The sequence below is a fragment of the Protomyctophum parallelum genome (assembly GCF_964188405.1).
Source record: "Protomyctophum parallelum genome assembly, chromosome: 2".
NCBI classification, from domain to species: Eukaryota; Metazoa; Chordata; class Actinopteri; order Myctophiformes; family Myctophidae; genus Protomyctophum; species Protomyctophum parallelum.
In genome coordinates this window covers 49,375,404-49,447,492 of record NC_139699.1, presented here as the reverse complement: position 1 = coordinate 49,447,492, position 72,089 = coordinate 49,375,404, and the positions used below count along the sequence as shown (strand labels likewise).

The following is a 72,089-nucleotide window of genomic DNA, read 5'->3' as shown; positions in this document are numbered from 1 at the left end:
CCTCCCGCAACCCGACTACGGATAAGTAGTTGAAGATGGATGGATGGATGACATTTAATGCGAGACTACCTCCGAGGTCGTTAATTCCTTCGGTCCTGTTATGGCGGAGGGTATTCCAACAGCTAGTGAGAGAGACTCATTTCAAGACTATAGACCTCATGTAAGGGTTTGTTTGGTTACAAGAAGATAAGACATTATATAATGCATCTTTCTGCGTTCATAATTGTTATATTGGGTGATGAGGCTACAATAACCACTTGAATCATTCTTAACCACAGCATCACTATAATATGGGAGTGAACATTTGGTGAAAATAGCTTAACGATATGTGTCATAACGTGTTGGGAGCTTATTGATCAGCTATTTTTGCCCAAAGATATTTGGTGTTGAGGGGGGAAAGGAGCTCTGCGGGACACTGGTCAACTAGGGTTTAATTGGTTAATATACATGTTTTCTTATGGACATTGTTTTTCATTCATATTAGGAAGGACGCAACATTATCTAGAGCAGTGTTTCCCAACCTGTGTGCCGCGGCACTTTAGTGTGCCGTGTGAAAAGCCCAAGTGTGCTGTCAAATAAATGGAATGTAATGTAACCCCTCCCCGACAACAATACCTGGGCTGCCGTCCATTGACACATCGTCCATCACGGACACACAGATAGTCTAGACTCTAGAGTTAGAGTGGACAGGTGGCGTTTCTTAGGTGTGCGAAAAAATTAAAGCATGATGAAATTTGGAAGATGTTGCCTTATATTGGTTATATATGGTGTGGTATACAAGAATTACCATAACCTTTTTTCGCGACGTTTCTGGCAGAGCAGGCCTCTCATTATGTGGACCTTAATGACCAAATAAAACACAAATAAAAAGTATGGCATGATCATCACAGGTTAAACCCTATTCCTTGAGCTTTTGGGCCTGTGGCCCCCCCCCCGGCTATATGTGGACACATCTCAGGAAATGTGAAAGCAGTCAAGATAATGTGAAACGTATTGTATCCTTATGCAAATAGTTACAGTACACCATCATTGTTATTGTGAATAACTATTTACCAAGAGTACGGTTTCAGGTATAGGGTAACGATATCGACAGCAGAAAATGTTAGAATTGTACTTTTCTGCAAATAACGAGATGGCTGCGCAAATGTCTCAGTTGCATACACCGCATGGCACGAATCATTGGAATTCCAGATATATAAATCTAGGACAGTATTTGCTCCATCCGCTGCTATGTTATCAACCTATCACCAGTACAGTATGTTATTCTTATCAAGACCATTCAATAAAGCAAGTATTGAGATTTCCACATACTGTCTGTCTACCACGAGTAGGCGACTAGGAAATGCGGAAGTGAAATGAAGGCCTATATGAATGCGAATACATCTTGACTTACATGGCCGGTTAAGACTGATATGAGGTCAAGGGAATTGCGCGGCCGGTTACGACTGAGGTTAGGGTTACAGTTAGGGTTAGATTTAGCCATTACTGTTAGTAATAGTCGGACAACGTGACCAATGCCACGTCGGACAATGGCTGGCAACAATGTCAGTATGTGGAAATGTCCATAGTGGCTGCATTTAATGGTGTTAACGGCTGATGACGGACATTAAATACGGGGTTAACATCCGAAACCGCTCGTATTTTGCACTGTAGCTACTGTTTCTCTACTGTTTTAACCCATTTTGACCTGACGCAAAAAATAAATTAAAAAAAAGTCTTCTGAAAGAATATATATTCAAAGATTTGTGCCACATTTTTACGCTATGAGCTTGTAGATATGCTATTTTTCAATAGCTAAATTATAACATAACACCAAAATGGGTTCCCACCCAAAATGGGTGACTCGTGGTCAGATTGCTATAGATTCCTGTCTCTCTTCTGTCCTCACAGGGTGGGCCATAATGAGGTTATCGGTGTGTGTCGGGTGGGCAACGATGCAGAGAGCCTTGGCCGAGAACACTGGAACGAAATGCTCGCATATCCTCGAAAACCTGTCGCCCACTGGCATCCTCTCGTTGAGGTTAAAGAGTGGAATTTATATTGTGATGTGTGCGTTTCTGTGGCATGCATGCAATATTGTGTATTTGCATGACTGTGCATGTGAACTGCAAATAATTTGCAACATTCAGTTTGTTTAAAATCAATGTATGCCGGTATTCCACTCACACTGTCGAAACTGCAGATGCCTGAGTTTGAAAGTTCGCAGTCGTACAGAAACAGCCCGTTACCACAGATTGTATGTGTTAACGCGCATGTTTTTACATACTACTACATATACGAGTAGTTTGTCTTGGTAAAGTTGATGAAGTACACTGAAATAATGGCAGCTGCCTTCTACAAAGAAAAGTATATCACCATTGCAGGCCACATTCCGGCTCCGCATTGCACTTGATTGAACTGAATCTGTGTAATCAGTTGAGGCCCATTTTCAGGAAAAGATAAAGACAAGACAAAACAACATTATCTCTTGAATTATAATATCTCTACAAAGTACAAACTCACTGATGGATGGATAGGGCAGGGCAGGGGAATGAATGGTTAACTGTTGTGCTGTAGAGTCAGTGGGTAAGGAAGAGTGAGGATACAGTCGAGAGAGAGAAAGATCGAGAGAGAGAGAGAGAGAGAGAGAGAGAGAGAGATGGGGGCATGCTAGGAGGTGAAGGATGGTCTTGACCTGTGCGCTCAGCCTGGAATAATTGGTTTATCGTGTTTATTTTAAAGGTCTGTGCCGGCTGCAAGAGTAGGAGACGAGAGAGAGAGAGAGAGCAGGGGCAGGGGGTGCAGGGGGGTTAGCAGTGTGTGGTGAGAATGGAAAGCAAAAAAGAAAAGGCAATTAAGTTCTCGTCAGAGTGAGCGGTGAAGACTAAGACAAAGGGAGAATCAGTAGACCATTTTCATTGTATAGAAGGGCACTTGCTGCATAATGGGACTATTTATTGTTTACTTACATTTGTGACAAAATTGTTCACAAGCCGTTGCCATCCTGCTGCCAAAGTCCCTTAAAATAGGAAAACGTCTCTTCTGCATGAAGCAAATAAAAAAGGCTAAATATGCATTTTTGCACGTTTGTTTTGTTGTTTGTTTATTATTGTATGTCTTATTCTGTTTGTTTTTGTAGTGTGATTTTGTGTAATAATGTCAATGTAAACCTTCGATAAAGATATGAAGACAAGAAATGCATTACACATTTTCTGCCCCCGATCCAATCATTCATTTTGTCTTGAACAAACTAAAAGATGTCTTTAAAAATAAAATCTCATAGATTTCAGCTCTGTAAAGGGATCTAAAATGTTATGTTTACATCAAAGTGTTGTCTCTATGTACTTCCATGGCCAACTATGGGCACACTGGTTTGCCCTCTTGTCGTTTGTTTATTCTAGAGTTGTTCAGATACCGATACTGGTATCGGTTACTCGGGCCAATTCCACCCTCAAGTACTCATACTCTGTACTCCGAACCGGCCCCGATACTTTGACCCGAGTACCAATAAATCATCCAATTGACACTAGGCTGAACGAATGCAACGAGGCGCAAGTCTGACCCAACACTGCAGGAAATGGTCTAACAGCCGATCTACAAGCATACATGACAAGTGACAAGTGTAGATCGGAGATTCATCTGCATCTATGAGAAAAAGGGGGTAAAATAAGTAAAGTACTCGTATCTCAGTACTCGGTATCGGCGAGTACTACAAAATAAGTACTTGTACTCTTACTCGGTCTGAAAATAAATGGTATCGGGACAACTCTAGTTTATTCGGTGCACTCAGTGCATTGTCATTCGAAAAGTTGGGGTTGTCCAGTGTGAGTGTGTCTCGAGCGCTTCATTCTCTCTGGACTAACGTCTGGTGAAATTAAACTGTTCCTCATTTTACTGGGATTTTACTCAATACAGGAAGGCGTGTTGTTTTAACTGGTCGTGTAAATAATCCACACTCAGTGCGTTCTACGGTACGACATTAAAAATACTGAGCACATTCTCGGTGTGTGGGTAAATCCAAACGCACCCTTTGTGTAGGCTGGGAATGCTGTTTTTCTTTTATTTTTGTCTAGTAGGTAATTAACTTTGCATTCATTGTGAAAGTTGATTGAATTCTGACGGGGAAAATTAATTAACATTTGGTCTATTGTTTCCATGCCTTTTTTAGTTACCCACTTGAACAACACACACAAAACAGCCAGGAAATAATTACAAGACTCATTGAGAGTACATCGTCATTACAGGTTGTTGTTAAGTAAATAAAGTATGCATACTTTGGAATTCAGCAGTGGTGGAAAACGTAAAGTATCAATACTGCAATATAGAAATACAAATACTTACAAGTACAAGTAGAAGACCAGAATACAAAATGTAAAAGTAGAAACGTTATCAAAATTTACTCGTTATGCAAAATTTACTCGTTATGCAAAAAGTCCAATTTCAGAAGTTTTCAAATATATTACATGTTTAAAAAAATATTATTTTGATATCTACAAGCACACAAGATATATTGTAGGCACGCTTGTTATGCTACACTGTCAAGTCAGGCAAACTTTGTGTGACCTTAACCATGAGTGTGAGCTGATCTGTGCTGCGTGGAACAATTCTGCTTGACATTCTCTGTATTGGACTCTTCCTCCACAGTACCAGGGGACCGGAGGCATAAGCCAGGGAGGCTCCTGCAATTCTCTGAAGACACCCCCTTCCCCGTAGCCTCGAGCCAACGGCCAACATCGGAACACTTTTCCAGTTGCCACAGGGAGACAAAGCCCTGACGGCCCAACAGAAGCTCGGGACAATGGTACTCCGTAAGATAATGCAGGCTTGTGGTCCTCAGTGTGTGCCACAAACGATGGATAGACACGGACTGCTGCTGCTTCTCTATGAATGGACCTTTGCATGGACGGCAGGATGAGTGTGAGTTGCATGTTTGAGTGACCACAAATGGATGTTTTCTTTTCCTGTTTGGCTCATGGAGAAGGTTGTGGAGTAGGCATTTTAGCAATTTGCCCTGAGCCTGAGGTTGTACTTGTAGTTACCGTTTGTTTTTTTGTTTTATTTTATTTACATAGTCGTGCGATTAGTTTTAATGGGGTGTGTCTGTGTTGCACAGTGTAAAAAAACAGTTGAACTGCCATACTTTTTTTTTAAACATTTGGTGGTGAAATGGTGCATGACGTCATGGTTTGGTGACAATATGTTGCCTTTTGTCTGTTTGTTTCTGAACTTGGACTAGAATGTTAAATTAAGTCAGTTGATCATGACACGTGCAGTGGCAATTAATTTTAGACTTATAGTATCCGTAAGTAAAATGTGTCTGTTATCACGAAATACATATTAATAAAAAAAGACAGTCGTATACTATTGTCATCAACATTGACTGACAAGTCAGTTTGAGTGCATTATTACTACATGCACTATTATTTTGGTTTTCTTTTGTTTTCCGATGAATGTAATTGTTCATCTGATGAAAAACAACAAAGAACAAGGAAACAATAAAAATACACTTCCTTTAAGGGAGGGAGATGAGGAAATGCAGTATGCTTATTTGTCAAACTAAATGGAAATTAAATTGAATAAAGCCTTGAGAACATTGATATCGGGGGTAAAGGGGTGTGTGCAGAAAGAAGAAGACATCCATACAACGAATAGAACTCTGCAATTCTGATAGGTGATCAGTGATTAAAAAAAGGCTACCCTGTGCAACTGAAAAGGCTTTAAGCAGTTATCTCATCTGACTACGGTCTGTCTTGAACGTACAGTACATAGTCTACATCTTATTCTAATAGCAAATTGAAATATTTCAGTCTTATTGTAGTGGGAGAATTACTTTTCATAATCTGTTTTTACATTGGCTTATCAAACTTACACAAGATTCAGCACCAATGCTAAAGTGCTACCCGACAGAGCTTGGCCTTCACTGTATGCATGCAGTGTACAGTAGCAGTAGTTATGTTGTTCACTGTATGCACCCATACTGATTGGTATACCTTTGTTAGGACAGACATACAGTAGGCTACACATAATACAGACAACCCCTGTTCTAGGTCATGGCTAGGAGGACCATTCTGCACCACACCGGAAAAATGAGATTTTGAGCATTCAATCAATTATTCTGAGCATACATAGCCTATACCAGAGTTGCAGACATTGTCATTTGTTCTGGAGCATGTGAATCTCCCTGGTGTTGGAAATGTACAAATCCAATCCGTGAGAAGTCAGTCAAGGGGATCACCATAACAGGCAAGAATAACTGTACACACAGTATGTGTCGTGAGTAGATTACAAATGCCTGTAGGCTGTATAGGCAGGCACAACCCCACCATACTGTATACTGGTTTCCAAATTAGCATCTGCTCTGACACACCGTAAGAGTCCTTTATTTCACATAATGTAACAGCATATATACAGCTTTATAGTAAATAACCAATGCAATTCAAATGAGAATACACAAAGTTAGGGGTGAAAGGAACCCAAGTAATAATGGAAAACAACAAGAAACTAAGTCTATTATTTTGAGATACTCAATTCAAGTCCATTTTATTCATGAAACACACAAAAACACATTAAAACAATTGTCAGAGGAACGTGCAAATACTAAGTCATTATTTTGAGATACTATACCGGTATGTCATTTCGCAAAAGTTTTGTTTTTGTAATGACTCACAGGACATTTCCATTACTATTATAGCATTTCAGTGGAGCATACATGTCACCGCTCTAAACTAAATGAATCACCAATTATTCCCAGAGTTGTGTTAACACTAAAGCTTTCTCCCACCGACCTAAACTTCGTTTCTCCTTCCACTATATATTACTTGTTAGAAGTACATCCCTCGAAACACAGAATCCCTGCGTCTACTGCAAACATGTCTTGTCAGTTTGAATTCATTATACAGTACATTCTGACTTGATCTCTTGTGCATACTCAAACCCGTAGCACATCGTTATTTATTCCCTTACCACTGGAAAAAGTTTTATTTTGGACTGCTGATTATGTTTTATACCCTGGAGAAAACCTTTGAAACTATATGAAAGGAATGGATGGCAAAACCGCAGGACAGCGGTATATCAGTATTTAAAGAGTTGACTTTTTTGAGTACTTGCCATACATGATCATGCCGTATACATAATAGTGTTTCCAAATGCAGCTTTCTCAGCATTAGGATATCTGCTACAAAAAGAAAAGTGCTTTTTTCACTGGATGGTTTGGAATAACTTTCCTGGCATAATGACATTTCCTGTAAAACTGTAAAAGTGGCGGTGCATGTGTTTGCTCCGACGTACTAACAGTCCGACAGGCATTAGTCCGACACCCTACCCCAAACCCTAACCTAACCCTAACCTAACAGGGAAGCCACAGGTGAGTTTTAACCGGCTTTAAGCCCAAACCACACCAAAGGGTCGGGTTGGGACAAAATGTTTTCGTTTTAATTGTAAACCACAACAATGCAACTCATTGAGTTGAGTTGCAAGGAGTTGCATTGGTGTGGACGGTTGACCTTAAAAACTGTTTTGTCCCGACCCGACCCTTTGGTGTGGTTTTGTGTCTTTACCGTCAACACATGTCTGTAGCCACGGGTGAATCTTAACCGGCAACGCATGTGTCTTAACTGGCAACGCATGTCTGTAGCCACGGGTGAGTCTTAACCGGCCACGCATGTGTCTTAACCGGTAACGCATGTCGGGAGCCACAGGTGAGTCTTAATCAGCCACGCATGGGGCTCAGTAGGGTAGAGTGGCTGGATGGTAACCGCAAGGTTGCCAGCTCGAACCCGGGCTCCCCCAGAGTTAGTGTTGAAGTGTCCTTGAGCAAGACACTGAACCCTTAATTGCTCCTGATGTGCTGGTTGGTGCCTTGCATGGTTTCCGCTGCCATCGGTGTGAATGTAATGCACAATCTATGTAAATCACTGTTAATTTAACGCTGAGAGTTTACAGTAATGGAGCCAAAATGGTCCAGTTAAGGTCAATGTGGTTACATTTGTACACTCTCTGAGTTACGGAAGGCCACCTGGAGAAGAACCACAGAACAGGAGATGAAGCTGATGGGCTGTCATGGGCTGATGGGCTGTCATGGCAACAACTGTAGCGGAGGGCACAAGACCAAAGGGGATGGAGGAGTCTCATCAATGGCCTCTATGTTCCTGAATTTAAAGGCCTAAGTAAGTAAGTGAGTTACAGACCCCCTGGAACTCCCTCCATTACCCATAGGGGTCCCCGGACCCCACTTTGAGAACCAGTGACTTACACCCTTTGTAGCCTTTACAGTGTCGTGGAAGAAAAGCTTCTGGAATGTAATTTCTCCCTTGAGAAAACAGAGGTGCAGTCTGTCAAACAACAAAAGTTATCTACTGCACCTCAGACAGTCTGCCAAAAGATGATAAAAAAATGTATCTTGGCAGGAAATAACAAATAGCACATACTGGTCCTATAATATAGGACCAGTATGTGCTATTTGTTATTTCCTCATATATTATATGAGAAGCATTTCTCAGCACCGGCCCAGTTCTTAGCCAGATGTCTGCTCGGGGCTTGCTTCAGGTCCATCTACGTATGTCCAGACATATAGCATACTTATATGCATACCTGTCTGTGTGTGACCTGTCCTTATATATACTTAAACCCCACGCTGGGCAAGACCTGTAAGCTGTAGAGGCTATCATTTGTTTTGGGCGGAAGTTGTGGATTTTGGCGGAAGTACCGCTCAAGGAAATTATGTTGATGCTTTACAAATCAGTTTACATTCTCCGTGAATGAAACAAGTGTTGTGATTGGCTACTTAAACCCTATGTAATGTAAAGGTTCCATTTATTACATTGCTGCTTAATTAGTAATTCATTATTCCTCTTATTTGAGTATTACTTCATACTGTTTATTGTTTATATTAGAGCCCCATTAGTCACTGCTTCAGTAGAGACTATTCTTCCAGGGGTCAAAGTACAATTATTACAATTGCATTAAAATAACAAAAATTAGCAAAAAAAAAAGAAAAGCAAAACATATGAATTATTTATTTTAGCAAAACTTAACTGTATGGCTGGATTCTGAATTATTTAAATTATATTTAACTACACATAGAGCACCGAAGTCTGACGTCACTTTCAGTAGAGGGCGTCAGTCCCCAGGTTCATGTATTTGTTTAGTTGCATTGAAATCCCCATTGAGGCGATTTGAGATCGCCTCATATAACAACTGTGTTTGAAAAATAAACATGTCACCCCGGCCGCTTCACTCATATGGATATGAAGAATCAACTGACTGAGAGAAAACGCTAATGTTACTGCTGCTGAATTAGTTAGATTTTCGCTAGAAGCAGACTGTATCATATATGAGTGACTGACTGTTGCAAACGATACAGAGACACCTTCCCGACAATAACGCCGAGACAGCTTGTTTATTTTTGGACCACAACGCTTATAGTAGACGATATTAAGATCACCCCATGTTATTCTCCATAAAGAAATCACTTCCGCGAACCAGGGGAATCGTCGGGATGAGCGAGTTACGTCAGGACTTCGGTGCTCTATTGTTATGATTAAGTCTGAATGGAGGGCCCAGCGTGACTTGTCTCGTCTGTGGCGGCACGTTTTAGATTTTCTGTTTTACACACCATTATAATGTTAACATTTTTATCTACTAACCTACTAGTGGTTCTCAATTTTCTTATTTGCAAAAAGCTGCTTAACTCTCAGAGTTACAGACCTGTCAAGGTCATTCAGGGCTATATATTCATGGGTTTCTTTCTGGTCATATTATTGTGCGCTCATTTTGTATGTCCGTGGCAAAAATGGAATGTTGACCAAAATGTCCACCACCAGCCAACATGGCGATAACCTCTTATCTGCACTGACTGCTTAAATCAGCCATCGACAACAACCCCACACAGTCTACTTTTGTGGGGACTGTAATTGGAGTGTCACGAGTCACCTGAGATGCACAGTTCGCTGTGATCAGTGTACAACCTCTGTGTAGCTTTTGTGGTCTATGTAGGCTACCGTGTATCGGGGCACATACGGTACATAGCCTAGGCCATGGGTTCCCAAAGTGGGGTCCAGGACCCCTAGGGGTACTTGAGGGAGTTCCAGGGTGTACAAAAAGAGTGTACAAATGCAATGGAACCCGTTAGAGTCCATTTGGTTCCATTTGTACACTCTGTGAGTTAAATTAACAGTGGTATTACAATATAAATTGGGGTACCAGAGATATAAATCAAGCTGTCCTTAATGTGACACCTCAGCTATGGCTGTGCCCAGGCCCAGGGCAATGTCTAAATTGGGGAGAAAAGGGGTTAAAAAGATCTGTCCGATATGCCGGCCCGGTGTGTGATTGGGAGTATCAGAGGCACCAGGGAACACGTCCTCAACGTTTTTTGGGATGAATCCAAAACAACTCATCTAACTGTATCGTTTGTGTGCCCATATATGGAGATCCCTGATGTCATCAGTATATGCCTGCATATGGAGATCCCTGATGTCATCAGTATATGCCTGCATATGGAGATCCCTGATGTCATCAGTATATGCCTGCATATGGAGATCCCTGATGTCATCAGTATATGCCTGCATATGGAGATCCCTGATGTCATCAGTATATGCCTGTATATGGAGATCCCTGATGTCATCAGTATATGCCTGTATATGGAGATCCCTGATGTCATCAGTATATGCCTGTACGGTATATGGAGATCCCTGATGTCATCAGTATATGCCTGCATATGGAGATCCCTGATGTCATCAGTATATGCCTGCATATGGAGATCCCTGATGTCATCAGTATATGCCTGCATATGGAGATCCCTGATGTCATCAGTATATGCCTGCATATGGAGATCCCTGATGTCATCAGTATATGCCTGTATATGGGCAGTCAAAAAATGCCCACATATGGTGTCGTGACCACACACCATATTTGGGTGTAGCTGCAGTGGGAATTCTATTACGGTTGTGTCTAAGTCGTAATGGACCATTATAAAGCGCTTTGAGTGGCACAGTGCATAGAAAAGTGCTATAAAAATCCAATACATTATTATCATCATCATCATTATTATGATTAATAAGAATTAATACAGTTTTTGGTCTGAGAAGCTAAATGTGATGGCTCAAATGCAGAATAAATAATGGGATCTATCTATCTATCTATCTATCTATCTATCTATCTATCGCTAGATGCGGGAGCAATGTAACACACCTGGGATTGATATAAAATCGTGATATTTATGTGGTCTAATCAGAAACGAGCCAATCTGAATGAAGTATTGGGACTAACCGTTTTAGATATTTTTTTTCAACAGCACTTTTTGTTTTCTGAAAGTCTTTTTCTGTTTATTTTTTATTATTTAGTTTTAGTTTTCTTTTTTGCCTGCCCAGTAGAAAGCTGTTTTTGTTTGTTTTCTTTTTAATTAGAAAGCTGTTGTTTGTTTGTTTTCTTTTTAATTAAACAAACTTACTTTCATAATGATTTTTCTTTTTTAACTTTTTTTACTTCACATTCAACCAAACAAAAATATAAATATATATACATAATATAAAGGGCATTCTGTAGTTTTTCGAGGGGTGCTGCTAACCATAATGACTTCATATTAGGCTTATTTTAGTCGACCCCCATCGAGTCCATCGACTCCTCTGTGCTCCCTTGTGCCTCATCTCCGCAGCCGCCTGGCATTCCATCAGCTGGCATTCCAAAAGGCATTCCTCCGCCGTATGACTTCATAATAGGGTCACACACTTTCTGCAGCTCTTTGAGCTGATGCTCGTACTCCTCTTTGTCAGCCAACTGGTTGCTGTCCATCCAGGCGATGGCCTGGTCACACTGTTCTACCACCTTATTCTGCTCGTCGTCACTGATCTTTCCCTTCATGTCGTCGCCCTGCACGCTGCTCTTTGTCCTGTAGGCGTACGATTCCAGCGAGTTCCTGGCGGTGACCCTGTCTCTCTGGAGGTCGTCTTCGGCTTTGTAGTTGTCAGCGTCCTGCACCATCTTCTCGATCTCTTCCTTGCTGAGCCGGCCCTTGTCGTTGGTGATGGTGATCATGTTCTGCTTGCCCGAATTCTTATCCACCGCGGACACGTTCAAGATGCCGTTGGCGTCGATGTCAAAGGTAACCTCGATCTGAGGGACCCCTCTGGGAGCGGGTGGGATACCCGACAGCTCAAACTTACCCAACATGTTGTTGTCCTTGGTCATGGCTCTCTCTCCTTCGTAAACCTGGATGAGGACCCCCGGCTGGTTGTCAGAGTACGTGCTGAAGGCCTGGGTTTGTTTAGTGGGGATGGTGGTGTTCCGTTTAATGAGAGACGTCATGACTCCTCCAGCTGTCTCAATGCCCAGGGACAAAGGTGCCACGTCGAGCAGAAGCAGGTCCTTCACGTTTTCTGAATCATCGCCTGACAGAATAGCAGCTTGTACCGCAGCTCCATAAGCCACTGCCTCATCCGGGTTGATGCTCTTGTTCAGCTCCCTGCCGTTGAACAAATCCTGCAGGAGTTTCTGTATTTTGGGGATTCTGGTGGAGCCTCCGACCAGGACAATGTCATGAATGTTTCCCTTGTCCATTTTGGCATCTCTAAGGGCTTTTTCCACAGGCTCTAACGTGCCCCTGAAGAGGTCAGAGCACAGCTCCTCAAAGCGAGCCCTGGTGATGGAAGTGTAGAAGTCGATGCCCTCAGCAAGAGAGTCAATCTCGATGCTAGCCTGAGAGCTGGAGGACAGCGTTCTCTTAGCCCTCTCACAAGCTGTGCGCAGCCTCCTCAGAGCCCTCTTGTTCTGGCTGATGTCCCTCTTGTGTTTCCTCTTGAACTCCTCCATGAAGTGGTTGACCACACGGTTGTCAAAGTCCTCTCCGCCCAGGTGAGTGTCCCCAGCTGTGGACTTGACTTCAAAGATGCCATCTTCGATGGTCAGAATGGACACATCGAACGTGCCCCCACCCAGGTCAAAGATCAGGACATTGCGTTCGCCTGACTTGACTTTGTCGAGTCCGTACGCGATCGCAGCTGCAGTCGGCTCGTTGACTATTCTCAATATGTTCAGTCCCGCAATGACGCCAGCATCCTTCGTAGCCTGCCTCTGTGAGTCGTTGAAGTAAGCCGGTACTGTGACGACGGCATTGGTCACCTTCTTGCCCAGGTAGGCCTCAGCGATCTCTTTCATTTTCACCAGGACCATGGAGGAGATCTCCTCCGGGTTGAAGGATTTGCTCTCCCCCTTGTATTCCACCTGGATTTTGGGCTTCCCTCCGTCACCCAGTACTGTAAAGGGCCAATACTTCATGTCTGATTGCACCACCGCGTCGTCAAACCTTCTGCCAATCAGTCGTTTGGCATCGAACACGGTGTTGGTCGGGTTCATAGCCACCTGGTTTTTGGCTGCGTCTCCGACGAGTCTCTCTGTGTTGGTGAAAGCCACATAGCTGGGGGTGGTCCTGTTGCCCTGGTCGTTGGCAATGATTTCTACTTTGCCATGCTGGAAAACACCCACACACGAGTAGGTGGTTCCCAGGTCAATGCCAATAGCTGTTGTTGCAGACATCTCGGATGATTCTACTTAATACTTGTGAACCCTCTCTTCTTGTTTTTAAGTACTCCAAAAAAGTTCTGTGCAGAGTGAATGATTTGAAGGTGAACAAGTATTTTATATTGGCAGTGTGACATCAGTTCTGACCTGGCATTATGGCTGAGAGACATCAGTGTCATGACCTTAGTACTCCATATTTGGTCAAGACAAATCCATATTTGGTCCCGGGGGCACCCTATTGCTGGGGGCCTGCTGGGAATGAGCGCCTTTCAATAGAAGATTGATTGTAGCTGTCAGTGTCACTCACCTTTAGACCACAAGGGTTCTGAGTTCGATCCTGGCATCAAATCAGCATATTAGTATCACGACTCGGGTAGTGCGGTAAGAATTATTTACTTTCAACCGTTTCCGTCCGTAGGACGTCCTAGGGAATCCAATCGAGGGCTGCATTGGACGTGTGTACATGCCTAGCGCATCCTGAATTATATCATTAAATCATATATTTTTCAGTCGGACACTCGGCCACCATCCTTCGCGCTCTACGGCCATATTAGCTTCCCGTTGAGAAAGAATGCGCGGCAGAAAGAATGCCTCGTCTCTCCTAATCCAGGGCGCTCTCCGTGGTTTTGATCTGATGGATATACTAGCGCTTCATTTCTGCTCCTCATCCGCCTCTCGTTCAAAGTTTGAACACTTTTTGGATCATATATCGTAAAAATTAAAACCGTCCGATACCACGTCTCGGTACTCTTTAACACATCTTGAAAGAAAGCGAGTGGTGGAGATTACTAGTAAACAAGGCAACTTGAACGCACCATCACATTTCAATGCTGTGGAAAGAAAACAAACACGCATGGCCAGCCGAAAGCGCTCTAAAGTGTGGTTACGGTCAAGCCCTTAGCCCGCTGCTGAACGTCTCTGCTTCGTGCTTAACGATAGACAGCATGTAAGTAACCTATACCTTCCCCCAACAACACCTCCAAACATGTGACAATAACCATACAAAGAAGGTTTTCATACTGTAATTAGATTCACCAAATTGGGGGCGGGTCCTATCATAGCATTCATAACTAACTGACGGACTTTGATATTACATTTATTAAAGCAACAAAACAAAACAACAAAACATAGCTTGCATGTCTAACAGCCGTCAGTGCTTAACCTTTTTTAATTTGGCATCGACCTCGCAGACATTAAAGGTATATTCAGTGATTTCACTTAATTCAAATATCACTTATTTTTTTGTTTTGTTGTGATAATCCTCCCTACTATAGAGTGTGCTGGCCATATAAGGAGTTCCTCCTTGTCCCCAGTTAACCCCTGGGGGTCAAAAAACCTTAGGTTTCGTTTTTGACTCTCTATCCTGATTGGACGAAAGGCTGGGTCCCACAGCCAAAAACGAAACCTAAGGTTTTTTTAGTGAAATCACTGAATATACCTTTAAATGTGATAGGCTCTGAGGAAAAAACAAAACACTGCTGAAAATCATACATAATTATTTGGGGGATGGATGTTTAACCCAATTTGGGCGGGAACCCTTTTTGGCGTTTTAACCGTCTTCCTGCCATTGCCGAAGCCCTTCGGCAATTGAAGCATTAATTTGATATTAACGCTTGCTGCCATTGCCGAAGCCCTTCGGCAATTGCCCTTTATTAGTGCATATGATTGATCAAGCCATAATGCTACTCACGTTAGCCGGTTAGCTAGCACTGTTGTTAGCACTGCACTGGATCGTTCATATTAATTCACCGTCGCCATAAGAATCCATTCTATCCGTTTCTTTCAATCGCCTGTATCTCCTATTCCTTGTCCCAGATGGCATTTTTGGTCAAAACAGCGTTTCTTTGACGGCACGAGCCGACGTTGTGGAGTGCAAAAATGTACCGGCATTTTTCGATCATGTAAACAAAGGTTGTCTTGGCAACGTAAAGCTGGCAGGGATAAGCTCACTTCCGGTTGAGGCAAAATGTGGCTTTTCAAAATAAGAGCTCAAATTAAAAAAATGCTGGCATGAATTAGGTCCTAATTTCTCAATAAATGGCAGCAGTAAAAGGGTTAAGCATTATGTTATGCTTCAGCTATTGAAAAATAGCAGATCTACAAGCTCATAGCGCGGCACCGAGAGCCACACTATGAACTTGTAGGTCTGCTATTTTTTTTAATCGTTCCCTGGAACAACATATTTTATTTTCGGGTCGGCGGCATATTACATATAATTTGTGGGGTTCTTGACATGAAATAATGAGAACCACTGATATAGAAACATGAGGTTTTTCAGAAAAAAATACATTTTAAAAAGACATTTTGTAAATTTCGACGTCAGGCCTAAATGGGTTAACAGATGTAATATTTTACCTGCACTGGGCGTCACCTGCACGCATGTAATGGACTACTCTTTCCCCTCTATATCCTGCTCAAATGCCTGCCAGCCAGACCACCGTTGTCTCATCTGTGGCTGTGATAACAGGCAGCATGCTGTCTCATTAGCATGCAGGGTGTTAATGAATCTCATCTAGCAGAGCTAGCCTGGAGTCATATGTGGTTAACGACCACGACCCAGTCCACTTAATATATACACCACACCTGATCCTCCCTCTGCCTGTTTGTCGTGTGAGTGGGTTGACACCGGAGAGGGAGAAGTGTGTAGGCCGCTCATTAAGGTCTTGTTAGTGGGCTGCAGTGTGTGAGAGACGGATGGGTAGACTTTACCTAGTCTGGTTGTAGCGCGGAATCTAATCGAATTTTATGCAACAAACAATTATTTTTTTATGTCACAAAGCAACCTGGTGTTATAACAGATATAACTGTCAACAAGGATTGCTGTCTGCCCCAATAATTAGCCTAGCACTTATCCATGAGATGACTATTTTATGAAGCAGTTTTTTTTGTTCACGCAAGTGATAAAATGCACTTTTTGACGACTGAGAGTGACAAAACAATTATGTCTGTGTCAATCACTTGCAACAGTTACCAAAATCAGCTTGGTAAATGTGCATTGTCTGAGCCTTAGTGTAGACACCATTCTCTCCAAAGAACAGATACCAATTTGAGTATTAGTTGAGGAGCATAGGGATATTGTGCGCTAATTCGTCTAAAATGCTACATTTTGCACAGATGTAGCCCAGGGCATGCTCTAATGATTTAGCTTGGGCACCCGAGGTCGCCACAGCCGCCAAAACCATATGGTAGTAGCATGTGACATGTGGGCTTTCATGATTCTGAATCCATTCCAAGCATTACAGTATGTTTTAACAGCGGGCGACACGTTTGACACGTCACTTAAAGCATAATGAAATTTAGAAAATGTTGCCTTATAGGTTGTTAATGGTGGCCATATGGATTTGGCCGCTGTGGCGACCCAGAAAGTCACCGGCACGGGCGCCCTAGCTAAATCATTAGAGCTAGAAATGTGTCTTCTCGACTCTAGCATGTGGACTTTTTGCAGACAAGCATTTTATATATTCTGTCATTCCAGCAGTCACCAGATCATGTGAGGCCTCCCCAGGGCTGCATATTTCAGTGGCCTACATGCATGTATAATCAACTAACGACTCAATGTGCATATAGTATCACCAACACGGTTTGACTCTGAACGTTGATGTGTATTGTGGCTAACATGATTGATTGTTCCTGAAACATAGAAGCACGCTTAGAATGTATAACCATATACCAACAAAAAAATAGGTTATATACTTCTCTCCAAACTTCCATAATTTGTAACATACACTGTTATTGTACAATCCTCATACCCCAAATAAAATCACTATAAGCAGTTATCCATTACATGATCAATCTGGAAAGAGTAAGGATCTGACAGAATGCCTGAGTGAATCCCACCAGGTGGTGTACAGTTGCAAACGCCTCGCAGGCCAGTGCCACTGCCTGCCAGAAAGCATCAGTGCTACAATGAGGAAATGTGTGAGAAGGTGGATAGGAGCTAAAGAAGATGAAGTGGAGGAGTGGAGTAGTAGAGATGAAACCTGCTGTGGCTAATGGAGTGTAATGCTCACGACAAGAATCCAATGGACTGTATTCCCCCAGTAGGAAGGAAGCACTTGCCATATACATGACTATAATTATATTTTTATATTCAGAAGGTTTAAGTACAGTTATGTACACAAACATTATTGCTTTAATAGCCAGGCAATGCCGGATACATAGTATAGTATATATATATACAAGATATATATATTAAGATCTCATTTAGTGTTTATCTCTGATATGCAAATGCTTACTAAATCATTCTCAAAATCAAGTTCAAGTCAAGTTCCAAAAGCTATTACTGTAGTCACTCTGGTTAGGTAGATCCACATGGACTTTTTTTTTTCTTGACTTCTGGTGCACTCTATTGGCCGTAAAAAATATAGCACAGGTTACGGAAGGAAGGGGGGAAAGTGAATGAAAATGACCGCAAGACCATTGACATCTAATTTGGCTGATGTTTACTGTGCTTATGTCATAGAGCCTTTTGTAGAGAAATGGGTCGACAGATGTGGCAGTTATCAGTTTAGGGTAACATAGTGAATGTGCATTCTCTCCTGTTTTTTTAGGACAATTTTTTTAGAACATCTAATTAGTCTATTAAATAATAATAGAAGACACAGATGGATGTGTCATGGCATCCCCACCGCATGCAGGAGAGAGAACCTCTCACCAAGCAATTGAGAGCTGCTGATCAAGGTAATAAATAATAAATCAAAAAGCAACATATATATCACATTTTAAAAAGTACAAAGGTATTGGCATCAAAATGTACTTAAAGTACCAATTTAGCGTTAATGTGTGTTTTGTAATAATAATCAAAATCAACAAAGTAACTACCGGGTACTAGTAACTAAAGTTTTCAAATAATTGTAGTGGAGTAAAAGTACAATATTTGTCTCTGAAATGTAGTGGAGTATAAGTAAAAGTACTGAAAATTTGACGTACTCCAGTAAAGTACAAATACCTCAGAATTGTACTTACGGTAAGTACAGTACTTAAGTAAATGCACTTAGTTACTTTCTACCACTTAAAATAAAACAATGGTATATCCAGTTATAGCCACAAGTATATGTAAAGATATAGAAAGTGGAAAGGTGCACTTCTGGGAAAATTGCAAGTGTGGGTTGCTGATATGATGATAATGATGATGATGATGATGATGACGATGTATTGTTGACCCACATGAGGTCAAAGAGACTCTAAAAACGTTCTAGCGAATACAAAGTGTATCCAGAATAAAGTCTGCATGGCAATTACTATAGTCTGGTTGCCTCTGGCAGCGGACAAAAAAAGGGTAGCTGAATAAATTGACCAATTAATAAGTAGCCACATTATTCAAAAAGCTACAGTACATTTGTTTAAAATGTTCAGCACTTTGTGCTATTATTACTTCATTATTATTTAGTTCCACTTTGCCAAAAAGGAAGAAAAAAAAAGAAAGCCCCTCAAACATTCCCCTCTCCTGTGCAAACACAGGTTAACGATTGATTGTACTTTCAGAGCTAAAAGAAAAAACAAATGACACTAAACACAGGACATGTAAGATGCATTGCATCTATTGTGGACAGATTATTATTAAAAGGGCCACCCTGGTTGAATTATGTCCTTATTATAAGGTCAGATGTAATGCAGACAGACTGAAGATTGCTTTCAGGAGAAGAGATAATAGATATCAGCTACAGTACAACATTGTGTCACACTACAGGATGCAGCCGGCCCTGTGGTGTCAAGAGTCTAATCTCAACAGAACAAGTGACAGGCTATCTCTGTCCTATAGGGACAGTGCCATCACCACCATCATCACAGGCTTACAATTGAACCATATCGGTCATATCTAACTGGGGGATGGGGGGGGGGGGGGGGGTATTGTTACAGCAAAGCGATACTAAAGCTTAGTTGTACAGGCGGTCCGTGTCACACAAACCATGACTGCTCAGGGCTATCTGTTCCAAAGTCTGTGTTTTAAAGCAGATTTCCATTATCTTAACCACATGTCATAATAGGCAAACATTCAGCACAAGAAGGCAAACGTTCTGCAAAAAAATAACCGATTTGCTTTTTGTTTAGTGGTGCAGCCACTCCAAGGAACAGCAATGTGTGTCTGTCTGTCTGTCTGTCTGTCTGTCTGTCTGTCTGTCTGTCTGTCTGTCTGTCTGTCTGTCTGTCTGTCTGTCTGTCTAGAGTACCAACAGGTACTCTACATTACCCTTATACCTAAACTTCTTTACCTTTATTATTTTTTTTACTATTTTGAAAAACATTTTTTAATAGTTCAAATGTACAAGCTCACGTGTAGATCATGCAGATTAGTTGAACAATTTGTTTTTGCTATTCAAAATAGTAAAAAAAAAAAAAAAGCAAAGAGGTTTGTTCTCAAAGGACATAAATTTTTTGAAAGAAACACGTAACTCGAACAAATTCGACACACGCGTGTCACGTTTCACACCCCCACAGTGCCCGGTGTCGAGCCAAAAAGGCCTCTGTCCGGGCTCTGGACTGCAGGGCCCCTGCCCAGGCTCCATATATGGAGCTGGCCTGTTCTGACATCACAACACTCCATATTTGGGCATGCCTGACACAGAACTCCATATAGGAATAAAGGGACACAGAGAGACAGATACAGAAATCTCCATACAGTATATGGGCATAAAAGGGACACAGACAGATGGGTGGAACAGGTAGGCCTACTCTGACACGGGTACAGCGGGTATTGCATGGCCGGGTGGGGCATGGATCTCCAACAGGTAGGCCTACTCTGACACGGGTACAGCGGGTATTGCATGGCCGGGTGGGGCATCACGGGTACAACGGGTATTGCATGGCCGGGTGGGGCATGGATCTCCAACTTCCATCGGTACCGACTCGGTGCTCTATAGTATAGAGCACCGTCAAGCTGTATATACAGCTGGACACCAGTCTAGTATCTTCAAGGAAACATTGCAAAACAGATAAGATGGTTGAAACTGTTCTGTCAACAGTATAACAGCCAGTTGTACTTTTGGACTTTGTTTCACGATGGGTTATCATTATGTAGTGTGTCCTCTATCATCAACGTCAATCAATTAAAAACAAAAACAAAAAAAAACAATTTACAGTATCCCATGCTGGTGTGTCTTAGCTGTGGCCTATATAGCCAAGACTGCAGCAGAACACGTATTCTCTACGCCACGGTAATTGGGGGAAAGAAATAAAAAAAACAACAACTCTAAGTTTCAGTTTTGATCTCAAGTGCATAAGTGATGACAGTGGCTAAAGCTCTTGCCACAAAATGAGAGGAGAGTGTAAACCCAGCAACCACATCCAGAGAGGTTATTTGCATGAATGTCAGGACAGTTGTTGTGTCGCTGTGACGGGATCTAAGACAGAAAGGGAGAGTTGGTATTTGCTGCAGCTCCTCAGAGGTGCAACTTTGCAAGTCTCTCTCTCTCTCTCTCTCTCTCTCTCAGCCAAACTCTTTGGCTTCCAGTGAATGAGGATCCATGGGTGCTGTTGTATAGGATAGTGTGTTACCATGGCATCAAATGCCAGCCACATGCTGGAGGCTGCCTTGGAGCAAATGGATGACATTATTGCTGGTAAGAGTTTCTGTTTCATTAACAAGACCTCACTGGAGCGCCCAGTTTGTAATTGCTGGCCTCCATCAAAGCAGTGCTCAGAGGATTTGGGGTCAGCAGAGCTTGGAAAGAATGCTCTTCAGGTGATTTATTTAGCCTGGCTGTAGCAGAACAATGGATTGTCGTGGATAACTGCCTTAGATTTCTATCTAGAGCTACAGTACAGTTCAGTCTGAATTTATTCCTGTGTAGATGAAGAAACTGGACTATTTGAATTGAATGACTGACGTTGACGGGTGCTTTGAACTTCGATGTTGTTTTCGTCTCTTCGCGGCTTTCTACTTTTACACTGTTTTTCTCTCTAATTGTCCTGTTTACGCTCTCCATTTCCCTACAGTGTTGTCGTTGTCACCCCCCCCCCCCCCCCTCCTTTTCTAGCAGAGGTGATACATTTGAGACGGTGCTGTTTGTTGCAATCACAGCAGTCATGGGGTTTTTGTAAGGAGTAAAAAACAAGGTTCTATTAATAGAGTCAGCACACATGCTTTCTTTCCACGGACTAAACTAAATATCATCAACATAATGCCTGTGAACATACCATATCATAGCCTGACAAGACATCAGCACCAGTAAAGCAAAATGATGTTGTTGTTGTTGTTGTTGTTGGACCTTTGATGACTCTTCAATGAGCATTATTTGTACAAAAGCAACAGTACAGTTGTACAGTGCTTTGCTCTAACACAGGGGTTCTCAACCTGTGGGTCGTGACTCCTCAGGGGGGGTCCCCAGATGATTTAATAATAATAATAATAATAATTTTGCAACTTAATGGCTGGAAAATGGAAATTGAGAGTTGAAATAGTAGCCTGAACATAGTGCATGCATAAACTTTCCTTAATGATTATATCTGGTTTCAGTATTTATTTATGATGTATTTTCTCTATTATGAAGGTTCATGTAGTGGTCAATTTGTATTGGGGTGGGGAGGGGGGCGGGGCGGGCGTCGCGAGACATGGCTAAAGCAATTCCGGGGGTCCCCAGCCAAAACTTTTGAGAACCCCTGCTCAGTAACTGAGCAATTTCAACTCTTGTTGAAACTGTTGTTGAATACTTGTGTATTCGTTTATCGGCACAATAGCAGGTCTTGGTAAATGGTGCATTTATATACTGTAGCGCTCTTATCCAAAGCACTTTACATATGATTGTGCAACACGCAGTCACACACACTCACACACACTCACTCACTCACTCACTCACTCACTCACTCACTCACTCACTCACACACACACACACACACACACACACACACACACACACACACACACACACACACACACACACACACACACACACACACACACACACACACACACACACACACACACACACACACACACACAACAATCGGGAACAATTAGGGGTTCAGTGTCTTGCTCAAGGACACTTCGACACTAACTCTGGGGGAGCCCGGGATCGAACTTGCGGTTCCCATCCGGCTGCTCTACTGGCCACTGCCTGCCACTGCCTCAGTACAGTACCCATGCAAACACAGTAGTGTTACTGTTACAGTGAAATACTGCCCTCCAGAGGCTGTTTCATCAAGGCTGTATGCACATAGTACACTAGGCCTATAGGGGATAGCATGCAGTCCTCATCGAATAAAGCTAAATAAAATCTCACGACAAATCCAATTAGGATTTTTGTCAGAGTCCGAATCTGTGATTTATTTTTTAAACCTTTTATGTATTGCTTTTGTAAAAGTACAATCCAGTACAGTATAGCCCAGAACAGTAGCCATAGGATGTATCACAAAAGTTTTCTTTCTTTCTTTTGTGCCCTTACATCTACCCCCAACCCTTGGTCCGAATCTGTGATTTGTGAAACAGCATGAAAGGAGTCCCTCCACACTAATGCTGTTTCCTAAACAATGAACTAATATATCGGACTGTGATGTTTATATGCTATCATACATAATTTCGAAGATTTAGGCATTGTATGATATATCAGAGACCATTGCGGTGTTATGGAAGATACTTCTGAACACGTCTTCTATTTCTAGCACTTCAAATACTCTTTAATCTAAAAAACAACTAATAACTGAATATAGCCAATCTACAAACTCACAACATGTCGCATGTCATATGTTGTGAGCTTGTGGATCAGCTAGTTTCAGTGCAAGAGATGCTTCTATAGTAGGCATACTCTGGCTGCTGTGGAATCGCAACGACTGAAATCAGTCGTGGCGACTGAGAACTTAATTGAATCAAGATATTGTACTTCTGTCTGTTTAACCTGTTTCCGACTTTAACTTATGCCTCAGGGTTGCTGAATGTATTAAGCATGAGAAACTTTGTAGTGTTCCTCTATTCTTCAGCTAAAAAAACCCACAAACTACAGTGAGTTGCTGTTATTCAGCACTGATACAAAAGGGGGGAGACGATATAGTAACTGCATCGAAAAATCGATTTTAATTTCAAGAATCGACGTATATCGAAATGTAAACGGCAACATTGACTTTGTATCGCATCGTATCGTTTTGCAACGCAAATAATCCGTATCGAATCATTTTGCAATGAAAATAATCGATTGCATCAATATTAAGTATAGCAATTTAGCAATTTTAAGAAGAAAAATAAAAAGAGGGGTTTCATTTATTTTCCATTCAATATCGCTACACTTCAATAAATGTGTGTATTCTCTGTGTTCATGTCAAGGTACGGGTTTGTCTATTATGTGTTCAAATATAATGTCTATGTATTTGCAGGAGAATCACTGTTTAATTATTTATGTCCATATTCATAATCATATATTTTTTCCCTCTTTTCTACTGTACTGGGTTTTCTACTGCGATGTATGTATTTTATCTGTGATATGGATCTCCCTGGGTCTGAAATAAAGTATTGATTGATTGATTGATTGATTGATTGATTGATAAATGTTCCCTTAAAAAACCTGCACTATCCACAATTTTATTTATTTGCAAAAATAGTTACTGTATCGATTTTAAGTCATTCTATCGCCATATATGAACCAATATCGTCCATGTACTGTACAGTATACTAAACCATGTATCGTGATACGCATCATATCATATTTAATTCAGGCACCACAGCTGCTGCATCTGAAGGGTTCCGCTGTCCGCTCATAGCAGGGCTGAGTAGTGGTGCAAGAAGTCACCCGTCCCACGCAGAGATGACCCAACGGCTGACCCTTCCCCTGCACCTTGACCCTGCCTTCAAGGTTCTGCAGCTGACCGAGGACCTCAGGAAGCTGCTGGAGGGCCGGGGTTATGGTAACGTGCACGAGCAGTCCCTGAGGCAACAGGTCTCCGTTGACACCGCACAGACCCTGCTGCTGTGGCTCGAGACCGGCAAGGTGAGTGAGTGTGCCGACCACCCGTTTCGATGCGTTGAAAGGGACAAAATCATGTTTTGACAAATGTCATTTTGGAGCATTGAATGTGCTCAGTATAGCCGTCTAATTACCTAGTTCATCTCAGTATAGGCTGCATGCTGTGAGTTGACTCACGTGTTGTCAACTGACTATACGTGGCCGGTTAAGACTTATATGAGGTTAGGGGACTTGTGTGGCTGGCTAAAACTGATATGAGGTTAATTAGGGGACTTACGTGGCTGGTTAAAACTAGGTTAGTTAGGTTAGGGGACTTACGTGGCCGGTTAAGACTGAAGTTATGTAAGGGGTTAGATTCAGGGTTATAGGGTTAGTAATGTCGGACAGTAATGTCGCCGCTGTCAAAACGGTAGCCGTGATGAACACAAGATTCAAGGTTTCAAGGTTTCAAGGCTCAAGATTATTTAAAGTCCCGGAGGGGCAAATTGGTTGCAGCATCATAGACAGTCATCACTACATCAAAAAACACAATAAAATACTACAATACACATATACCAGAAAAAGTACAATAAGTGCACAATTGACATTAAAGTGCAAGGTGTTAAAGTGCTATGCAATAAAGTGCACATTGACATAGAAAGTGCATGTAGGCACAGAAGACAGAACCAATAAGTGCTTATAAGGCCTGGATATCTATGACCTTCCCCCAGCAGCATTCAGTGTACAAATGGACACGGGGACAAAGGAATATTTGTACCAGAATGCAGAATATTTGTACCAGAATGCAGCCTACTGAATTTCTCCAAAATGTCACACTATGGTAGGTCAGGTCAGTAGACGCGTCTACTGACATCCAATGCTCTGATTGAACGTGATTTTGTCCCTTTCGATGCACTGATGGCATTGGAATCCGCTGAGTGCACAATGCTTTTTCTGCATTTCTGAATGGACCGATTAAACCAGTGGTTCCTGCAAACCATCATGTCAAGGACAACCAAATCGACACTAATTAACCCCCATTTGAAAAGATATTCCAGGGACCAGTGATTCTCAACCCATTTGATTTCCAGGACCCCAGTTGGACATTCATGTTACTAGTCTACAGACACACATTTAATGGCATTTCTATCTCTGGAACCCCCAATTTATAATGTACAATCAATGTTAAAGGACCTATAACATAACATTTAACTTTTTCAAATTTGTTGGTGTTTTTTGGGCTCCCCTATGTATTTTCTATCCCCACAAATACGCAATTTTGAACAACCAGGCTTTCTCATCATAGGGCTTTTTATGGAAATTGCTCACAGGAACAGCTCAACTGACTCATTATGCGTGATGTCATCAGTGTCACCCTACTTTGTATAATTTCTCCACCTTCAGTGTCAAATTTGCAATTCATTGTTGATTTTCCAAGCATGGATATGCTGATATGGTATAATGACTCAGATATTAAATAAGTTGCATATCAGCACATTGTGGTACTGCAGCTAAAACAGCTTCAGAATCAAAAAAGAAATGCCATGGACTGGTTATAATATCAGAGTGGTGATTGAGGCTCAAACCGTTAGAAATCAGTTTGAGGTACATAGGCAATATGATATTAAATATTAAAAAGTGTTTTAGATTGCATGTTATATCTGCTTTAATTTGCGGAATGGAATGGAACCAAATGGACCAATTAGGGTCCATTTGGTTCCATTTGTACACTCTCAGAGTTACAGACCCGTAAGGGTCCATTTGGTTACAAACTATAATTTAGCTGGGGACCCCCTGGAACTCCCTCAAGGTCCCCTTGAGGGGAACCAGTGGATTAAACACACTGGCCAGGCCACCCATACAGAAGATTAAAGTGCAGGGTTTATAGCAAACAGCACAGACCTAATAACTAGTAACTACATGTAGCATGCAGATGGTGTACTGCACATCTCTGTGTGGGCAGAATGTTCTCCACAGTGGTGGAAAAAAGTACTCAAATTTTTTACTTGGGTAAAAGTATCAATACTGCAATATATAAGTACTCCGTTACAAGTAAAAGTCCGGAATTCAAAATGTACTGCAAAAGTCAAAAGTATTGACATCAAAATGTACTTAATGTATATACCAAAAGTTAAAGTAATTATGGAGAATGTCCAATTTCGAGTGGTCAAATGTATATATATTTCTTTGTTGAAAATAGCAGATCTACGAGATCACAATGCGTCGCATCACAACGCACTGTGGGCTTGTAGATCGGCTATTTTTAATTGCCGAAATGTATGGCTGAAGTGGTTAATATATGTTTTGCAATAATAATCTAAATCTACTATAGTAACTATAGTTTTCAAATAAATTTAGTGGAGTAAAAGTACAATATTTGCCTCTGAAATGTAGTCCCACCACTGTATAGTGGTGGAATGTATGCTGATGTACAGCATAGGTATGACGTTGTAAGAATTGCTGACCATAGGGGTGATAAAGGAGTTGGGACTGGGAGGCTTTGTTTATGGTCAAGTATGTCCAGAGGGCTGTTTCCTCTGCACTCAGGAGCACTGAGTATATGAGGCGGGATCTATGGCAATACGGCAGCAGTAATGAGTTCCAGAGCTCCTGTTAAGAGCACAAGTAGTCGGACCCCCTCTCTCTCTTCCTTTTCACATTCCGCCTTATTTTCTTTACCCTAAAACAGATCCCCCCCGGAGCGCCACTCCATCCACTTTCTTCAAAGGAAAAAAGTAACTAAACAAAACAGCTTGTTTGTCCGAGCGACCTTGTTCATCCTCTGGATGAATTCTGAAATAAGAAGGGAAGAGATGAAAGAGAGATTGAGCTTTGCACCACTTCCTATTCAGGCTCCTCGATCCACTGTTTTTCCTCCCCCTCTGCTCGCCTTTCTTTCTGCTATGGCCCCGTCCTGCTCTCTACCACATCTGACAAGCATGTGGTGCAGAAAGTCCTCGCTCTTATGTGCCCCTTTAGAACCCCCCCCCCCCCGCCCCCTAAAAAAAACATGAAAAAAGCTACATGAGAGGTACTTCAGAGACAGAGAGGAAAAGGAGAGTGCGACAGGCACACACAGATTTGTATTTTTAGAAAGGGAGAAAGATAGAAGATAGACTGTAGAAATGGATGACAGATGCCATGCAGCAAAGAAAATTCAAAAAATAGAAAAGTGACCAATTACGGGGACCAGAAAAGGGAGAAAGAGAGAACCAACGTGAGAAGGAGAAGAAAGGGAGAGAGTGGAGCCAGCTGGCATGGGTTTGCGTCGTACGGCTCAACTCGAGTCTGATATTAAAGGCTGCCTCTCCGCTTGCCCAGACTCCAAACCACATGCACAGACGAAGGTCCTCTCTCTACTCTCTCACTACTTGAACGACGGAGAGACAGCAGTGAAGGGAGACCAGTTGAACTCTGGAAGAGCAACAGTCTTCCTCCTTTAGAAGCATCACTCATAGCTCGAGAGCTCCCACAGTGAAACTCCGTCGGTCTCTGTTTTCTCTCCGTGCTGCCTCTTGCCACAGGAGACTGTCTTCTTCTACCCGAGTGTTCATAGAGCTACAATGGGCCTGCAACATGGAGTACGATATTGATTTCTATAAACACTTTTCCTGGCTTAGAAAGGTAAGTGTCTACCCACTTGCATGTCTCCAGTTGGTATCAGGCATGCATGCCACAACTGCACAATAAGACAGGGTGTTGTTGGGTGTTGATGCCTTTTGGTCTGCTATTGTGTTTACCTGTTGATGTCTGTCATCACAGCAATTATGGGAGGAACACATGTTTTGTTTGTCTCGGATGAGAGGTGTGTTACTGTTGCACAATATTGTTCTTGCATCACACATGCACACACACACACACACACACACACACACAGAACCTAAAAGTTGTTATTGGACTGTACGATTACATTTTTGAAGGGATGTTGTTTACAGCAAGTTGAGGAGTTGGACAAAGAATGTATTCACTTTGAAGTAAAGTATAGCCAATCTGTCTTTAATCTCTTTACGCATAACCAAAATGCAAGATGCTCATATATACTGGATTGTCTATTCTTGATTTTTATTATTATCTTGTGTTTTTACTGAAGCTATAACTAAATCCGTGTAAAGAGTTTTACTATATTTCTTTGCAAGATGTGCTATGAATGTTGTATTGAAGACAAATTTACATTGTTATAGCCTATTGTATGTGACAATAGGTCATTGCTGCATATTTTCCTATGACTGCAGGGAAAAAGCAACATACAAAACAACAAGAAAGAAAATACATATTGTACCTAGCACATTGGAGCCAGTTTGAATATGGTTAAAGATTTTTTGTGGTTGAGGCGCCAACCGTACCTGGCCAGGGCCACATGGGAAGGCCATAAGGTCACCGTAATTAAGACCAGGGCTACTGGGCAGGTCATAAGGTTACCATAGTTAAGACCAGGGCTACTGGGCAGGTCATAAGGTTACCATAGTTAAGACCAGGGCTACTGGGCAGGTCATAAGGTTACCGTAGTTAAGACCAGGGCTACTGGGCAGGTCATAAGGTTACCGTAATTAAGACCAGGGCTACTGGGCAGGTCATAAGGTTACCGTAAATAAGACCAGGGCTACTGGGCAGGTCATAAGGTTACCGTAGTTAAGACCAGGGCTACTGGGCAGGTCAGTTACCGTAGTTAAGACCAGGGCTACTGGGCAGGTCAGTTACCGTAGTTAAGACCAGGGCTACTGGGCAGGTCATAAGGTTACCGTAGTTAAGACCAGGGCTACTGGGCAGGTCATAAGGTTACCGTAGTTAAGACCAGGGCTACTGGGCAGGTCATAAGGTTACCGTAGTTAAGACCAGGGCTACTGGGCAGGTCATAAGGTTACCGTAGTTAAGACCAGGGCTACTGGGCAGGTCAGTTACCATAGTTAAGACCAGGGCTACTGGGCAGGTCATAAGGTTACCATAGTTAAGACCAGGGCTACTGGGCAGGTCATAAGGTTACCATAGTTAAGACCAGGGCTACTGGGCAGGTCAAAAGGTTACCATAGATAAGACCAGGGCTACTGGGCAGGTCATAAGGTTACCGTAATTAAGACCAGGGCTACTGGGCAGGTCATAAGGTTACCGTAATTAAGACCAGGGCTACTGGGCAGGTCATAAGGTTACCGTAATTAAGACCAGGGCTACTGGGCAGGTCATAAGGTTACCATAGATAAGACCAGGGCTACTGGGCAGGTCATAAGGTTACCGTAATTAAGACCAGGGCTACTGGGCAGGTCATAAGGTTACCATAGATAAGACCAGGGCTACTGGGCAGGTCATAAGGTTACCATAGTTAAGACCAGGGCTACTGGGCAGGTCATAAGGTTACCATAGATAAGACCAGGGCTACTGGGCAGGTCATAAGGTTACCATAGTTAAGACCAGGGCTACTGGGCAGGTCATAAGGTTACCATAGTTAAGACCAGGGCTACTGGGCAGGTCATAAGGTTACCGTAATTAAGACCAGGGCTACTGGGCAGGTCATAAGGTTACCGTAATTAAGACCAGGGCTACTGGGCAGGTCATAAGGTTACCGTAGTTAAGACCAGGGCTACTGGGCAGGTCATAAGGTTACCGTAGTTAAGACCAGGGCTACTGGGCAGGTCATAAGGTTACCGTAGTTAACCCGGTCGATGCCAAATTTTGCATATACACTCCCTGGATGGCAACTATGAACCTCTGTCCCAAATTTCCAGAATGGCCTGTTATAGCGCCAACAGGAGGCAGACTCTTTTTTTATATTACTCCTCCAGATTCTATCCAAAAATCCCCCAAACCGTTACATTCTCACTTACACTATCTCTATAGTCATGTGTTCAAGACGGATCTGTCCGATATTTCAGATTCCATCCTAATTGGCATGCAAGCATGCAATTTATGTAAAATCTTTCAGGGACTTTCCTATACTAGGCTGAGGAATATATCTCACCCTTTTCACATTGGCCTGTTATAGCGCTACCAACTTTTACCAACGATTTTTGGAATAAAATGCCTCAAATCATCCAATTGCCATCCAAGGCGTAATAAGAAATGCCACCAGGAGGCCACAACCAGACCTGCCCTGGTGGAGACCTGTGCCCAGAGGGGCACTCTTTCTAGTTATTATTGCGACCATACTGTAGGTTGCATGCAGTTAATATGAAAACCTGTATTTCCCATCAGTCGTGTCACATCACGTCTCCATATATGGTCACGTGACACATCACGCCACATGACGTGCTTCTCAAGTGTGTTTAGGACTGAAAACGTCAATTTAAAAAAAGGAACAAATAAAAAAGGCCTTACTACAATTCATGTTATGCCCAAATATGGAGATCCCCGATGTCATCAATATTAAGCCCATATATGGGAATGTCAATATATGGGAATGTCAATATATGGGAATGTCAATATATGGGAATGTCAATATATGGCCATATTGCGACAGTCTCGTGATAATCAGTGTGGTTGCCGCGACCCGAGTCACACTTGCAAATGAACCAAGTTGGTACAACACATGGATCTCCATATGTGAAGATCACGACACTGACTTCATCAAACCCTGGATAGCTATATATGGTTTGACATACTAGATCTGCATATATGGAGCCGGCCAGCAACTCTACATCTGACCTCACTGACACCAGATGAATAGTTTAACTCCTGCTTCTCAACTGTGCCGTATTAAGAAGCTCTGTTGTTTCAGCACGACTTCCATTTTTAATGAATTACTGTAAAGTACATATATTCATACAGTGCAGTATATGAATTACAAGGAATGAATTGTGCATTGTAAAGGGTTGATGTAGAGTGGCCTTGACTCTGTTAAAAGGCTTAATGGCATTTTAAAAGGACTGTAAACCACTTTAGCTGCCTGGCTCAAATCATGGGTGCTGGGCATCGTGAAGTTTCCATGGCTGTGGTTGAACTCCTTCAGTTCGGAGCAATTTGAGATGATCTGGTCACAAAATTATTTTCCTTGGGCCTTGACGACCGTGAAATAAACTCCTGATTTTAAAGGAAAGCAGACCAAAGTTCAGTTTTCACTTTTTCACAAACAAGTCAGAACACAAAATATATTGTGAATTTAAAGTAGGATTAGTCCCATGTAAACCTCTTACAAATTCCACATACACTGGTCGGTGGTACAATAGGTTATTTGAGACGAATTTTGTGTGTGTGTGTGTGTGTGTGTGTCTGTGTGTGTGCATGTGTGTGCACGCGTGCCTGGGTACGCAGTATGCACATACATGTATGCACACATACTATATGCATGCATGTGTGTGAATGCACGTGTGTGAATTCACATGTGTATTGAGACTTTAACCTCATAGGCGAAAACCGTGCAATGCAAATTTTAACCCACGGGGCGACTGCTCCGCATCCACATTGTACTATAACTAAATTAACTTATAACAGTAGCTAACTGTTCCACTCTATAGGTACATGTGCACTCACCGGTGACCGGCGAGACCTACCAGGAACGCTTATCACGTTTAGAGGGAGACAAAGAGACACTCGTTCTTCAGGTAAGATCGGAAAGATGTGACTTATATTGTTTATTTTCTACTATTGGTTTAAATGGAGATGACAATGGGGCTGTGAAGTGTACACCTTCGTCCAGCATTGACCTGTTTTTGACTAAGATTTATGCAAGCTTTAAACGGGCTGTTGTAATGTAATGGAAATGACTAACCTAAAACCTGCATCCATTCAGCTAAAGCTGAATGCGGATATGAGAGCGACTCTGACTAATAAAAGAGGACATATGACACCTCACTGGCCCCCCCAGATGTCCCCACTGATTATAAACACTGCCCATCTCACATAGCACTGAGTGACTGAGTGCCTTTCAATAAAACCGTATTTTATATACGTAAGTATCACCTACATGTTTCTGATTATATAGAATGTTATTATAGTATTGTAATCTGTTCATTATTTCATGCACAATTAATTAATTAAACTGAACGGACCAAATGACACCGGGCGCGGCATAAATATTGTCTTCTTTTAATAGACTACCGGTATATCATCTTATATGAACACTACGGATACAAGGAATTGACACTCTCACTGCTGATTATAGGAAAATTAGAATCACAGAGATTCGTGGAGAATTAGGAGAGAAGGAGAACTCACACTTACACAGGTAGGAAACGCCATAGTACCATGTGCCGGGCAGAGATGCATAATGAAATAAATAACGAATTGTACCGCGAGGTCGGACATTTCACCCTATCAACACCATGGGAGTTTATGCCGCGGTACTATATCGTTACACCCCTAGTATATATCTATTTGTACACGTATGTATGTATGTATGTATGTATGTATGTATGTATGTATGTATGTATGTATGTATGTATGTATGTATGTATGTATGTATGTATGTATGTATGTGCGTGCGTGCGATATGTGTATCTCCTGCAATTGCTTAACAACAGGTTACCTAATACAGGTCCAGGCTAGTACAATACACGGTAGCACCATGGTGTGTGTGTGTGTGTGTGTGTGTGTGTGTGTGTGTGTGTGTGTGTGTGTGTGTGTGTGTGTGTGTGTGTGTGTGTGTGTGTGTGTGTGCGTGTGCGTGTGCGTGTGCGCGTGCGTGCGTGTGCGCGAGGGTGTGTGTGTATTGAGAGCAGGTGTTCTGTTTGCTTTCTGTGGCGGTCTCACCTACACACCAGCATTCCTACACTAAGTCCCATCCAGTTGGCTGCTTCATGGGGCCCTGCCTTTTTTCACGTGATTGGCTGCTACATGGCCTTATTAACTGTGGATTTACATCTAACCTGTGCACAGCAGCACAGCACAGCACACTTGGCTTTTTTAGTGTCCTAAAGCACTGCACGTTCGCTGGCGCTTAAGCACAAAGGGACATTCATTAATGCTTGTGCTTGTTTAATCTGGCAATGCAGAGGATATATCAGCAAAGGTGCAGCGCGGGCCAGCGGCGAAATGACTGGTAAAAGAAAATGGGTCTAAATGATTTCAAGAGGGTTTGTTTGGGGTTGGTGCCAGTAAGCGGCGGGAACTGGGAAGAGGATAATTAAGATTAGGAGATATAAATATAATGAGTAGTCTAGGTTTTTGTTTTTTTCGTTTTTTTTGCACGCTGCTACAGTAAATTACTTCTGCCTCATTACTTATCCTCCCCCCCCCCAACACACACACACACTAGGTGAGTGTTCTGACGGACCAGGTGGAGGCGCAAGGGGTGAAGATTAGTGACCTGGAGAGTTGTCTGGAGGAGCACCGGCTCAAACTCAACTCCACAGAGGAGATGCTACAGCAGGTACACAGCCTCACAAACATCAAAGCACACAGACGAGGGCCTAACGCACTGATGTAGTATACAGTGAGGAAATATTGAGATACACTGGTGGCAGTCCAGGGGCTTTTTTATTACCAGTGTTGTTGTTCTGACTATTAAATAGAATGCTCATCAATCTTACTAGTAGATTGCAGCTCAGGAGGAGTCTAGCTCCCCAGGAGGAAATTCCTTGCTGGGATTCCATCGTGACTGGCTTTATATCACTGTGACAACCAGCATATTTAGGACGCTATGGGTTCCTTTCCAAGGCGGAGTCTCAGGAGAGTGCACGCCAGGTCTGCTCTCCTCTGGGGCCACAAGTTTCTGTCTGCTGTGGTCTGTGTGTCTGTCTGGGCAGGTGAGCCAGGGATCGCGTCCACACCCATAACCTCTAACTACGCGGCTAGGGTGAGAGAGACAGAGAGAGAGAGAGTCAAACTGAATGAGACTGACTCTGTAATGGAAGGATGAAAAGGGAGGAAAATAATCGGAAGATAGAAAAAAAGGAACCAAGGAAGAGAGGGAGGGCAGTGGAAGGAGGAGAGAAGGGATGTGAGAAAGAGAAGGAGAGGAAACAGGGGAGTTGAGGCGTACATTTTTCAGCTCCGTGTGGCAGAGATCAAACTCACATCCAGTGGACACACTTTGCAGAACTCTGGAAATGGACCCTGAGTGAAATGGACCTGCGCTTACAAAACAGAACATTCAAACCTGTTTGCCTCCGGGAATGAAACAGACTGCACTTTTCCTTCAAGAGAAGCGAGCTGTCGTGGTAGGACAGATTAGACCACAAATACTTTTTTAAATCCTATTCTTGTCATATTTCCATTCCATGAATACTATGTTTCAGCTGCTACGAATACTGAATATCCTTTTCTGCACTGGACTGCCCTTAAAAATAGAAAATCCTTTTAAGCATCTTGAGTGGTTGTGAGCTCATGACACGATGACTAGTAAATGTAGAGGGTCTAATTCTACAGCTTGTGCAGTTGCTGTGCTGAAGGGCAGTCAGGCTTTGGTTCCTGGAGAAGTGGTCATTATGAGGCTTTGGAACCATGCCGTAAATCTCTTCCTAGTGACAAAGCTCTAATATTTTCCATGTGCGCTCTAGAAGAAGCCCAGAATTTGTTCCCCTCTCCAAAACAACTCAACAGTTTTAAATGGACGTATATCATGTATGTGAACTGTTTTCGACGCTACGGATGCCACACGTTCCCGGATCTCATGTGTTTTAGCACCTGTCAGACAGCAGCCAAATTAGTAATGTGTGCAGTCCGTGCACACAGTGTGGCTGGACTCTCTCTAGGCACTCTCTCTGCGAAGACAGGAAATATCTTCAAACTGTTGGTGGACAACTAGTGTCTCTTTGCAGCTGATCTGATGGATAGTAATCTCTTTCTCTCTCTCTCTCTTGTTTGAGGGAGCTGTGAAAATAGGCTTTATAAATAGTGATCATGGGCTGTGTATATTTACTTCTGTGTATTTATAGTTGGTCTGAGGGGGCTGTCATTAGAGAACTGGTACACTGTTAGGTTGCTAGCAGTGTGTCTTATGTGCCCCTTGTGTGTGTTTTACATGAATATCTATTTGTGGTGCGTCACGTTGTTTGTATGTGCTGTTGACAACAGGAGTTCCTAAACAGAACGTCACTTGAGAGTCAGAAGCTGGGTCTGATGGGGGAGGTGTCCTACCTAAAACTGAAAGTGGCAGACATGGAGGAGAAACAGGGCCATGGGACCGAGAGGCAGCACAAAGCCGAGGTAAGGATCCCCATAGAAAATATAATACAATGACATGATAATGTGCTATAAGAGCCCATTGAATAGTCTTTGTGAAAGATTTGCAGTATATGGACAATCGATTGTGTTCTCCAGTATCTCTAGACCAAATACCTTGTGAGTCATATACAGAGGGTTTGATTTAGAAGCCAACACAGGTGCGGTCGAATAGGCAAGGTTCATGAATGACATTGTTTGAGTGGAGCACTCTCATCACCGTCTGTAGTAGTAGTAGTCTGTAGTGTTCCATTTAGCATGTTATTTGGTGTTGCATTGAAGAGTGAGAGGTTTGTGACAGAGGTTACAAGGCTGAATTTAACACTGCACTCTTTAATGTGAGAGCATCGCTGCCTGTCACATTATTACATTGTGCTTCTTTGAAGAACATTTTTTTAATGAAGGAATTTGTTCAGCCTTGACTCTGTGGGGTCGGTTTGCTTCGTTTGGCTGCTCTGTGATAGCCGCCGTCTTTAATGATTTGTGCTTTTACCAGGAAGGATGGGAGTGCGTTCTCATGTCGTGTGAACCCAACCTTTGGGGTTAGGTACGCTGCTGAATGCATGACAGAATCCATAAACACACGCTGTGGGAGTATGGAGGGAAACATTTACCATGCCCTCCACTCCAATCTTCCTGGACCTACAGGAAACTAGTCTCCAAGGAGTTTAGCTTAGTACTTGTTTTTTTTTGTCTTTTCGACCTGAGCAGTGTATTTGCTTAAGGCCAGTGTGTCAAGTTACCATGCTTCCAGAGGGGTACAGTGAGTGAGTGAGTGACCACATGAAGTGGGCAGAGGGAAATTAAGGCAGCACTGCCACTAGACAGGATACATGTAATGTATGTGGTTACCGTCAAAATATGGCTGGTCAAAGGGCCTTTGTGTCTTCAGGCCGGGTACTGGCAGTGCAGAGCTGGCGTGATGGATGGCGGGCTAAATGTGAGATGGTGTGTACTGTAGGGCGGCCTCAGCCCAGAGCTTACAGTTACACTCTCACCCCGTCGTGATGGTCAAAGAATATGACTGGGGCCATTATATGAAAACTGGAGGTGAGAGGTTCAGCCCAGTGTTTTTAGGGGTTTGCAAGTGAAGGACACCTGCCTACAAAATGTGAAACATTAATTCAATACAGTCACATTGGGACTTTTCCCCAAGAAGAAACAGATACCTTTGAATGCCTCACTGTAGACTTTCTGTTTGTCTCTTAAGGTCTCCACACACCGGGCGCAAATTCAGATTTTTAAGCGGTTTTCATAAAAATGCGTCCAGTGTGCAACCACCTTTACAGTAAGACTATATACGCTTTGCTGACAAAATAGTGCATTTTCAAACCGGGGAGAAAAAGGGTCAGCAATTGTGACACTTTGTCACAGAGACGGATACATCAGGCTTTAGCTCTAAGAATGAAGATGTGGCATCGGTGTGCTTTACAGTACAGGAATCAACAATATTGTTTCGACAACCTTTCTGCTTTCACCATGTGCACAAACACATGCTTTCGCTATATGACAGCTGCTTGGTCTTAAAAAGAATGACAGAAATCCACTCTGAATATTATACTGGCATGCCACGTGTTGCTTCTGACACACACATTCTCTCTCTCTCTTTCTCTCTCTCTCTACCTCTGACAGACGCACACACACGCACGCACGCACGCACGCACTACACGCACACGTTGGTGCCACTAAGCCAGTACAGGTTAAATTTAGCAGTGTAGGCGCTCTGTATCATCTGTCATATCCGCTCATTCCTAGCCCTCTACTGAACACCATGTGAGACTTCCTCTGGTCACAGTCCATGCATAACTCCACCGCTGTTTACACTCTTTCCTATGGGGACACAAACATCAGTTTGCTCTAAAAAGATGGCAAATCTATTCTCCTCTGTAGCTGCTTAGCGGTGCCAACTGCAATTGCAACATTGGTGTATATTTACCATGTGTGAGTTCATATAGAATACCGCCACGTTTATCCAAATGGTGTTTAGCTGGCCCAGTGTACTGTATCTGTGCATAAGATCAGCCAGAGAATCTGTGTTTCTCATACTGGCTCCACTTTTCTTGTGTATTCATAGTGTGTAATTGGTCCACTGCTGCATGATTTAAAATGTCCAGACAATACCCAGACATGAGCTCAGAGGTAGAGAATAATCGAGGGGCCATCACTAACAATAATACACAGTTCCCTCTGGAGAGAAACACTCGCAAACACACATAATAAATGCTTTGTATCCTTCCTCTTTTTAAAACCTCTCGCTCTCTCTCTTGTTTTCCTTCCTCTTTCACTTCACATCCGTCAAGAGTGTAGTGAATTTCATTAGCCAGCTCCAGGAGCAGATGTGTAGGTTTCAGGAGGAAATCAATAACAAGATCCAGGAGAAAAGGACCTTGGAGAACCAGGCGGCTGACAGCAGCCTACACGAGGCCTGCCACGCTGGGTCCTCCACAAAGGGCCCGGGTTCAAGCCCGGGCCTCGACTGTGACGGTACCCCCGAGGAGACGTGCGAGAGCAGGCTGAACGAGGCTCCGGGCGAGTCTGACGGGAGCCAGAGCCTGGAGGAGGAGAGTAGCTCAGATGAAGGGGATCAGTACTGCCACGGCGGAGCTACACAAAGTGTAGGCTGGGCATGTCTGCATGACCTCTGAGTTGTTACAGCATGGTGCCTCCTTGTTTTACTGCTTGTCATCCCAAGAGAGACACACTCAAACATGTGCTTACAAAATCCCTTCACTCTCAGAAATGGGCATTGTGAGTGACCGCATATCCTAACAAAAGCCTGCAGAAACACAAACAAGGTTGCCTGAGAGAGAGAAAAAGACTGTAAACTGTAAATTATCATTTTAATCAAACATGCTGTGGTTTGGTTTTCACATCTTAGAAATGGTTGTCGGTCCGGGCTGTAATATGAATGTGCTCAAGTCAGTTGTGTGATATGAATGTGCTCATTGAACTAATATACTGATTTGCAACGCACAATACAAAACTACTGTTGTATTCATTGTATTCAAATGAACAAGATTTCTCACACACACACACATTCTGCCTCCAGGGCTTATTCAAGGAGCTGAGAATTCTGAAGGACAAAGTGGAACACCTTGAGGATCAGAAGCTGCAGTACGAGAGGAAACTCAAGGCAACAAAGGTACAATAAAATGGGGGGTTGGCGTAGTGTCTAGACTTTAAAGCACACACTTGAAATGCCCAGATTCCACTGCGAACTGACTGTCCAATCGTGCACGACTTTCCTATGCACTGTCCAATCCAATCCTGTGACCCTGCCAGTTTAGATGAGTCATTATTGCTCCCATGCACATACAGCTCACGGGAACACCTCTATTTTCGTAAGAAATCTGAGAATAATTTTCTTGATAGAAATAGATATAATGAGCACATTTTCGGGCCATTGGCTGTCCTTTTTAACCTGCTCCATGTGTGCCTTGGCACGGGCCCTTGGCATTTCCCCTCTATAGACTTTCCCTCATTTTCTTCACTTCTCTCCTTCAACCTTTCCCCTCTTTAGCCTTCTGTTCATACCGTTTGTCTCTCTTAATCATGCCCCCGTGCTTAATTTATGATCCATTGCACCGTAGATAGCACATGCAAAGCTAAAAGCTTTGCATGTGCTATCTACTCTGCTCTTTTGCAGCACACCACACCATTGTGCGGCAAAGTATAAATCAGGCTTCATCTTTCCTTGAAGTCTTTCTCTTTCTTTCTATATCGGTGTATTTCTGTCTCTCTCTCCATAGCGTGGTCCAGCTCTCTGGCCCGAGGTTAGCTGTAGAATAGATTGTGAAAGAGAGACAACAGTGAGTGGGAGGCCCACTGTCAGAACCAACAGGTGCTAATGTTGTATACAGTTCCTGCCAACTCTTCATTTAAAAAACCCTGGCCATTTCATTTTAACAGCCACATCTATGCATGTGCTCTCTTTCGATTCCATCTGCTTACAGCCAACTACATACCTGGGTCTGGTTCCCTCTGCTTAACCCTCATGTACATCATGTTGAGTATTATAGGAAGTAGGAAGTGTTTTGTATCATTTCTTATTAAAACAATCACACCCGTGTGAAGTGAGGGGCGCTCTAATCGTACATCATCATCAAGAATGGTGGTCCTTTATTGGCCAAGGGTTCCCACCGACATACCCAGACGATTTGCTCACATGCTGTATTAGTTTTTGATTGATTTTACAATAAAGCATACAAAATACACATGACTTACACAAAAGAAAGAGACAAGAAAAACAAACAACAAACAGTCAAAAAAATTAAAAAATAAACCCCAATGGACAACACCCCTCCACACCCCCTCCACATTCTGTTGTTGACCATAGTGATTGTATTACCAATTACAAATTGTGTCAATGGCATTTGTAATGTTTGTTCAGACAACACAAACATCAGTTTTCCGTTCATTGTCAATGGCATTTTTTATGTTTGTTCAGAAAACACAAACATTCAAGCTGTATATAGGAGGGGCTAGTGCCCCTCATACTAGCATCTGTGCGTGCGTGCGTGCGTGCGTGCGTGCGTGCGTGCGTGCGTGCGTGCGTGCGTGCGTGTGTGTGTGTGTGTGTGTGTGTGTGTGTGTGTGTCCGATTATTATAAAGAGAGGTTAGGGTTAAGTGCAAAACAGCCATAGACAACACACTGGCAAATAGATCAGCTTCAGCTTAACTTTATTGCCATCTGTTTTGCTATACATTTTAACCTCAGGCAGAGCCAGTCTAATAAATGGCCCTCTAAAATTCAGATATATAGTTATAAATCCAAGGCTATGTTGTGGTTGTTTTGTAGATGTGTGCCCTGTAAGGCATGCCACTTAATTGTGGAAAATAAATCATTGAAATGTGTGTTTTCAACTAACAGCATGTGTTTGGATCTCAATTGCCATGCGTGTATTAAGCTTAATGCAAGTGCTTTGTGAAAGAGCATGGCAGTGTGTGAATGCGCCTGTACCCACATAGTGCAGTATTTCTGTGTATAATGAGCATAATTTGGGCATGAATGTATGCATGTCTGCGTAGTGCGTACTGTATACATTTAAGGCCCTATTTGCTAGTGCTTTACGCCTTATCCATAAACATTTTTGAATAGTTCAAATAGCCAGTAGTCACTAGTAGTGTTTGATCTATGGGGCGAAATCCATGAACCATTTGGATATCCCCCCCTCTGGTCATTCATATTTATTGCAAGTGCAGTGTGATTTTGACAGCAATTCTTTTTAGTAGTTTTAGTCATCTAAAAAGTTTTAGTTCTTGTCTAGTTTTGGTCTACAAAATATTACAAGTTTACAGTATAGTCTAATAGTATAGTCTACAGTTGATTTAGTTGCCCAAAATATATTTTGGCATGCACTAATGGCTGATTTTACACGTGGTTGCATGCTGAAAATAGACGATCTATAATCTCACTTATGCATCTGCTATTTATTATTTGTTGATGAAATGCTGCAATATTTAGTCTTAGTTGTTATCCCTGCTTCTGGTCACACTGAATGAAATGGTAAATGGTGCATTTATATAGCGCCTTTATCCAAGGCGCTTTACATAGATTACATTCACCCATTCACACACACATTCATACACCGACGCCGGAAGAAACCATGCAAGGCACCAAGCTGCACAGCAGGAGGAATTAGGGGTTCAGCGTCTTGCTCAGGGACACTTGGGGGAGCCCGGGTTCAAACTGGCAACCTTGCGGTTCCCTTCCAGCCACTCATCTACCCCTGAGCCACCGCCGCCTGCATTCATTTCTCATATTTTTGACATTTATGTTTATGTTTGATTGATTTAACCATAAATGTTCTCTGTCTTTTATAAATAAAAAATAGAACCGTGTATGCGGCATGCGTGTGCACGTTTGTCCCAGACAGTGTTTTTATAGCTTTTTTTCCCCACCCCGTTTCATCCCCGCCGGCAGAAATCAGCATGCTTCTACCAGCTCCTGATTTTAACAACGTTTCACCCGCAGGCAGAAATCAGCAGCCTCCAACAGCTCCTGCTCAGCAAGAACGCCGAGATAGACAAGCTCCACACCCGGCTGTTGGCCCGGCCGCCCTCTCTCTCCGCCGAGAGCTCAGAGAGAGGTAAGCAACAAACAAACTGAGACATGCCTGTCTGTCTGTCCCCACAGACAGCTCTGTGTGACTGACTGCTTCAGCATTATGTGTGACACATTTTGAGCTTGTAGATTGGCTATTTCCAAATGGTCAAAATGTATAGGGCCTCACTCACACCTTTCAATCTAGCATACAACATTGATGCATGCTAGATGTAAGCAAGATGTTTTGTCATGGCCGCCCCAATGCATTTCCAATGGAAGTCACATGGTTTGATACAACATTTTGGACTACAAGCTGTTGTATGGCTTTCGGCTGTGTTTCGACTGCCCCCCTCCCCCTCATACAACACAAATGTTGTGTCAAACCATGTGACTCCCATTGGAAATGCATTGGGGAAAGATGTATCACACCCTTTGTATACAACAAGCATACATCAGTTTGTTGCGAAGGTGTGAGTGAGGCCTAGGGCTGAAGTGATTAATGTATGTTTTGTAATAATAATAAAAATGCACAAGTAACTAGTAACTGTTAAAACTAGTAAAAGTTTTCACATGAATGCAGTGGAGTAAAAGTACAATATTTGGATCTGAGATGTAGTGGAGTAGAAGTAAAAGTAATGGAAATTGGAAATACTCAAGTAAAGTACAAATACCTCAACATTGTACTCAAGTACAGTACTTAAGTAAATGTACTTAGTTACTTTCCACAACTGGTGGTGAGTGCTGCAAGGTGGCACATGCAGTCTATGAGTCTGACTCACATCCATTAACTTGTACTCTTGTAACATTCTTTTATATTATTATTATTATAAGTTAGCAATGAGAGTTAACTCTGATAGTGTATACAAATGTAACCAAATGGACCCTTACGGGTCACATACACACAGTATGCACCATCTCAGAGTTAAATTAAAGCTGCAATCTGTACGATTTATGTCCTATCTGGCATTTCAAAGCTGGGTCTCCTGCGTGGGAGACCACATTTCTACTGCCCTGCCGAGATGGAATTTCCGCTTGGCCAATGGAGATATTGCTCTTAGTCAGAAAGTATAGTACTTGTTGTCAACCAGTAGACCTGTGTCCTACCCGACACCAGCGTTTACAGTTCTCGATGGAAGAGTATAGGACTAGGGAGACCAGCTCCAAGCACTGCAGATCTACATGTTCTTAATAACATACTCTACTGCCCTACAAAGACAAAGTGCACTTAACGTTTTTGGACAAACCGACTTATTTGTGTATCCCAAAAGTCAAATTGGCCTTCGTGATTTGAGGATAATAAATAAACTCAAGAACAGATACAAATAGTGTATTACCACATATTGTATATACCGATATCTCATTTGGCTGATCAGTTGAAACACTTTTACACCCATTTTACATTTTTGTTCATAGTTACAGAAAAATGCAAAAAAGAAATCCACACATAATTTACTGCATGAATAAATCAGCCAGATGGCGAAGTTTATGCAAGGGTAATTTTTTTTTAAAAAGGCAGCATAATCGTGCAAACTTATAATTAAATAAAATTCCGCATATTTCACAACTTCCTGCATATTTTGCATTCATCATTTCTTTGCATATTTTGCAACTTTATGTAGCACATACAATCACATAAAAACACAGCTATTTCATAGCATAATCAAGGATTTTAAGCCGCATAATCAAGCGTTTTTCTGGAGGGTCTACTTTACTGCACGTTGTAAAAATACAGATTACATGTTATTCATTAAAATATGTTCTGGATTAACACTGAAGTATTTTCCAGTATAGAAACAGTGAGAGATGTTGATGAGTTGCCTCTTAACAGAGTGTCTTTCTGTGTCTACCTTGTACCTCACCCCCATAGAGATGTACAAGAGGAGGCTAAACACCAAATGTGAGCTGTAACTCATCTTAATGAATTAATGGGCTCCTTTGCGCTCTTCTTTGATCTCCCATCATTACCCTTCCTCCATATACCCCTTTCTGCTTCCAATGGGTAGCTCTGAAAATTCTTCTGCTTCTTAAATTAATCGGTGCTGTTTCACGCTGTACTCTTTACCTAACCTCTTTGATCATCCCTTATCATTCTTGAATACCGTATTGAATTACTCCCCCAAGTCAACTCATACGTAGATACACATTGGACACTACAGTATGATACTCGCCGCGGCTATTTCACTGTGACAGTTCATCGTCTTTTATGCTGCAGTAGCTGGAAATGCATTTTTCTATTCTTGGCTTTTGGCTTCTGGCTTTTGACTGCAGAGGGAAACGGACATGTCAACATTACAGTTGCAAACCAGCCTAGGGTTAGTAGGGTTATACAGGATTAAGAGGGACTCCCCTCTTCCCAGGTCCCAAGTATTACCAGCCAGGGTAGCTTCATCGTGGGCCAAAACAAGAAACAAAATAAATAAATTAAACATGAACAACCTATTCTGAACTACTCAAAACTCAAATCAAAAGGATCAAGCAAAAGACAAACCATTACTAAACACCTAATGAAAAACCAGGAGAAAATAAAGGCTACCCACCCCTACCAAACCCCAGCAGTCAAGCATTACACACAGCGTGGCTGGTATTCTGGCTATGGAAAGATATGGCCTTTTAAACTCCCCGCTGGAACCAATCAGCTCCCTGGAACAACTCACTCATTTACTCAGTCAAACCTGCAGCTCATCAAACACAGATACCAAAAGAGAAAACATGAAAGCATTAAATGAACAACATGCTGTACTACATCATATAATTTTATGTTGACAGACAGGCTATATTTGGTGCACAAATCTAACCCAAAAATGTGGTTTCGATGAGAATGCTGGCGTAATTTTTTTTTCCAGTGTTGATTTCATCGACTAATACTATATGACAAAAGAATGTTCGTCGACTACTAGAATCTAGGCTAAAATGTTAGGAAGCGACTAGTGGGCAAGACATCCAGTATAGGTAAAAGACACAAGTCATTTTACACTTGGTTGCATGCTGAAAATAGCAGATCTACAATCTCACAACGCTATTTTCAGCAAGTAGAGTCATTATGACGGCATTAAGGCCTGCCAAAATACATTGTAGATACTGTAGATTTAGTGAACTAAAACTAGACTAACACTAAAACATTCCAAGTGACTAAAATGTGACTAAAACTAAACAAAAAACGATTCAAAAGACTTCATGTGACTAAAACTAAAATGAAAATGTGCTGCCAAAATCAACGCTGATGAGTTCCATGTGTATCTGTCGGTACAAAACTATTACTAAACCTGACGTGACCAAATATAGCAGAGCTACGTTTATACAGACAGATGATCAGTGTGGTCTTTCTGTTCATAGACCAGGAACTCCAGAGGCTTAGGACTGGTATGGAGTCACTTTTAGCAGCCAACGATGAGAAGGTAAGAGACCCGGCCGCTCGAGAAAGGCTGCCAGCAACTATACTCTCCCTCAGTTCAACACAGCTGCATGTGGTTATGTATATGGATTAGACGAGTATGTTCTTCTCATCTGTTTACAGTGTAATTCTGAGTACATTAAGTATCTTGCCAGCCCATATATACAGTACGTACACAGTACTGTTATCATTTATTGCTGTTTGGTAAGGTAACTGTTGGATGTACTTGGGCCCCGCCCCTCACAACATTTATAGTACAGAAGGGCTTTTGTGTTCTCTCGCAGCCTCAAATACAAGGAGACACACACACACACACTCTGACAGGGGCAAGCCATTTCAGGAAAGCCACACTTATAGCCCTCCATCTGCCAAACCTAATTTTGGAGTTAGCTACATTAAGGGAAACATGGCAAAGCCACTTCAAAAAAAAAGAGAAACACACACACGCACGCACTCACGCGCTCCAGTGAATCGTTACCACATCTCAGATTTCCAGCTGGACCAGCGTCAATCCCCTCCCTGTTCAATACTTTGATGTAAAGCCAAAGGCCATATGGAGGAAGAGGGATGTTGATGTAATAAATTGGTCAGCAATATAGAGTGGAAGCAGATAGTCCATAACGGTAATGCATGTTTTCCTAACCTTAGATAAATATCATAATTGGATGTTTGGTTTACCTTGAGTACTGCTACTCTGTGCCTCATGTATATAGGACCGCCGTATCGAGGAGCTGTCTCTGCTGCTGAGGCAAAGCAGACAGTTCAGAGAGGTCGGAGCCACAAGAACAGCAGGTAAAAATAATGGCCTAATACTAGACTACGTCCAGGTCTGGTCCCCCGCCTGCATCTCATTGGCCCCGCTCCTAGTATTATTATTATATGTGTTAGTGTGTTAGTGTCCCAAATGACTTGCCGTATTGTTGATATGAGGGCTTTGTCTCAAATCTGGGGCAGTCTTCCGGGTCCTACAGGACCGCAAGTCTTGCAAGGCATGCACAGATGCTGAGGATAATAGCTTAGCGAGTCGACACATAAGCCACTTTCTCGATGCGATCAACAACAAAGAGGCTAGCCAGCCAAGAATGTCCCTTGCACCCTCATTCACTTTGCATTTTTGGACTCAGTTTCCCAGAAGCCCTTGCAAGCCAGTTATAGGTCGATTTCCGGTTACGTCATCATAATGCGTCCGCCTCGTCACGATGTCACAAAGCCGTATTTTCATAAAAGTTATAAAAAAAATGGCTAATTCAACATATAAAACAAATAGCGGGTTTAGCGGGTTATGCAGTGAAGCTGCTAAAGGCTTCCTTGAATAGAAAAATGCTAACACCATGGTTATGACTGTGTGCGTTACTCTAGCTCCACCTGCTGTTCGTTCACTGTCCAACGGCAGAACCCCATCAAGCAGTAGTGAAGAAGAAGAGCAGGGATTGGCGATGAAGAACGCAGACTCTGCCAGCACCAAGTCTGAGGATGTCAAGTCTGAGGTGGGTGAAGTCCCGCTTCTTACCCCATTTAGACCTGAGGACGATTCTACAAATGTCTTCTAAATCCTAACATCCTCATGTTTCTATGTCAGTCGTTCTCAAACTATTTCATGTCAAGGACATGTAAATTAATCTTGTGCCTCTCGTCTATTCCAGGTGTCCACAAGTAGCTCTTCCTCATCATCTCATAGAAGTACATCGCTTTCATTTACCCAGAAGGACACTGACTGCAGGTATTACATTACCTTACTATGTGCCAGTAGAAGTATTATATATATCACCAAACGATTGATTATTATTGTGGTTTGTTTAATCTCCTCAGGACAGAAGCACAGATTGATTCAAGCAGTATGAATGACCTACCAAATGGATCTGCACCAAAGGTGATTGTTTTTTAATTGACTGAATTTGTGAATATAAAAAGTGTCCCCCCCCCCCCCCCTCAAATATAAAAGGAAAAACAAGAATGTATTATTATGTTATGATAATGTACACTTTAAATATACCGTTTGTAAACTAGTGTATATTACTTTTAGTTTAGTAATCTGTGACGGACTCACATTTTCCACTAAGTACGTTTTTTTGTTTCTTTCTTTTTTTTTCAAATTGAGTTGATAGCCATCTCGTCTGTGCTGTGTTTTTTCCAGAGTAGCCAGGCTGATGGCAGAAGTCAGACTCTGCCTGCGGGCTCCTCTCTGGAGGAGCACAGTGGAGACACAGAGAGCACCAGTGATACTCACAGTCACAGCAGGTCTCCTGATGAGAGCGAAGATGGAGACTCCGTTCAAAGCAAACCTGGAGATGAACCCAAGTTATCTGGTACATGTGCTCGAATTATTACACTGCATAACCCCCAGTGTTGCTTTTGTTTTTTAAAGATGGAGTTAACCGTACTCTAATAGACTGTGGTTATAATATTCAAATACGTCTTCCCTGTGTATTTTTGGTTTCTTCCTGAAAGCTGAAAGGCTTTGAGTCAAAAGGCCCAATCGAAATAGCACCCTTTTAGTGAGATCATAACCCTAACCCCTCCCTCATTATCATACAACAACAGCTGTGGGCGAGGCTTAAGTTCGGGTGGGTGGTGCTAAGGTGAAAACCAGGTATACCTAATGAACTAGTGGGTGTGGCCACATAAAAACATAATTTTAACACTTTCTGTACACGTTTTTGAAAGAAATCTTCCTCCTAGTATAATCATAGTACCTGATAATCATGTTGAAGGCGGGGGGGGGGGGGGGGGATCACAGCACTCCATCTTTAACACGTTTACACTCTGTAGTAAAAATAATACAATTAAAATACGCTTTTGCTATACCGTGAGTGTGAGGGGAAAGGATCGAAACTTAGAAAGTACCATAGCGTTAAGGAGAACTGCTTCTAACGCTATATGGACCAGAGCTATCTAACAACTAAATTTAGCTAGGGTCTGCAACCAAATACCTGTCAATCTTGGGGGTCCATTGACATGAAAATGTTTGAGAAACACTTTGTTTAGTCCATGCATCCATCACCGCTGTATAGGCTTACTTTGGCCTACCTCATTCTGTGGTTGTATCCACAGTGCCACATGTTAAGCAAACCACTCCCTTTCGACCAAAAAGACCAGTAGCCCCTTTTGATCACAGCTAATACTGGAAGCCGCATGCCTGCCCTCACAGAGCAGAGGCTCGTGTGGATATTCCTGTTTTACACACAGAACACACCCTCTTCTCCCTTCTTCTGATTGACCACACCACACTGACGCACCCCAGCCCAGCTGCACCCTGTCCCATCCTCACTGACCACTTTGAACTTGAGCCTCTCCCTTTTCCCTTTCTAATGGGTTGTGATGCCTCTGCCAGTAAGCTGCAGCTGTGAGCCTGTTCTGTGGTTCACAGACCATGGTCTAACTATCCATCTTAGCCTGTAGCACTTGCCGTAGCACTTGTCCTAGCCTCGAAGACCTCATAAGCATATATGCAAACTGCAAAGGCTCAATTTATGTAACATAGATAGCATTTTATGTAGACATACCTGTAGCACTCTATAGTGTGTATACTGTAGTGTATACACATAGTTTCATTATACAGATATTCCACTGTTAGGTTCTTAGCTTACGTATAATTCTCGATGTATTGTGTTGTGTGTTGTTCTTGCTTACTGTAAATCCCTCTGGATTTAGAGCGTCTGCACATTGTAAATTGTAACTAACTCACCATTTCCCAAACAGTGTGTCGGGAGTCGGGACACATTTGTGGGTCGCGGACACATTTTTGGTGGTCTCTTACATTTTTTTTGTTTCCTATACATTTAGTTTTTAATTATTATAATTTCAAACATTTTGGGGTCGGGACCCATTTGTGGGTAACGGTCCACTGACCAATTTGTATGGGGCACAATTCGACTAAGAATCCCATTTCCTTTGCCTGCACTACAAAGATCATTTTTAAATAAAAATATAATTTAAATTTAAAAGCAAGCAAAGAAGTATAGTCACAATGCTAGAAACTTTTATTGAACCGACGTTTCAGCAAACAGGATGCCTTCTTCAGGGTATGAAGAAGGAATCCCGTTTGCCGAAAGGTCGGATCAATAAAAGTTTCTAGCATCGTGAGTCGTGACTACGAGCTGTGCGGCCTCTTTTCTTTCTTTGTCTTTAATATTAATATTGATAATGGAATTATGCTTTTTTGTAAAATCTCATTTTGATCTTTATAAATCTCTCTCTAGGGAAGACAGAGAAAGTTGAGAACAACACTTCAAATGGTCATTCCCCTGTACAGTCTGGGGCGAGTCCACCGCCCGGCCACCGGGCTGTGGGTTCACCAGAGTACATGAAGAATAACAGGAGCATCAAGAAGCTCTGGGGAAAGTCAGTGGAACATCTTTGTCTGTGGTGGCTTTGTTGACAGCTAAGCAAGCTTATTTACAATATGTGTTGAAGTCTGGGCACCTCTGGAAAAAAATATCTTTCAAAACTCCTTCAGACTTCGAAGAACCCAATCAGGGGGCCTCCAAGGCATTGACCCAGACCCCGGCCAGTTCAGGAGAGGGGGACTGCGCGCCACAGCAGGGCCCAGACTGACACGGACCCCCGAGTCTGGTAGCGCTGTACGGTAAGCATTAAGCAAGCCCTGTTGGTTGTTCCTCCCTTTCGTCGACTAAAACTATGACAAAAAAAATGTTCGTCGACTACCTTTTTTCACAGATGAAAACTAAATGGAAACAAAATGAAAATGAAAACTAAGCTATGATGACTAAAACTAAGAGATAGACAATTTCGTTATTAAACTAGACTAAAATGTTAGGAAGGGACTTGTGGACAAGAGATCCAGTAAGTCATTTTACACTTGGTTGCATGCTGAAAATAGCAGATCTACAAGCTTGCAGTGCGAGTTTAAAGTCAGTCATTACGACAGCATCAAAATACATTTTAGTCGACTAAAACATTCCAGGTGACTAAAATGAAACTAAAACAAAAAGAAAACTATTCAAGAGACTATGACTAAAACTAAAATCTAAATTTGCTGTCAAAATCAACACAAAACTAAAAAGGTTGATCGAGCCTTTGCTAGCTTCGCCCCCAGGCTATATGGAATGACCTCCCCTACCAACTGAAATCTGTGGCCTCTGTCGATCTTTTAAAACAATACTTACTTACTTACTTACTTACTTACTGTGCATTATGCCTGACCAGCTGTATTACTGACCCCTGGTGGTTCAGAATGGTAATGTACTACTGATGGGAAACTATTTTATTAAAGGTATATTCAGTGATTTCACTCAAAAAACCTTAGGTTTCGTTTTTGGCTGTGGGACCCAGCCTTTCGTCCAATCAGGATAGAGAGTCAAAAACGAAACCTAAGGTTTTTTGACCCCCAGGGGTTAACTGGGGACAGGGAGGAACTCCTTATATGGCCAGCACACTCTATAGTAGGGAGGATTATCACAACAAAACAAAAAAATAAGTGATATTTGAATTAAGTGAAATCACTGAATATACCTTTAAATGTTATTAAAAAATAAATTAAATACACGAGCAAAAGGACCACATAGGAATTAAGTATGTATTTTTGTTTCATTGTATCACCGGTATATATTATGTCTGAAATATTTAAGTTTTTTTGTTTTATGCATACAGCTCTTTTGAGCAGGCCAGTTCATTTAATTTGGTTGTCATTCTGGGAGGAAATCCCTTTTGGTGTTTTAACTAAGCATTATGTTATACTTTAGCTATTGAAAAATAGCAGATCTACAAGCTCATAGCGCGCCACCGAGTGGCGCGCTACAAGCTTGTAGGTCTGCTATTTTTGAAAAATCGTGAAAATGCGGCACAAATCATTGAATATATATATTCTTTCAGAAGACTTTTTTTTTTATTTCGACGTCAGGCCTAAATGGGTTAATCATGTCTGTCTCCTCTTCCCTGTCAGTGATATGAACACTCCGTTCAGCCACTGGACCAAGGAGCAGGTGTGTGGCTGGCTGGAGGACTACGGCCTGGCCCAATACGTTAGCCTCAGCAGACAGTGGGTCGATAATGGACAGACGCTACTATCCGCCACGCCCCAGGACTTCGAGAAGGTCAGAACAGAACAGAAAATGGGATAAATAGGCTTGAATTAATCAAATGAGTGCGATTAATAATCAAAATTTAAAAAAAGGATTGCGGTCTATAGATTCAGACACCTATGCAATCTCATTTCTACATTTGCGCAAGACTCGTGCAGCACTAGTTGTCTGTCCAATTCATGTTAGTTACTCTTATGTTTTTGCTACAGAAAAGTGCTTTTTGCTACAAGTGCTTTAAGAGAGTTTTTTTTTGTTTTGTTGTGATAATCCTCCCTACTATAGAGTGTGCTGGCCATATAAGGAGTTCCTCCCTGTCCCCAGTTAACCCCTGGGGGTCAAAAAACCTTAGGTTTCGTTTTTGACTCTCTATCCTGATTGGACGAAAGGCTGGGGCCACCTTTTTACTGTGTGACATCAAAAGCATGAATTTTCTTGCTGTGTAGGAAATGGCAATGAAGCACCCACTGCACAGGAAGAAGCTGCAGTTGGCTCTGAAGGCATTCACCACTAAAGTTACAGAGAAGTCATCGGAACTGGACCATATATGGGTCACCCGTGAGTCTGTTTCTATCGAATGTGGCCCTTTGCTTGCCATGCATACGTGCTAGCGCTGGAAATGTGTGTGATATTATGATTTCCATCCTCTCCAGGCTGGCTGGATGACATCGGTTTGCCTCAGTATAAAGACCAGTTCCATGAGGGTCGAGTGGATGGTCGGATGATACAGTATCTGACTGTGGTAAGATTTAACACACATATAAATAAATGTACCATTCAGTGTTCATTTTGGCAGCCAATTTAGATTTAGTCTACTCTTTTGAACAAAAATAAATGCTCATTAGTTTTAGTAAATTCTATCCATTCTGTGCCAACAGCATGATCATAAAATATATCACATTTTGAAGATTAAAATTATGGCACACAATAACACAATACAGCTAAGCCTATACATACACACATCATGTGTTAAGCCCCGTTCAGATCAAAAAAGCTGGAAATTAAAAAAAAGCAAAACTCATTTCCATGCAGCTTTCTTTTGAGAAAGTGGGCGTGTACAAGGTACCTGTCACTCAAGCTGCCTGGACTGGCTTTGAGGAGGAAGAACACACAGGCAGTTTTTTTGCAGATGCGCATTTGAAAGTCTAAAATGTAAAATAGCGACTGTATAGGAGAAATAATTATATATTTAGTTACATCATAACCTATTTATCGATGAATAAATAATATAATCTTGGTCAACTTGTTTGTACATAACCGAACGGAGCGGATCTCAATCCCCCCCGTCCTCAGTGCTCATGCCCCCCCCCCCCCCCCCCCCCCCCCCCCCCACTCCGCTCTCCTCTCCCCCCGGCCACGAGCGAAACCCTCCGGGCATTATGTAATGTTAATGTTGATTTAGCAAGAGCATACCGTAGAAATACAATTGTATATATCCAGCACGTTAGCAATTAAAACAGCTTATGTTTACGTGCGGTTTCCGGACATTCAGACTGATTCAATCCCCGGAGAAGGGAGCCCCTATCTCGGCGCTGTCTGTCTGTCACTGACCCTCCTCGGCTGGCTATATGTGAGGGTCCGGGGTGCTCCTCCACCACCCCCCCCCCCCCGGACCCTCACCGTTTACACTACAGCATCAGCACATTTATGATGTGAAACATTGTGCCAACTGGTAGGCTAGGCATACTTTAATTACTTAATAAATAATCAATATCACCGGAACGGAGTCCAGTGTGTGTGTGTGTGTGTGTGTGTGTGTGTGCATGAGTGAGAGAGATATATTGTTTACTTAACATTAATAGTTAATAGGGCCAGTATATACGGTATATGGCATATATATATATATATATATATATATATATATATTATATACACGTGCCATTATATCGCTCTCACACACACACACACACACATGACGACCGGCACATGAGCGCAGCGCGCTGAGAGCGGCCGCCTCTGCTATGGTCTTGCCAAATATCCATTCATATTTCATATACAGCCCATATTTAAAAAGTTTATTTTTAATTCGGAGATTCGGGCCGCACAGCTTTCGGAGAGGCAAATGGTTTTGTGAAATGATCTCAACTCCGCCTCCTCAAACCACGCTGTGCTCTGATTGGCTACATGCAGCTTTTAAAAGCTCCAGATTTTCAAAGCTGCTTTAAAGTTAAGTTTTGGGGAGAAAAAAAGAAAGCAAAAAAAAAAAAGCTGTTCATTCCAAGCTTCAAAACGCAAAAGCTGATCTGCATAGAGATAACATGGTACCACGAAGCTAAAGCAGAAGCTAGCTTGTGCAATGTGAATGGGGCTTTAGGCTACAACATTTTTCACAAAATACTAAATGTTCAGAAAATAGAACATCCAAAACAAACAATCAAAACAAGAAACATGCTTAACCACATGACTGATAACCTACATTGTTAGCCTTGTGATCTCTCTAAGCAAAACGCCACGGTCACTACAGAAGAAAGACAAACTACCCAATAACACAGTCCGTACGTCACTGGCATACACTTGGGGAACGTACAGCAACCGTTTTATTTAGAGCTCTGAACAGATAAATGTACCGCATTTGTTTCACTCAAACATGGGTCAATTAATATATAAAATGGTCAAGAGTATACCCGACGAAGGCTGGTTAGGCCGAAACGTTGTTGCTTTGTCCGCTCTGTTAATAATACATTATTTTGGGAGCTTTTTTTTCATATATATTTTTTATCCCACGATTTTGTAACCCATTTTTCACCCCTGTGTCAATCATCTAATGTGATCCTGGGCTCTACACACCCTCCGCCAACCTGGGGAGAGCAACGGACTTAACTCATGCTTCCTTCATGCTTGAGTGTCCAAGTTGCTCCTTTACACCTGACAGGGGGGAGTTTCCCTGGTTGGACGTAGCGCGTGGAAGGAACACGTTATTCCAACCAGTTCCTTTCCCCTCCATCAGGCGCCCCGGCTGACCAGGGGGAGGCAGTTTAGAGACCAGGATTACTGCATGTTTTTGTGAGGGTACCTACCCTAGGGGACACGGGGAGAACATGCAAACTCCACACAGAAAGAACCTTTCGCCAACCCCGCCTTCGGGTATGGGCATTGATGACGCAGAGGAGGAAACACGCCACCAGCACCCACAGCGCCCCGAGCGGGAATCGAACCCAGGACCTTCTAGCTGTGAGGCGACAGCACTACCAACTGTGCCACCGTGGCCCATTTTTTTGGGAGATTTTAAAACGGTGTGGGGATTTCCTCTTTCCTTTCTTAGTCAACTAATATGACACAGCAAAGAGAGAGAGAGAGAGAGAGAGAGAGAGAGAGAGGTGCCCTTCTGGGCTTGGTCTGTTCTGGACTTGGCCTTGACTAGTTCTGGACTTGGCCTGTCACCATGACGCTGATTCAAAAACTGTCAAGTGGCATTTCTTCCTCAGCCTAGTGGGAATATGCATGCACAGTTTCACCGCAACACACACACACACACACACACACACACACACACACACACACACACACACACACACACGGACGGACGGACGGACGGACGGAGTGCAAAACATACTCTCTCCCCATGCCTTCGGCCTTGTGGAGACAATAATGGCCATGAGGAATTGGGCCTACTGTACATTGACAGAGGAGGTGTTGCCACAATCAATATCAGCAACAACACGTCAGACATACTATAGATCCACATCAGTATTCTATTCCAAACAAACATTTGGATGGCTGGTCACAAAGCTCAAAACTTCTAACTTGAACGTCAGCATGAATTCCAGAGACAGAAACAGTCTCTGAAAATGTTGGACCATTGGGTCCAAAAATGACAACAACAGAACAAGCTTGAATCGCATTAGTTCGGTATATACACACAGCAATCAGCATACAACATAAGCAGCAGCAGCAGCAACAAAGAAATGTTCCTACCTTGAACCACACATTCTGGCGTAGCACAGTGACCACAGTGACTTCTGTAGAGCAGGCTTCAGGGTGCAGCATTCACAGCTGTACAGGAACCATTGGACTCTGCAGGAATGAGAAGAAGCTGAGCTTGAAAGGGTGGGGGGTCTTCTCCTTTGGTGCCAGGATCTCCTGGCTCCCAGATGTTGCAGTGACTGATAGCTTTCAGGATGTCGCCATCCATGCCTTTGTAGACAGGTCCTCAGGCTTCAGAGAACCAGTTATGATCCACAGGTCAATCGTACATAAACCTTTGTGGCATGTGGGCTTCTGCTATAGCCTGACACTCGGCCTGAATTTCCATTTTGTTTCAATGCGAGGAAAGAGTTCTGCTGGTTTCTACACCCGGCTGGGGCACAGTATTCGGCTGCAGCGAAGACCAGGGCTTGCATGGAGATTGGTCGTAGTACCGCCTACCTGTGTACAGGTCTTCTGGGGTCCAGAGTATAGGTTCGAAGGAACACCTGAGGCCTCCATTTGGTCATCATTTGAAGACCTTGAAAAAGTAATTCATGCTTTAATTTCATCAAACAAATAAATAGTATAATAGTAAGCCTGTTTCTATTCCGTACATATGGCTATTGGTTTATTTTGTCCTCACTATCTAGTGGCATTTCAAAAATAAATAAATACACACATTGTAAAGGAGCTACACCTAAAAATAATATATGGCAAGCCGTTTTAACATGTAATAGCTAGACTGGATATTTATTCCAGATATCTGTAATTAGCCCTTTGCTAAACCCCATCCCAAAAGTGATTGTCCAATGTCAATCGAAATAGTTTAGCAACCTTTGCTAAGGATGGCAAGCTTTCGTCACCTCATAGCTGTCAGTGTTATTTTTCATGGGTGTTGTTGAACATGTGTTTAACATCGGGAAAGTTTACTAAGCACCGTAGTTTTACTGTGCATTACATGAAAACTCCTGTTTGACGGACAGTAAAGTTGATGGATACTGTTTTCCTCGTATTTCTAGTTTATTGAAATAACAAAACATTGTTTATGCATTTATTCTGGCAGTGAAACATGCATTGCACACATCACTTTCGTCTGTTAATTTCACGCACGCCATACGCACGCCACACACTTACACACACACACACACGCACGAACGCACACACACACACACACACACACACACACCCTGTCACACACACACACACACACACACCATTACACCAACTCACCTGGGAGAATAGCCTTTGTAAAGAAAGCAACCAACGCAGGCAGTTTGTCATTTGGAGTCGGGGTCTTTAAACTGTCACATTGTGAGCAATTTGGTCTCCCCGAGGACTCTACTCAACTTCCATGAGGTGGAATTACATTACAAGTTGTTTATTTCACTCTTTTAGCCTACTTCAAACATAACAGAGCTTGTAGTTTATGCTAATGGTGAGCATTGGAGAAAGCTGTCTGTCTTTCGTTTAGTGTTTACATGGGGAAGGGGGCGGGGCAACCGTAGCATTTTAAAGAGCCCGCGTGAAGACGAGAGAGTTGCGTCACGCTTTGATCTCACCGCAAAACCTAAACTGTCGCGCCCCGCCCCCAATTATTCATTTCCAGTTGTTCTTGATTTGGGCACCAACATGTGGTATTATGGTAACTCTCTCTCAAGTATGTACCTGGAAGTATATAACCTGCATTAATCAATCAATTTTTCATTCATATATAAAAAAATAAAAAAATATTCATTATTTTGTTCTTGCGCATGTGAGTGTTTGGGTTAGACTATATAGCCACTAACTACCCTTATTTGAGTGAAAACATCTGAATGAGAGTTTTAACATGACTTCAGTTCTATAAGCTGTAGAACTGTATTCACTCTAATTAACCAATATTATTTTGCTATGATTCCATGCTTTCAAGAAGAAAAAAACACAATGACAGTCATTCTAATAAAATAATAGTCACATTTTGCCTTTCAATAATTTTGAAAGGCAACATGTATGCTAATGTATGTTTTGTGTAGCAGACACTTTGATTTGAAGCACTTTACTAGACATGAATGAACCCACTCCCCTATTTACTGTTCTCCCAGAATGACCTGTTGACTCTGAAGGTGACCAGTCAGCTCCACCACCTCAGCGTCAAATGTGCAATCCATGTCCTTCACGCCAACAAGTTCAACCCCCACTGCCTTCGACGCAGGCCAGGGGAGGAGGTAAGGTGGGACAGTGGTTTTCAGTGGTCCGGGGACCACCATCCTTGTGGGGGTTCCAGGTGGTTCTCAGCTGGAGGGTTGGTAACCTAATGGACCCTTATAGATCTTTCATTCTTGAGAGTTAAATTATTGTTAAACATCTGCTATTACTATAATTTAAAAAAATAAACGAAACCAAGGCAATCGTATTGTAAATTAATTATCTTCCTGTTATTTTTGTTTTCCAGAAGCAGCCCTCTCCCTCTGAGGTTGTGCAGTGGTCTAACCATCGTGTGATGGAGTGGCTACGAGCGGTAGATCTAGCTGAATATGCTCCTAATCTAAGGGGCAGTGGAGTCCATGGAGGGCTGATAGTGAGTGAAACCAGTGCACATACTTCCTTCCCCCAGTGTTGTTTATACATGCATTTAATATTTATCTGATACGGACAGATACACACACTGTAACTGTAACATATTATAATATTCTGATCCCACATATCTTAACAGCTACAGCTATTGCAATGCTGTCACGGCCACTCATGGAATACAGCAAAATCAAATCAAAAGACTGAAAATGTAATGATGATGTTTTAGGCTGACCAGCTGAAGAAATCATGACATTTCTGCAGAGACCATTCATGTTGCTGGAAGATGCTTCTAAACTTGTATGCTATTGCTAGTTTGATCACGTCAAATATTCTTTCATCTTAAAATAACTAATAAAATAAAATAGCCAATCTAGAAGCTCAGTAGCGCTGCTTGTAGATCTGCTATTTTCGGTTCACAGCATGCTTTCACAGAAGACACGCTGGCTCAAAGTCAAAGTCGTATGATTTGTCACACACGTTACCTCAGTGAAATTTGTTCTCCGCATTTGACCCATCTCTTGGAGCGGTGAGCCGCAGCCGTGCCTCACTCGGGAATCCTTTGATTAGTAGATTTGACCCCCCAATCCAACCCTTGATGCAGGGAGACATTGGGTCCCATTTTACAGTCTTTGGTATGACCCGGCCGGGGAGCGAACCCCGACCTCCCAGTTTCAGGGCGGCACTCTAAACACAAGGCCACTGTCTATTACAGAAGCCAGCGTGTCTTCTGTGAAAGCATTCTATGGACTGAAATCAGTCGTGGCAACTGAGAACTTCATGGGCCACCACACTATGTGTCTCTGAATGCTCCTTGTCTTTCCCTCCATCCCTACACAGATTCTGGAGCCTCGTTTCAGCTCAGAAACCTTGGCCCTGCTGTTGAACATCCCCCCTCAGAAAACCCTGCTCCGACGTCACCTCGCCTCCGCCTTCTCTGCCCTGGTGGGGCATCAGGCTACGCAGGAGAAACGAGAGTACGCCAACGCCACAGGCCATGTTCCCCTCACCACCACGGCCAAAGTCAGGGTGAGATATCATCAAGGAATAACGGCGACGGGGACGGCGGTGGCTCAGGGGTAGAGTGCCTGGATGGAAACCGTAAGGTTGCCAGTTCGAACCCGGGCTCCCCCAGAGTTACTGTTGAAGTGTCCTTGAGCAAGACACTGAACCCCTAATTGCTCCCGATGTGCTAGTTGGTGCCTTGCATGGTTTCCACTGCCATCGGTGTATGAATGTGTGTGTGAATGGGTGAATGTAATGCACAATCTCTGTAAAGTGCCTTGGATAAAGGCGCTATATAAATGCACCATTAATAACAGCTGACAGCATGTGCTTGTAATATGGAATTACAATCATTCACTAAGAGGCTTTACTTGAACCCCAGCAGGCCTATTCTGCGGGTAACCGTCGCCGAAAACAGCAGATCTACAAGCTCAGAGCTCGCTGCAAAGTGATTAATTGTGTCGATCTGCTATCTTTGGCAAATAAATTTTGCGTAGACTGAAAAAGGTTAGAAGAAAGACAGAATACCATAGGTTTAAGTGGTTAAATAATGTTCTGTTTTGCAGCCAAAGAAGCTGGGCTTCACCCAATTCAGTCACCTGAGGAAGAGGAAACCCGACGAGTCGGCCGACTATATCTGCCCCATTGACAGTGGGGGTCTTGCAATGAATGGGATCTCCCATCGACCTTACGCAGGGCTCAGGGGCCTCAGCCCTATCCTGGACACACAACCTGAGAAGAGGGAGCAGGTGGGGATAACAAGCTCAAGCTGATATGGGCCCTCCTCCAAACCAATGACTGTTAAGCTATAAGCTTTTTACTGCACCCTCTCCTCTGCCCCTGCAAAAAAAACACTTTCTAACCCTGAATCAAGGTGATTCTGTGATTCAATGGGAATTCTTGTGCTGATATTCCAGGATGAGCTACAATGATAATTAGCAGGTGATGCTAATTTGGTTAATTGCAGGATACACTAAAGCCGGGATTCATCTAAACATGGTGAATGGTGACTGTGTCTGATATAAGCTATGAAAGCTTTCTCTCTGCATTCCTTCAAATGTGGGATTTCATTTTCCAAGCTTCCACTTTTGCTTTAATTCAATGCATTTCGCTGACCATGCTGTCTTACCGTAGATTTAATTTGGATTGCTTGTTATTATGTAGGCCTACCATTTGATTTTTAGCATAGTGTGATAATAATTACAAGCTATACTTTAAGCTTGTTTGTGGCATATATTTTCATGACTGTAAAACATGAAATCATGAAAACTGTCAGAGAAATTCTCTATTGAGAATTTAGCTCAGCACCTTTCACATGTATGACAAATGGTCTATGTATTAATTTTCATACTGCTAGTATTGAAAATAAAGCCTAATGTCACTGTTGCATAATGCTTGCAAATGTTTGGCCTCAGGCCAAATCTAAGTTAATTTAGTTTTTACTTTAATTTCATTTAGGGAAAAGATGTACTAATTATATCAACTGCTTCCATTAAAATAAATTGCTGTTGCTGATCTTTGCTGCTGGTTAGAGTAATTATGATAGGTGACAGGTTATGGAGACCCAGCTAAGAGCTCTGGGACAGCTTTATTCTATACATTTTGGGGCGGCCGTGGCTCAGGGGTAGAGTGGCTGGATGGTAACCGCAAGGTTGCCAGCTCAAACCCAGGCTCCCCCAGAGTTAGTGTCAAATTGTCCTTGAGCAAGACTCTGAACCCCTAATTGCTCCTGATGTGCTGGTTGGTGCCATAGTTTCCGCCACCATCGGTGTATACATGTGTGTGTGAATGGGTGAATGTAATGCACAATCTATGTAAAGCGCTTTGGATAAAGGTGCCATTTACCATTTTACATTTTGATAGTTCATGCCTTTAATGTTCAAGTCCTGCTGATTTTCCATTAGGAACCCACTGAAGATATCTCCCTTTCAGACGTTGAAGATAAGATGGTGAGTTTCTGAGCAGTAATGATTTGGAAATGCCTGGACTTTAATAGGCCTGGACTTTAATTAGGATGTGGTAGATCTCACATTGGAGTTGCTTCAGGGTAACATATGTTTGCAATATATTTCATTACAGTGTAAAGAGACAATTCTGTGAACAGTAGCAACTTTGAATGTCTGATGACATCCCTGAATTCCTGAAGATGACCTTGAGGATCTTGACAACAGTGCAGGAGAACGTACTTGTGCCAATGGATGTCATTATATCATTGAAAGGATTTTATTTTCATGCCTGATGCAAGACTGCCCTCTACTGGTATAGATCGGAAATGCAAGAAAGCTTGCATACGGTAGATGCCTCATAGAGAGAGAGATACCTAAATTATGAATAAAGAAGCTCACTCTGTTTGATTTTGAGATCCCCTTTTCTAATTAAGACGTCATGGATCAGTATTTTGGTGATATGCTTTCTGGATATCATCTGTTTGATGAAGTTAAAGGATGTTTCACATAAAAGAAATCAAAGATACAATTCTAGTAATTTTCTAAACTCTACACCAAACCATTAAGACTTTACTTTATTTGTTTATTTGGAAAGGACAATGCACATTAATTAATGCTACAAACATGAATGTGAAATCAATAATATGATTGTGCAAACATATCAGAGTTAATTTCCATCCGTATGACCACAGCACTATTCTGGGGTGAACATTTGGGGAAAATAGCTGATTTATAAGCAACATGTCGCAACTCAACATGGTTGTCTGTCCATCCATCCATCCATCTTCAACCGCTTATCCGTAGTCGGGTCGCGACTACAGCTCCACCAGAGTGCTCCAGACTTCCCTCTCCAGAGCAACATGACTTCCTCCATGGGGGATCCCAAGCCGTTGCAAGGCCAGTAAGTTGATGTTTTTCCTCCAACTGCGACTTGGTCTGCCCCGGGTATATAAGCGATCACGCCTAGGATAGGCGTTCTCCATGGAACGAACCATTTTGCTCATTTGCTCATCAAAAAAGACAACTACAAGGTTTGTTCAACATTTCATGGCTCACGGCATTGAAGCTCTAAAAGGCTCTGGACTTCAACACAATCCCATCTGGACAGTAGGACAAAGACGTTTTAATGAAAAACAGTGGATTAAGAACCTTGACACGGATTTTCCTGGAGGTTTAAACATGCAAAAAATCTGACTTTGAATAGGGGACACATTAGCAGATTCCACACCAAGCCAACATGGGACACAAAGCAAGAGGTGTCACAGACACCAAATGGGCCATTAGATACCGGGCTCAGGAAACAAAAGAGAAACATAGGACAGGGACACCTTGAAATATAAATATTAATTAGGCTTTTCTTATTTAAAGGAAAAACAGTAAAAACCCAAACAACAAAACTTAAACTCAGGAATAAACTGGAGCAAAATCTATGAGTGGTTAGATCAGGCTTCCTTCAGATACATGGCGAATGCACTCATTCCTTCCACTGTGCTATACGTCCAGAGAGGACGTATAGGGCCTTAAGGCTCATACATAGTCTGGATTTACGGTGGTGGGGTGACCACCGAACTACAACATGACGTCACGAGCCGCGGTGAAGAGCAAACCACCGCCACCGCTCCAGCCCTTCTCTCTGTTTTTACTCACCACCGCTCAACGTTATTTCAGCTCCGGTGGTCAGCTCACCACCGGAGCGGTGGTCACCTTACCACCGAAAATCCAGACTATGAATAGGCCTTGAGTCCTACTTCTCCTCCCAGCCCAAATCACACCTTGGAAAGCATGAGTGTCTATTCAAACAAAGTGTTTTTTGACTGGGGGGTCATATTTTGACAGCAGGAATTGCCTGTCATAATTTGACCCCCCAGTATCAGGATGTATTAGGATGTTGATATTCATTCATCAGCCAATACTCCCCATGCACAGGTAGCACCCCCCCCTGATTGATTGATTGATTGATTGAAACCTTTTTTTTATTCTCGAAAAAGCATTGAGGTCCACCCTCATTTGCATTGCTGCCGAGATTACACACACAAAATCAACAATTAAGACATATGCAGGAATAAAACGCAAACAAACAACAAAAAAATGCAATACATTCTATCCGTCCACCACTAAATGTATTGTATTTGTTTATATGCACAGATGATCAACAGCAGAGTGTTCAGTGGATATTATACACATTACATAGCAGAGTGACATGTGTTTATTGTTCCATTTTTGTGAGGATGAACATACATACATGTGAACTGTATTGCTGTAAGCAATTGCCAATCTCAGATGTGAATTAAGGTACTAAGACGTTTTGTAAAGTGAGTGTAAAGTGAACTAAAGCCCCAGGTCAAAGCAATATAACCAATATAAATTATTTAATATATTTTTCTGCAAAATACATTTCCCAGAAGACTAATCCAATAGAGATCAGATGGACTGTGTGTTGTTTTAGTTTCTTCTTTTTTTATGAAGAGCTTTGAAAAATAGTTTGGCTTCTTATTCACTAGATGGCAATATTGTATTGCAGAAGACTTGCCTTCCAAATGGTGGAACAATTTCTCCATTCTACCTCACATAGATATTATATTAATATACAATACCATACATTCAGAAAGTCAAACTTGCCTATGACATTATAAGTAGACCATACAGTATACTGCACATTTACATGTAGAGATATCCTTCTTGCTTTTACAGTGAGGAAATGCCCTTAATTAATCTTACCTGGTAGAATTATTCCTCTCATGATGAAACATCGCTATAACTTGACCATGTGTAAAGATGGAGTGCCGTGATTTTTTTCCACACTTAAACATGATCATCAGGTGTATTTAGGTGTATATGAGGTATAAGTTTTTCAAAAAAGTGTACAGTATTTGTTAAAATGATGGTTTTATGTGGACACACCCACCAGTTCATTAGGTATGCGTGAGTTTAACCGTAGCACCACCCACCTAATCCAGTCCCTCCGCCTCCTCCTTTAAGACCACCCACTTGTCCTAGTCCCTCCACCTCCTTATAAAAGGACAGCCCATGGCTCTGCCCTTTTGTTTACAAAATGACAAATTGGTGTCTGTAATGTAACAAGAACTCATGTTTTTGTGAATGTTAGAAGTGAACACTTCCCATATTTCTGAGATATCGTATAAACACCATTATGCACTTATACTGCCACCATCCATGTATAGGTATAGTGTATAATCCACGCATCCATACCATATCAGATCTGTTTTTTCTGATTTTTTTATAATCATTTATTTATTTCCTCCAATTATATTGACCCTATTGTCACAATCAGCTCAGCTCATCATCCAATTAAATCATAGTTTAACAGCAGAAACAATTAATTTGATGGATCATTTAGCATGAATAATTTTATTAATTTGCCAATATATTGTAGGCTATTTATTTCCTCCAGCTAAGCACCCTGGCATTAAAACTGTCCAAAACACTTGCACTGCCCTAGGCACATGATGCTCTGGACAGAAGACTCTCCACTCTTGCTCTGATCAAACTCAATTTACCTTCTGACTGCATTGAGTTTCAGCAAAAGTCGCCAGATTTAAAGAAACAAGCGGCCAAGTCCACAAAAATAAGTCACAGATATTGCCTTGAATATTTATGAAAACGTTTCAACAACACCAATCCTTTTAACAACATAATAATTTGAGGGTCCTTCACATGAACCATTGGTCAAGTCAACCACATCTCCCCTGAGAGTTACTTATATGAAAACAAGCCCAAGTCGCTTGTAATAGCCAGACATGGCAACATGACTTCCAGCGCGACACAACAACAGATTCTAATTCTTGACTTTACAGCCTCGTATAAGTATTAGGACCTACATATTGACTACAACACCCAACAAGAATGCACATGCACTGTGACACTAGTAGGCTACACTCTGTATCAAAGCCCGACCACTGTGATTATAAAAGAAACAACCTACTCCTTGAGAACAACAAGAGCAACTATAGCCTACAGCAGAGCAGGTAGGCTATATAAGGCTGGTTTGTTGTGGTTTCCTTGATTATCCTGAGGACCCGACGTAAACATTTACTTGCTTCCAATCTAACGGAAAACAGTCTGCTCTGCTGTGAACTGGTAATGTGTGAAATGACTGTTTGAAAATCTGCCACACAGTTACGCCAGGGCTCCACTGGGCGCGTCTGCGTCGCGTCTCCGTCAACGTCGGGAATGTGGCATGTGCCCTTTTAATCAATGGAGGGTGGCTCCACTGCCCGCGTTGCGTTGCGTCTCCGTCACCATAAAATTGAACCGGTTCGTTTTTTGACGCACGCACGCGTGACGCAACGCGACGCAGACGCACCCAGTGGAGCCCTGGCGTAAGGCACAGAGCAGAAAACTGGCTGCGCCGTTCAGTTCACACGTGTGTATGTGGCAGGCAGCTCCTCCCACAGAGGTTGTCGTATTTAAAAATATATATAGAGGGGGAGGTGCGTGTGTGCGTGCAATTTTTTTACGTCACACTATCCGTGTTTACTTCATTGGCCCGTTTGACCGTCAAGGGTTCAGCCTCCAGGAAGAAACCCTAAATACAAAGTTATTACACCATTGCACATAAAAACGACTCCAGGGTGTCTAATGAAGTACTGTCACCCCATAGACACATGAAAAGCTGGAAAAATACAAAAATTGTGGCACTCCATCTTTAATTTATTAGTTGACTAAAAGCAGTTAATGGAGGATCATTAACAGTAGATTAACAGAGCTGTATCACATGTCAGTGTTAAGCAAAATGTATCACCTCATATTCACTCTATAGTATAATGCCATTTGCACACTGGTGCCTTTGTCATGGTATACCTTGGTAAATTATGAAGTGTCATGTCATCATATGAAATCACATCCTTTGCTTCCACGTACTGTGAATGACGTATAGACCATTGGCAAAGCTTGCTGACAGCAGTGTTACAGTCACTAGAAAGATTTCACCTCTATTTGACATTTTAATTTTCACATTTTAAGACTGCATTTTTGAAATTGTGCATATAATGCACAATAAACGCTGTGGCTGTACTCTTCTGGAAAAGGTGTCCAATGTCACATTTTTTGTAAAGCCTTGCAGTTAATGTGGTTGCATAATATAAACGATGAAGTAATTTAAATCGCCACTTCTCTGCCCGATTCTTTGTTATTTATTTTCACGTAAAAAAATACCCCAACAACATGGTGTTAATTAAATCACTGACCAACAATGCATAGATATGCCATCTATTAGCACAGCTCAGTGGCCAAGTGAAATGTAGCAGACATGATTGCCGTGATTGGGGCTCAGTTTGCCTGCATGCTTCCTGTAATTGACATGCTTTGAATTCATTACAGTCTTGCGAGCTTCTAGATTGACATTTTTGTTGTTATTTTTAAAATAAAAATCAAATAAACATTGAACCAATGGGAGAGGTCATGTGCACGCATCCACCTCGTTGACAGCAGACTGCTGGGCGAGCGCTGGTGCTTTGGCATGGGGGGGTCAGATCAACATGGAATTAATTCTGTACTGGCCATATAAGGAGCATGTCTTGAGTGTACAGGGTTTGATGAGGTCAGATCAACATATGGAATGTCAGAGCAGGTGAGCTCCATACAGTATTATGGAGATCTAAGGGTCTAGAGTTTGAATGGACAGGTATATCAGTCAAAACAGAGACATTGAAGAGGAAGGATGGATGGGGAAGGATCAACATAAGGAATATACGTTCTGACATATATCCATATATGGAGATGTAAGGGTTTGAGGTTTGAGTTCAGATGTAGAGTTTCCAATATTGATGACATCAGGGATCTCCATATGGGCTTAGGGTCTTCACATCTCCATCCCTGATGATGTCACATGATGTCACGAGACCTGGGCAACATATATCGTGCCCGACACACTGATGGTTCCCGACACACTGACGGGAAATGCACAATTTCATAGTTAACTGCAACCTGCGGTCGCAATAACTACTGTACATTGGATCCCAGGGGGCACGGTGGCACAGTCAGAAAGGTAGCGCTGTTGCCTCACAGATAGAAGGTCCTCGGTTAGATTCGCTGGGGGTGCTGGGGGTGTGTTCTCTCCTCCACGTCAGTGCTGGGTGGGGTTGGCAAAAGCATATACATATAGAGGGTCGCAGTCCCTCCCCCTTTCAGAACGACGAGTGGCCCAGGAAATGAAATGCAATGCATTTCTCCCATAGGATTTTCTTTAAGTATTTATTTAAAGACGGTTACGCCGCGGACAAAGCCAACTCGGATCGTGACAAATCATGACAATGAACACAATATTTTGGGCCGATCAAATCATTAGAAAGAAGAATATAAAGACAGGAGACAACACTATTTGTTTTGTTTTTCTTCTTATAAATTAATCGTTTTAATCGGCCCAAAACATTGTGTTCATTGTCATAATTTGTCACGATCCGAGTTGGCTTTGTCAGCGGCGTAACCGTCTTTAAATAAATACTTAAAGAAAATCCTATGGGAGAAATGCATTGCATTTCATTTCCTGGGCCACTCGTCATTCTGAAAGGGGGAGGGACTGCGACGCTCTATAAAGGTAGAGTCATAAAGGATTTCAATGGAAGTTGCTCAGTGGCGCTTTGAAGCACCCGGAAGAACGCTCTACTTCAGAAAATGCGGAAGTGCAAACGAGCGCTCAATGTTAAACCCCAGCTGCACAGGGTTTCCTCGTCATGAATGCACAGGCCCACCTGCAGTTCTGGCTCTGACTCAGCTCTTCAACACTGGCCAGCCTTGCTGGGGGCGTGTGTTCTCGAGAGGGGCCAAGATCTTCCAGAGATTCCTTGCGAAGCATAGCGGAAGCTTCCGCGAGCGTAACGTAGGTCCCGGAAAATATGCGCTGTGATTGGAGAGTATCACTTGAGTGGCAGCGAGAGACATGGAGGAGTCGTATGAGTGACGTCACTTGGGCAGCGACGCGGCGTGCCTTCAGCAGCAGCACTCTTCCTGCGCACTCCCCCCCCCCCTCTTGCACACATATGGCTCCAACGAACTGCAGCGGCCAATGAGGCATCTATTATTTTTATGGGCAAAAGGGCCTTTCTGTGTGGAGTGTGTATGCTCTCCCCGTGTCCCTATAGGGTAGGTATACCCTCACAAAAAACATGCAGTAATCCTGGTCACTAAACTGCCTCCCCCTGGCCAGCCGGGGCGCCTGATGGAGAGGAAAGGAACTGGTTGGAATAACGTGTTATGTCCTACCGGGGTAATACCACCCTGTCAGGTGAAAAGAAGTGGCTTGGACTCCTCATGCATTAACCTCGCGCTACCAGGCTACTCACTCATCCATATAAGGAAGCATGAGGTCAATCGCCTCGCTCATGCTCCTACATACAGTTATACTCAACTCAACTTCATTTATACACCATTTAATGTGTCGTTGACCACTGCAATTGTTATGTACCACACCACCACTGCACTGCAGAATGGCGCCTGCCTGCACTTGGCAAGTGAAAGTGACAGCAATTTGGCAGGAATACCTCATTCTGCATTATGAAAGTCTTGACTCACATTTATATGAAATAAGGGTATCTCGATCAAGAATGTTATCTGTGACAGAAGGGGCTGTCTGTGGGTGTTTGTCATTGCGTCTCAGATTCAGTGATTCTCCTAATAGGATTCTGCTGGCGTGTCCAGTCGTCTGGCAGACAGGGCAGCAGTGCAGCGCCCCGCTGAACCACCCACCCCCCCGGCAGCACACAGCCTCAATTAGACCAAACACAATAATTAGGAAATCTTTTACCTCTGCATATCATTAGTTCCCTAACGAAGGACATCCTGATCAATGATTTGAAATGACAAGTTCATAAATAAATTAGTCCTGCCGATAAAGTGTGTAACACCAATCAATGATCCATGTTAAATGGGAATTAGAGGGCTGTATAGCAGGTCTGCAGGTTCTGGGGTATTGGGTTCTGTGGGTGTAACTGTAAATGGGTGAACAGAGACTTGTGCCAAGCTGGTTACAACTTAAAAGAGGTGTTTCTTTTTTTCCCCCTTTTTTTTTGCCTAGCAGGATTTGGATGACCAGTGCGTGGTCACATTCACATAATGAAATATAAAGATGAAATAATGTTTTTGTAAAATAAAAATATATCTATACTGATTTAAAACCAGCAGATGTCAGTGTTGCCTGTGGATGTACAGTATAGCCTTGCTTGTGTTACAGTCTGCAGCCAGTGGCAAACATGTATTTTACTATGTAGGCCTATAGTTATTTTTTAAACTATAGAGTTGATGTTTTAATATATTTTGTTATCTCTTGCTATTGTGTGCTTTTGTCAAAGAGAATTGAGATGCTGACATTTTATTGATTCTGTCTTTTGTATTGTTAATTATTGCACAATGCAAATCTTTTCTTCAATTTTATGTAAAGTAGGCTACATTGTAACTTTGTTTTGATAGGTGTTCTAACATTATTATTAATATTATTATTATAACTATAATTGTTAGACATCTGTCAAACAGTTTTTCTCTGTCACCGCAGTATCTCATGTCGTCACCTTACAAGCAGTAAGAGTTTGTTTAAAAGTTAGTGTACCGAGCAAAACATCTGTAAATACCACATAGCCTACATGAGGTTGGAGATGGCTGTCAGAACTCAGAACACAAGATTGTTCTCACATGATATTCGCTGTGATGAAAATTTGATTTACGTGAAAAATGAAAATGTGGTATACAGGTGGCATATAGCCACAGACAAACTGTTGCTTTTGTTTGTTGGTGTGTGCTTGTGCGTGCGTGTGCGTGCGTGGGTGCGTGCGTGCGTGCATGAGAGAGAGAGAGAGAGAGAGAGAGAGTGTGCACGTGTCTGTTGAGAGAAAGGACTACGTTGTTTGTAATGGTGCATCTTAGCTAATTCCAGTAATGTGATCTAGCCCCCATTGGCTGACAGTTTAATAGCTATTATTTGTGTCACCCATTCTCATAAAGCATCACTGTAAATCGCTGCGTGCAGGAGCCTTGGGTATGACTGACACCTAGCCTTGCAATATGATATCTATTGTTTTAATTAAGTGAAAGCGATTGTGACATTTATTGGATTCCAAGTTACTTGTTAATGGCAGCAAGAAAAAAGAGCCAAAGTAAATTACCATGGCTTATATTACATAAATAATTTGCAAACCCTTTGCTAATGATTACGCATTATTCTCCCACTGTGGCTGTCGATTCAGTTGAATTATATCACAAATAAAAACATTGGATCGGTAATGCAATGTAAAAATGATCTGCCCCTCTTGGCAATGTTCCTGTGCCCCCCCCCCCCCCCTCTTACATCTACTGTACATTCACTCTAACTCGCTCTTTATTTTTCAGTCTTGAGTCTCTCTCTCTCTCTCTCTCTCTCTCTCTCTCTCGTCTGCTCTCTTTTTCACTCTTGCAATTGCATTGTGTGAAATTCTATCATTTCTTATGACCATAGCTTTTTCTGTGTCAAAGGCTCCACTCCACCCAGTCAGTTTGGTCTGTGTGTGCTCTGTGCGGATGTCTTTACTGAAGCGCAATCTTGCTTTTATATGTCACTGATTGTTCCTGTCATTAACTTGCCACCAGCTTGCCAGTTTGGATAACATATTCCCTGTTTGGGGCGGTGCCTGTGCGTACGTGCCGTGCTATATGCCTACTGCCCAAGCAGTATCTGTTTGTCCTGACAGGCCTGCCTGCCACAACGATGATGCAGTTGCCCAGATGCAGCAGAGCAGCTCACGGCCCAGCACTGACATCACCGTCATCAAAAGGAGCAACCAGCCGACTGTCTGTCTGGGCCTCCTTCTCTGCCATCAAACTCTCCTCCTCCTCCTAATGCTGTCTGTGTGGGCCTCCTTCTCTGCCATCAAACTCTCCTCCTCCTCCTAATGCTCACCATCTCTCTAGAGAGAGCTATGCTCACTGCTTCCCACATTATGAACGTAACCTGCCCATATTTCCTGTCCAATATTTACCTCTACTTTTGGTGCATGTGTGTGTGTGCGTGTGTCTGTGTGTCTGTCTGTCTGTCTGTGTGTGTGTGTGTGTGTGTGTGTGTGTGTGTGTGTGTGTGTGTGTGTGTGTGTGTGTGTGTGTGTGTCTGTCTCGTGCGTGCGTGTGTATTTCCTGCATGTGGTCTATATCCTCGATAGACACTGCGCAGTAATGGCAGTGCAAACTCAGATAATGGGATATGATTTGGGGTATAAAGTCAAGGAGCTCAGTTATGATCAGCCCCCCTGGCGCCCAGAGCCTTTTTCATGGCTAGCCAAGACAACTCCCTGTCATGTGTGCTTAGAGGTTGAAAAAGGACAGTCTTTTCCCCCTGCCTTGAATAATGTGTCTGAGCCTCTGCGAGACAGGAGAGAGATCAGTCACTACGAGATAAGACAATTATAGAGACATTTAAGGAGTCCTTCAACCCACAAGAGATAGAGCATCATGTCACCACTCTGGTCATTTAGCCAGCACTGCACATGGCATTGGCACGGGCCATCTTCAGGAAGAGGATAAGATAGATTTTCCCTAACGTAACCTAACTGCCACAGCATACGTGCAGCATCTTCACGTTTTGATAGATGCACTCTGAAAGAATGGCTTATATGACCCTGCTCTGTTTCTTGAGTATACTCGAGATTTTGACATTACAAAAAAAAACCTTTGCCGATAAGGCACACAGGTGGTTCTATAAACACGGTACGCTTTATCATCAGGTACATGCCATGACTTGAAACACACTTTTTCATGTACATCCCCCCAAAAGCCTAATGCAATGCTGCAAACTGCAAGGGTTTCATCACCTCTGGTCTCTTCATCCCTATCATAAACATAACACAGCTGTGGACTGAGAACCATAAAGAGCCTTTATATGGCAGTCCCACTGGAGTAGGGAAGGGGCCCGCAAGCCATGCACTGTGAGGGGCCCCTTCAGCACCGCGGGGGCCCCTAACATTGGATACAAACAAGTACATTGAACAGATTTCTGTATTTAATTTGATCTTTAAAAAAAGAATAATAATGTCAGGAAGAGATGCTTTGTAGTGCTTTTTTCCCCTTAAAATATACTCTATATATACGCCCTTCCCTGACTTACTGAAGGTGCGAGGTCTAGTCGTCAACCCATGGCCAGGCGTTAAACCGTCACACCGTTGTGTGGAGTTACATTGCTGAACTCAATGCATGATGAAGTAGGCCTAAGCCATTAAGCCTTGCCGAGCATGGTGGTACAAGTACACGCCCTGGACATGACATGACATGACATGTTATGACCTGGCCGGGGATCGAGTCATCGAACCCCAACCTCCCAGTCTCAGGACGGACACTCTAACCACAAGGCCACTGAGCTGGTCATGATGAAGCAGTCATAAGGTCCTGTCAGGCGGCCATCGATTAACACACACGCTGTCGCCTGGATCAACGACGGGTCTGCTCCAGGCAGAGCCGGATTTACCTTGCTGAGGGCCCCTGGGCTGGAGCAAATTTGAGGGCCGAAAACAAATTGGGCTATTTTGTTTTCATTTTGGGGTACCCAGGCCCCTAAAAAGAGAGGCAGGCACACATTTCACTTGAATTGGATTGCAATACTTTACAATTTTATAATGAAAAAAAAAAAATTCGGGGCCCGGGGGCCCCCGGGCTCCGCAAGCGTAAAAAAAAGCTAAACAGAATCCAGGTCTGGTCCGTCACGGGCGTGTGCACAAAACGAACACACACACGTTGTCGCCCCTCGAAAACGCAGGTCTCATTGAAAATGTATTATAGGCGCGTTA

The 72,089-nt window shown here is 42.6% G+C and overlaps 3 protein-coding genes across 8 annotated transcripts in view; 2 read left to right on the top strand and 1 right to left on the bottom strand.

Annotated features, from left to right (window-relative positions):
* syt9a (synaptotagmin IXa) overlaps positions 1 to 4,692 on the top strand; it is a gene marked incomplete at its 3' end in the record, with an annotated part of 28,377 nt that extends 23,685 nt beyond the window's left edge. The window contains exons 6-7 of the mRNA XM_083793697.1: positions 1,891 to 2,020; positions 4,624 to 4,692. Of these exons, the coding sequence (XP_083649823.1) occupies positions 1,891 to 2,020; positions 4,624 to 4,692 (199 nt within the window). The remainder of the gene's footprint in view (positions 1 to 1,890; positions 2,021 to 4,623) is intronic.
* Positions 4,693 to 11,571: 6,879 nt separating this feature from the next.
* On the bottom strand, positions 11,572 to 13,509 carry LOC310854661 (heat shock 70 kDa protein-like; the record flags this gene model as incomplete). Its single annotated transcript, XM_083759336.1, has 1 exon — positions 11,572 to 13,509. One exon carries the CDS (start codon positions 13,507 to 13,509, stop codon positions 11,572 to 11,574), a length of 1,938 nt encoding a protein of 645 aa, XP_083615462.1.
* A 13,887-nt stretch (positions 13,510 to 27,396) lies between these two features.
* ppfibp2a (PPFIA binding protein 2a) lies at positions 27,397 to 60,735 on the top strand. Of its 6 annotated transcripts, XR_014570884.1 has the most exons (24): positions 27,397 to 27,986; positions 31,805 to 31,891; positions 33,544 to 33,657; positions 35,304 to 35,435; positions 37,751 to 38,065; positions 38,500 to 38,592; positions 41,426 to 41,540; positions 43,365 to 43,394; positions 44,831 to 44,892; positions 45,602 to 45,680; positions 46,248 to 46,375; positions 46,532 to 46,608; positions 46,698 to 46,758; positions 47,023 to 47,194; positions 49,088 to 49,229; positions 49,345 to 49,473; positions 50,791 to 50,941; positions 51,373 to 51,484; positions 51,580 to 51,668; positions 56,914 to 57,036; positions 57,264 to 57,389; positions 58,223 to 58,411; positions 58,954 to 60,336; positions 60,467 to 60,735. XR_014570884.1 is itself a non-coding variant. In XM_083792550.1 (23 exons), the coding sequence occupies exons 1-23, from the start codon at positions 27,939 to 27,941 to the stop codon at positions 59,158 to 59,160; spliced, it is 2,781 nt and encodes a 926-aa protein (XP_083648676.1). In that variant the 5' UTR covers positions 27,397 to 27,938; the 3' UTR covers positions 59,161 to 60,735. The 6 variants fall into 6 exon arrangements, 5 of the variants coding, with proteins under 5 accessions (XP_083648676.1, XP_083648677.1, XP_083648679.1 ...); XM_083792550.1 differs by having other exon boundaries at positions 58,954 to 60,735; XM_083792551.1 differs by lacking the exon at positions 43,365 to 43,394 and having other exon boundaries at positions 58,954 to 60,735.
* Positions 60,736 to 72,089: the final 11,354 nt, after the last annotated feature.

What these genes read in the sequence shown, in the direction of transcription:
- ppfibp2a (XM_083792550.1), top strand. Translation starts at nt 27,939, where the DNA reads ATGGAGTACGATATTGATTTCTATAAACACTTTTCCTGGCTTAGAAAG. An exon ending in TAGCAGCCAACGATGAGAAG is followed by an intron (nt 44,893 to 45,601) that starts GTAAGAGACCCG and finishes TCATGTATATAG; the next exon opens with GACCGCCGTATCGAGGAGCT. An exon ending in CAGAAGGACACTGACTGCAG is followed by an intron (nt 46,609 to 46,697) that starts GTATTACATTAC and finishes TAATCTCCTCAG; the next exon opens with GACAGAAGCACAGATTGATT.